At 47.8% G+C, this 71829-nt stretch overlaps 1 protein-coding gene across 1 annotated transcript; it reads right to left on the minus strand.

The window, feature by feature from the left end:
- Positions 1 to 13083: 13083 nt before the first annotated feature.
- On the minus strand, positions 13084 to 40585 carry LOC133231530 (small ribosomal subunit protein uS2-like). The gene is made up of 6 exons (XM_061389920.1): positions 40538 to 40585; positions 33266 to 33414; positions 33039 to 33202; positions 32628 to 32842; positions 16016 to 16089; positions 13084 to 13330 (listed from the first exon to the last, which is right to left on the minus strand). Exons 1-6 carry the CDS (start codon positions 40583 to 40585, stop codon positions 13084 to 13086), a joined length of 897 nt encoding a protein of 298 aa, XP_061245904.1.
- Positions 40586 to 71829: the final 31244 nt, after the last annotated feature.

Here is a 71829-nt window from a genome sequence, read left to right on the forward strand (position 1 = left end):
AGTGACTTGATATATCTGAAGGATTCAAACTCAGAGACTCCTAAGGCCTTACCCAGGATTTATTGGCATAAAGTTCTTCTGGGAGGGGAAAAAAGCCATCTAAGTGTGTCTCCTGATATTTCATTTTAACATGTTCATGAGCAAAACAAAGAATATGAAACAAAAGACACCTTCAGCCTGTGTGGTTAGGCGATTTAAAATTATTGATTCAAAAGTATAATTTTCTCTTAAAATGAAATGTGATTTCTGCTTCTAAATACAAGAAGGAGTGTCTGGACTTCCTCACCAGTGTTAACTGGTAATTAGAAAGTTGAACAAAATACATAAAATGGAACTTAAGTCAGAATGCTTGGCCAGAGGCAACCTGGAAATCAACCCCATCACCATAAATCCTGAGACTGCAGGCCAAGTGGCAGAGAAGTCCCCTGGGCTTCCTCACCCTGCTGCTGTCCTCCTGCCTGCCCTTCCCCATCAAGTCTCTTGCTTTGTCAGCACGTGTGAGCCCACTCTAGGGCCCTGGAAAGGGTTTCCCTTCCTGCAACGATAAGAGGAACTGTGTCTAGACTTGCTCACCTACCACTGGGAATTAGAAAGCTGAACAAAATAGGAAACGGTTCTCAGACCCTGAACAGCAGGCAGTGTTAGGCTCCAGGGCTAGGTTCCTCCAGTGGTGAGCACACACATCAACCTTATGACTCTGCTGCTCTCTGCCTTCAGGCGGTTTTCACGCTGCAGCTGCAGGCAGAGGAACCATAAACATTCTGGCAAAAATCTGAATTGAGAACACTGGTGAGCTGGGAGGCCAAGGAGGCTAAAATCTGTGTGGCAGAGCATCAAAAAGGAGGGAGCTACTTATAGAAAAAGTTCCACAACTGCTTCATGATCCCTTTAAGTCTTTATCAAATATCAATCTGAGGACACACAGGTGAGATTCCATAATGAATAAAAACACAAAAACATAAAACATTGGTCTCACAAGCAAAAAAACAATTCCTTCTACATTAAATTTTTTCCAAAATATGGAAATTAAATGAAGGCTAGTGTGCAGTACACACATACATAAATGGATGTTTCTAGAAAGCAATTTTTTAAAGATGTCAATAAACCTCTTGTCATTCCAATTTTAGAATTCTACTAAAAAAGTGAAAAAATTAATGTGGCAATATGTCTTTGCATACAAAAGGCATTCGAATAGCTTTAATATTCTTTAAAATTTTTTTTAATTGGTGGAAAATTGTTTTACCATTTTGTGTTGGTTTCTGCCATACAACAGTGCAAATTAGCCAATATATATGTATATATTTGTATATCACTTGCTTCTTGAGCTTCTTTCCCCTCCTTCAATAGCTTTAAGATGGAAAAGTTATAAGGAGCCCTACATTTAATGTCTAAATACTAAGGAAATCGTTAACAATGTCACACATGTTCCTAAGTCAATATTATCCTTCCATTATGATGTTTATGAAGATTTAAAAATACAGATCAGTAAGTGCATTTAGCAGCTACTATTTGCATTGCAAGGGGTCAGCCAGCACCACTTGCATTAGGCTGAGACTAGGGGTGCGCTTAAGAGCGGTAGCAAAACAGGAAGGCGCGTCCTGCTCAGAGCTTGTGATGTAGGGAAGTTGGAGGCAGGCTGACAGGAACAGGGGCGCCCCCGGTATTGCTTAGAGGAACATATTCCCGTCGATTTGTTTCTAATGGAAAGGATAAATGAGGAAACAGTCACTGACCAAGACCGGACCTTGAGGCCTAGTGCTGAAGACTTTGGGGGTCTGGGTTTCCACAATGGTTGCTGCGGGGCATGGGGCAGGGCCTCGTGGGTTGTAGAGAATTTCCTCTGCTTTTAAACAAATATTTAGATATACTGAAACTCCTCTTTCGTCATCTTCAACTGAGCAGTTAGCTATTTTGTGGGTGAACTTTATCCTTCAGAGTCATCTGGAAAGCTCGGTAATAATTTCAGTAACGTTGAGTGACAACGATAATAGTTTTTTATGGATTTCAGTGTTTCTCACTCATTAAAACATAGACTATAGCAACTTACAGAGCACCAAAGTTTTCTGGCCATCTGGTCGACCTGTCGGCGGTGCTCGCCTAACTACAAACAGCATGAACGCCACCGAGACAAATCCGGATCGCAGGGCGGAGAAGGCACAGCCCCACCATTCCGCACCCTAAGCGTTCTCCTTGGTACCCTCAGCGGACGGCCCAGGTCGCTTTCTGGGTCTCAAACATTTGGCGCCCCAGACCACCTAACCCACTAAAGCCGCGCATTGGGCCACCTCCTTGCACACCCGCCGCGTTCCCTGTTGTCACCCGTGGCGAGGGACTCATGTGTGGTCCACACAACTTCCGAGCCCGTAAGGGGAACAGAAAAGACTACAGGCGGTCCCCGCGTAAACGTAGCTCGGCCTCGTACGACCGCAGAGCTTGATGACACGACGGCGGCCGTCGGAGAGCAGCTCCCCCGCGGCCCAGCCCTAGTGCAAACATGGGCCCCCAGGCGATCAGGACGTGTGGTTGGGGGACCCGAGCCTGGGGATCGCGGTGCCGCTGGGAGGGCCGGGAGCGCAGCCCAAGGACGCCTTGTTCTGCATGTCCGTCCAGGCTCCGCTCCGGGGGAGGACCCCCGGGACCCAGGGACAGCCGGCGCGAACCCTGCGTCGTCCGCCGACAGAGGCACACGGCTACTCCCAGCCGAGGCGGGAAACAAAAATGTGGACCCGGGACACGGCGCGGGGCACGTTATTCTCCTGGCTGCGAGCCGTACACCAGGCGGCCCCGCGGGCGGAAGAAACGTTGGGATCGCCGTCTAGCTTCTAAATTCACGAGCCGTGCTCGCCACTCAAGCTTGACCGTTCAAGAGAGAGAAGGACGCGTCCAGGGCCGGAGACGGGGGCCCAGGCGCGCCCGCCAACGAGCCCGGACTCGGCCGGGCTGGCCAAGCACCATAGCTTAGAGCGTGGGGACTCCGGAGGGAGAGGAACGCCCTTAACGGTGACTCAGGAGTTTGGACTACGAGCCACAAGCACTCCGGCGCCGAAGACCCTTTCCCTGCTCGCTCTGAAGCCTCGCGGATGGAAGAACGCGAGGAGATGCTGGTTGACCAGAGCGAGGGACAACACACTCCCGAACACCGCGGCGCCAAGCCACTTCACGAAAACCTGCAGATCCAATCTTCAGCAGGAGCAGGCGTGCCCAGATCTCCGCAGCAGCGGTGTTATTGCCGCCAGTGCTGAGGGCCTCTGGAGCTCTGCGCCGGATTCTCCGGCTGAATCTCAGCCCTTGTGAAGGTCGCCGAAGGAAAGGAACGCTTTGAAAGCGGCCGCCAGGGGAGCCCGACAACGGCTTCGAGTGTCCCCGGACGAGTCGCCGGCAGGCCGCAGCGGCACCGACCGCCCTAACGCCTGAGCTCGCCCGGGGTCTCTGCCTCGGAGGGGGCTCCCCGCTCGGGACAGTGCGACGCGGCGTCGCGGAGCGGCCCAGGCGGTAGACGAGGGCGGGCGGAGAGCGGGAGGCCGCGGCGGAGAGGCCCTCCCCGCGAGACTGCAGGGCCGCAGGCCAACCTGAGCAAGGGAGATTCTGCAGGGGGCTGGGCTGTGTGAACTGTGAGCTGAAACAGCGAAAGGAAAACAGAAAGAAAGAAAGCACGGAAGACATTTTATTCTGTCATTTCAGAGTTGAGATGTTACTGAAGTATTAAAAATACAAGGCTCAGAAGCCATAAAGAAAACGACTGAAAACTTGACTATGTAATTGGTCTTTTAGTCTTTACCAAGCAAAGCCAGGTGACAAAAAATGGGTTTGTGAGAACGTTTGTGCGACTACATATATATTAAGAACGTTGGTATCAGGATTACATATTAACAGAATATAGAAAACACGGCAAGAGACCAGTTAAGTAAAATTTCAGTGCATTCACGTAACACAAGACTATCAATTTGCTTTTTGGTTTATTGCTGTTGTTTAAATGAGTTAGACCCATAGGTATTGAGTTGGAAAGATGTCGGTGGCAAACTGTCAAATGAAAACAGAAAGTTTTAGCACTTACTACTGGAAGCGCTTTTTAAAAAATGAAGCGGAAAAATGAAGAGTGAGAATAGCTAAAGCGGTTTTAAAGAGCAAGAATCAAGTCTGCCCTGTAGCCTGGTGTCTGGACAGAAAGATGTGCCAGAAACAAAGATGGGCCACACTACGTGCTTCTCTGCTCCCTCCTGCCATAGTCTTGGGACAGGCAGCTGGCATCTCAGCCCCTGCACCTCTCTGCTCCACTAACACTCAGAGCCCCTGCAGGCAATCAGAACTCTGACTCTGCAGGCCTGGGGTCCCTATGTCCACAGTCTCTTCCTTCATGTCAGGAGCCTCGAGCAATTCACTTGGTTTGCCCAATCATCCATGCCCAGAGCTGCTGGCTCTAACATACACCTGTGCAGTCCTTCTCTCCATAAGCTTTGAGCTGATATCCCAAGGGAAGACCATTCCCCTCACAAAACAGGTATGACCCACGGGAACAACTGGAAGTTTGCACCTGGACCCATTATACAAACTCTGTGTGCACACTCAACTCCCAAAGACACTACCCTTTTCACTGTGCTGTTTGCATGCTATGGCCATTGCTTACTAGAAGCATCCAGACTCACTTATGTGGCAGGAAGAAATACGAAGTACACACACACACGCATGCACACACACCCACGTACAAACATTGAGGCACACACACACACCCCAGGAGCTAATCTGGACTCCTGCTAGGGCTGGCAATGGTGGGAGCAGAAAAGACATCATTGTTGCTGCTTCTCGGGTCCTCTGCGCTGGCAGACCCTGGTTGCTTTGCTGACTTCACCGTGGGGAGTGCGGGCTTGGGGCGCCCTAGTCTGCAGTTTGCTGTCCAGCGCCCTGTGCTTTATTCAGTCCATGCTATCCTTTCTCCCCGATGCACAGTCACCATTAAAAATAAGAATGGACACACAAGAAAATTGATTTCAATTTTCAAACTTGAACAAAGTTTAAGAACAGAGAGAAATTGAGTTATTGTGAAGAAGGTAGTGAGGAAATTTTATCTTTTTTGCAGCTACCAAATTGTTCAAATATAGTCTATAAAAGCTTAATATTTTTTAAAATTAGGAAAAGTAAATAATCCCTCTTACTCCTTCTTGCCCATCACCACCTCTGCCCCAGCTTCTGTCACACTGGGCTCACCTGACGACATGCCTGTTCTCCTGGTTGGAGACTTTTTTCACACTCATCACTATCCTCTATGCTCACTACACACCTTAGGCCATGGTAGCCATTCACATGGTAAGTCAGGGGATTTTTCTCTAGTGAGCCTGAGGGTTGTATTTTTTTTTTCTTTTAATAGAAACCTCTCCCATCTGTCCTCTAAAGCCACAACCTTTGCGGATGCTGTAACACTGGGTGTGAATGACAGAAAGAGGCTGTTTCCATATCAGCCCCTGAGCTGCCATATGCCTAACAGAGTGGTGGATGTTACTGGCATTAGTATTTCCCGGGTGGTGTTAGAAGATCCAGGCCGAAAGGAGAAATCGGACAATTTGGCAAGACACAGATCAAACCAGGAGCCAGAGCAAGTCCCTCTCATTGTTTCAAGGTCAAGAACTCAGCCACCACTGTCCTTCTCTGCATCCTCAAGCAGGATGTTTTAAACTGACCAGATAAAGCTGAGAAGATGGAAAGAAGTCATGAGAGCCAAGCCTCTAAAGCCCTGCTAGATACTCCAGGCACGAGTCCCCAACCACTCACCTGGGGGTGACCCCTCCTACCAAACCATGGGCATGCAGAGATATGGGGAACCCTCCTCTCTGGGGTCAAAGCACTATGGGCTACTCCCCACATAAACAACATAGTAATATTTCCATTTTACACAGAAAAAGAAATGAAAGTCATGAGCTGTTATACTCTGATTAGACCTACTTGTTCAGAGTTATTTAATTAATATTCAACTCCTATGATTTACATCAAATCCCGGGAAACTCTCACAGTGATCACTTGGGGAATCTTGACTCCACAGAACAAACACCACTCTCAAACATTTCCATAACTAATTCTTGATCAAATGCATCAGGCTTTGTTCTCTGATACCCACTGAAGTCGTTTAGAGTCCCCACCCTTCCTGCTGTGCCCTCCCCTGACCCTCTGGATGCAAGCGCCTTCAGTCATCTTGAGTCCTCCCTATGTGGGAGTCAGGCAGCTTTGGAGCCCTAACCTTAGTTCTGTCATGGCCTCAGATATGTGGCCAAGCCACTGTGAACCTTTTCAGTGGTGGGTGAAACAACCTCAGGGGTCATGTCTTGGTGGAAGGTCAGGCACTCTGGTCACACAGATAAGCTCTTAAACACCCTTGTACAGGAAAGAAGCAGGAGCATATACATCATGAGTCCCCTGGTGGGTGTCACAGTCCCACTGGGCAGACATGCTCATCAAATGCAGAGGAAGTTTAATTTGGGGTTAAATCTAGTTGACACCTTCAGAGGCATGGTGAAATACTACATGGATTTCTGTCCTACTAAATATTGTTGGCAGAAACATTCTTCATTTCATAATTTTTGTATAGGAAGGTATTTGTCTCTAAGGAAGGAAAATTAAAATAATTACTTTCTTCATCGAACAAATTTGTGTGCTCACTCAAAACATATTCTGACATTTAGTTGACACTCTCCATCTTCTTCAAAGATAAGAAATATAATCATTTGTTTCATTTCATCCTGCTCATCTCCAGGTTTCCCATTTCCCCAGAAGGGTGTGCTTCCTCTGAGTACAAGTCCCACCTACTCTCTTGTCTTCATAAGAGAGCTTAAGCCTCAGCCATAAATTCAGCCTTTGAAATAAACACCTCAGATGACCTAGTGGCCCCGGGAGAATGAGAAGCTGTCCCCAGTGTGGTAAGAAACCTTGGGTTCCCTCCCCAACTCATCTGCCAAGTCTCCACCGCTCAGGGCTATTGTCCTAAATGACATCTGTGGGCAGCAGCTGATGTGAAAGAGAAGAGTGTGCCCAGAGGCCCAGCACCGCCCCATTCTGTCCCCAGCAGCTCTAATTCTGGGTCTGGTTTCTTGTTTCATTTATTTTACCATGAGGGCTCTTTCCAGCCATCCTAGGACTTCCTTTAGAGTAGTTCTTTAAAGATCCCCCAACCACCATTGACCTTGTGTGCCGTGCTATACTTCCCTTCTGAAACTAAATTCAGTTCTTTCGAAAGATTGAGTCCGGGGACTTCCCTGGACGTGCAGTGGTTAAGAATCCACTTGCCAATGCAGGGGACACAGGTTTGATCTCTGGTCTGGGAAGATCCCACAAGCCACAGAGCAACGAAGCCTGTGCACCCCGACCACTGAAGTGTGCGCACCCTGGAGCGGCTGCTCCACAGCAAGGGAAGCCGCCACAGTGAGAAGCCAGGCGCCGCAGTAGAGGAGCCTCTGCAGGCCACACTGCAGACAGCGGGTGTGCGGCAGTGATGGCCCGGTGCAGCCAAAAGAAATCAATCAATTAGTTAAATTTTTAAAAGACTGAGTCCAGCAAAAAAAAAAAAAAAAAAAGAATGGCATTTCACTTCTCTTTATGTTCATTCTTCTCACATTTTGTACCTGATTCTCTTAGATATTTTGGATGCTTACAAAACTCCAGGTCACAGAAAAGGAGGAATTTCCAGTGTGTTCAGCATCTCAGGGAACAGGCACACATCACTTCTGCTGAATAGTCCAAGGAGATGTGAGGGGAGCAATGAACCAAAACCACCAGAAAACCCCAAGAGGAGAGCAGCCCATGGACCCCGGAGCAGCTGTCTGCGGGCTCACTTGGGGCAGCAGAGGGCCTGCAGGCTGGCCGGGCTTCCTGAGCCCCCAGACTGCTGGGGAAGGCTGCCATCTTTCAATGATGATTCAGACTCCCCATCAGGAAAACCAGGCCTGATCTCAGCATCTCTGACTCAGTAAGTACCTTCAGGACCCACCCCAAGTCCACCCTCTCCTCTCCTCTCCTCTCCTGGGGTGCGAAGGCCAGGGCTGGCCACATAACTCACCACCTGGGGATTCTTGGGGCCATAAGAACTTACCTACTTCCTCATTCAGGGTGAGGAACAGCAGTGGCTGTGACAGACAGGACGTCCCAATAAGGCAAAGGGACAGGCAGAGTCAAGGTGAAATGACAGGAGGCTGTTTGTGCAGGAAGCTGACCAGGACAGCATGGCCAGCCCCTCTGTTTAGAGACAGGCAGGCGCCCTTGTCACCAGAAGCAAATGCAAATCAGCCAGGGTCCCAGGGCTGTGACTCACAGCAGGTAATGACATCAGCTTCTTGGTCCCTGTACCAGATGGGCACTTGTGAATCTGGGATGGCCAAGGAGAGCCAAGCCAGGTGGAAGATCGGCCCATGGAGCCTGCAGATCATGACACCCACTGGGCGGAACACAGAGAGAAGTGCTGACCACTTACCAACTCTCAGTGAGGGGAGGGCAGGAAGCTTTGGCTTGAGTCTCATTCCTAGGGCCTACCTACAAGGTTAAAGATGGACCTGACTGTTACTAGATTCTTTTTAACAGAAGCCCAGGGTTCCTACTATACCCAGTTTCTAATGGGCCAAGGTGAAGATGGAAGAAAATGTTAGCATCATTCCTTCTTGGATTTATTTGTAAATTCATCCTATATTTATTGGACATTTTTATCACTTGTGATAAAGAATAAAATCTCTCTTTGAGAAGCTCATTCTCTGCTGGTAATACAGAAAGCAACCCCCATCACAGGGCAGTGGAGAGTCCTCTCGCTCCGCCCAAAAGTCTGGGGGCCCTGACAGTCCAATAGGGCAGAGGAGGTTCAGGTGAGTCTTTAAAAGTGAGACTTTTTTTACCTGGAGGTGGAGGCAGCTCATGTGAAGAACGGGAACGTTTGTGAAAATGAACCTCAGTCCCCCCTTCTCCTCTCAGGTGCTGGACCACACAGCACCCGGGGCTGTTCTTTGAAATCCCCACGCCCCGCCAGTCACAGAGCATTTCCCTTCTCTCTGATTCCTCTAAAACACGCTTCTCTTCCACCAACAGACAGCTCATTCTTTCACTGGCTTCAGGCCTTTACTTAGACACTCCCTCCTGGGGGAGAGATCCCACACCTTACATGAAAGGCATCAGTGCCATCCTTCTCTTCCACTTGTCCTGCTCTCTCGCTCTCTCTCTTATTTCTTGCATCTCTGACAGCCTCTAGGGATGGGGCTGTGGGTGAAGGGATTTGTGGGGAGAGGGTAGGGTGCTATCTTCTCTCCACAGGCTTTGCTGGAAAAGAAGCTGTTTTTCTTCAGAGACAAGGCATGAATATAAACTTAAAATTGAAACTTAAATTGAAGGTATTAATAAATTAAACATTAAGTCTGAAAGACAAAAAACATGAAACCTTTTGGAGCATACCTAACAGAATGCTATTATGATGTCTGGGGGATAAGGAACTTCTTTAAAAAGCCAAACAAACAGGTAAGCAAAAGATGGATAAATATGATCATGTTACAAGTAACAACTGCTGCTCATCAGAAGACATCACAAAATGAGGAAAGCAAAAGCCAGGGGGTGGGAAGTGAAATGTGTAACAAGTGAAAAGATCTCTCCCCAATAAATATTTTTTTAAAGTAGATGTCAAAAACACGTTAACAGGCATTGCATGGAAGGTGAAACATGGAAGTCCAATGAACATTAAAAATGTGATCAATTTCAGTTGTGATAAATTAAATTAAATTTGTGATAGATTGCTTTGATAATAATGTGGTGGTGGTTTCGTCACCAAGTTGTGTCTGACTCTTTGTGAACCCATGGACTACAGCCCGCTAGGCTCCTCTGTCCATGAATTTCCCAGGCAAGAATACTGAAGTCGGTTGCCATTTCCTTCTCCAGGGGATCTTCCTGACTCAGAGATGGAACCCATATCTCCTGCACTGCAGGCAGATTTATTACAGCTGAGCCTCCAGGGAAGCCCAAGAAATCTATAAAGTCAGAAACATGAAAGCAATTGCTGAGGCGATCTGAGTAGAATGGGAAGCGGACCTCCTGTGGGTCTGAGACCCAGGGACAGGACTCCTCTGTATTTGAATCGTGGTCACTCTCACTTGCTGTAGTCTTGGCTGGGTTTCTAAAAGTACCAAAGTCTGAGTTTTGTCAGCTGCCTCAGAACCTTGTTTCCTGAACTCAAAGGGCTCAGAGTGGGCACAGAGAAAGGCTGCTTCTCACCAACTTCTCCAACCTTGTACAGTGAAAAGTAGATTTTTAAAGTTGAGAATAATAAGGTCTTTTGAACCAAGGGGGATGCAGAAGTAGAAACAGGCCAGATGGATGGAAAGAATCCAAAGCAGGACCAGAATCCAGAGGATGCTAAGCATGATCCCCCTGTGCTCAGTATCACAAGTCATTCGCTGGGATCTGGGGGGATTGCTAGCTACCCTCACAGATGTGACAAACTGACTCACTGGAAAAGACCCTGATGCTGAGAAAGATTGGAAGCAGGAGAACGGGGTGACAGAGGGTGGGATGGCTGGATGGCATCACCGACTAGATGGACATGAGTTTGAGTAAGCTCCGGGAGTTGGTGATGGACAGGGAGGCCTGGTGTCCATGGGGTCACAGAGAGTTGGACATGACTGCGTGACTGAACTGAACTGAGCTACCCTCATCTAAGTGCCAATACAAGTCTTATCTCATGTAATTTTCCACACAGCTCTCTGATGCAATAGGATTGTCATTTCTACTCTAGAAGTAAAGAAACAGGTGATTAAAGACATTAGGTGTCCTGTCCAAAAACACACAAGTAGACAGGGGTAGCGATAGAATGTGGATATTTGTGTGACTCAGAGCCAGCTCACGTTTGCCCCGACTCACACAAGCACAGTTTACTTCAGGCTTGTCCACTGAGAATGCCTGGCTTCTTACCTCAGCATTTGATAACATATTGCTGTCACTTTCAGCTAGGTGTCAGAAGAAAGAGACAGATGCAAAGCTAAATTTACGTGGAGAGCATTGTGATATAAGGTCATTTTTTCCCCTGGTTACTCTTTCCTTCCAGTGGGACCCCCCCGGTTCTGGATGCTCATCTCTGAGGGACGGCGCTCACCTGGTGGTCAAGATGCAGGTGCAAGGCCCCAGGACCCCCTTGTGCATCACCCTCTCTCAGCTCAGCTGTCTCCAGAGCATCTCCAGATCTAAGTAAGATCAGGAGCACACCCCCTCCCAGCTGTTTCCCCGAGGCTCCTCCGCCTGAAGTCCCTTCCTGCCCCCAGGGAAGGCCTTTCATATCTACCCACATCTTCCCTTCCCTCTTTCTCAGGAGAGTGGCTTCTGAATTGCTTTTCAGAGGATACATATTATCAAATTACCTTTCCTCATTCTAACTCCCTGATACAAAGAAATACTTCCTACCAGTAGGGACCCATGTATCTTTAAAAAAGATACATTTCCCTACCTGTATTCATTTCTTACTACTGGTATAGCAAATGAGCACAAGTTCACTTTCTCATCTGTCTGGAGCAGTCCAATGTGGATCTCGCTGAGCAGACATGGAGGTGTCGGCGGGGCTGTGTTCCTTCTGGAGGATCTGGGGTGCTCTTTCTAGGGGTCGCTGCACTGCTCGCTTATTGGCCCAGCAGCCACTTCAGCCCCACTGTGGCTCATGTCCTCACATCTCCTTCACCAGCTGTGACCCTCCTAACTCCCTCTCTGACTTCTGAGGACCCTTGGGACTGCATTGCACCCTCACCAGTAACCCAGAGGGCCTCCGGGTGTATATCCTTTAACCACACCCACACAAGTCCGTTTTGCCATGTGAGTTAACAGTCACAGGTTCTGGGGATTAGGACCCGGACGTCTTTTGGGGGGAGGGAAACTGTTGATCACACTATTCTTTCTGCACAACTTGAAAGAATATTACTTTAAACAATTGCAAAGTACCTTCACAACAGCTCAGAGTATAATCACCTGCTAAAATATGATATACAGATAATAAAACAATTGGGTCATAATGTGGGTCACAATAAACAGGCCTAGAAGAATGCTTTCCTAAATTTTCACCAGTGAGAAACAACAATCAGATTGTATTTGGGTGACACCTGTCAGGGTCGTTTCCTGAAGCCTGAGGTAGGGGAGGGTGGGTGGGGTCTGCACAGACAGGGCTGAGCCGGGAGAGGTCCCCGTGAACACAGGCACAGAATCCAAGGGACAGCTAGGCCTCTGCAGGTTCAGGCAGGAGGAGCCCCAGCATTAGGGTGGGAGCTGGGTGGGCAGGATGTGGCTGCGGGTGTGGGGGTCCCTGAGACGCCGCGTCTTCTCACCACCTATTTGTGCAAGTGCCCACCCTCTCTAACTCCTAGTTCCCCCGTGATGTCCTGATCTACAGCGTCCATTCAACACAAAAGCACAGCGTGGTAACAGCAGCGTGGCAGGACTGCAGAGGGCGGTTCGGACCGCTGAGATCACGAAGCACTTGAGAAACAGCAGCGCTGCTGAGCCCGGAGCCCCGGGAGACTCCTTCCGCCCCGCCCCGTCGGTGATCCCTAGTCCCGGAGCTTCCCGCTCGGGTCCTCAGCTGGAGAGGGGCCCGGGCGCCCGCACGTCTGAGCCCTGGGCCCCGCGACCGAGCTCGGGTGTGCCGCGCGCGCCCCTTCTCTCGGTCCTCCGCTCCCGGTTCCCGCAGCGGCCGGAGGCCCAGGATCGGGCCCGGGGCGGCGAGCGGGCGGGAATGCGGGGCCCCGTCTGTGGCCACGTGCGGGGAGCGGGTGCAGTTTCTCCCAGCGGGACCGAGCCCGGTCGGTCAGAAGCCGTTAGCCCGGCGGAGGGGCCGCTGTGCCGCCGCGGGATCCCCGGGTCCTCCGCATCTCCGGCCCGCGGGGGATCGGAACAGTTTCCGGGGCCCGGAGACCGCCCCGCTCTCTCCTCGCCGACTCCCCTCTTCTTGGGGCGCACCCGGCTCCCGAGTTCCAGCGGCGGCCAGGGGCCTGATCTCCTGCGGGGACGGGCCCCAGATCCCGCCCGGCCCCGGGCCCTCCGTGCGCGTCGCCTGCCCCGCGGGCGCGGATACCCGGTGCGGCCGGCCAAACGGCCTCCCTAGTCGGGGAGATACGGCCGCTGGAGGCGCCGTCGGACGGGGACACGGGGCCGCCTGGGCTTCTGGCTCCGCCGGCCGCCCCATCTGCAGCCCGAGGGCCGGGGGACACCAAGCGAGGCGGCTTCGCCGTTGCCCGCGGGGCGCAGGGAGGGGGCGGGGAGCCCGAAACTACGACTTGGGGTCAACTGCACGCGCGCCGCTTCTTTGATCCATGTCTCTGGTGTGGAAGAACCCAGATCTCCCGCCCTGGGCGGAAGAAAGGTTCTTTATAAATGTTTTGTAGAAGGCGTTCTTTCCCCGGCCAAAATAAGCCAGTGATTTGAAACGCCACCGTCACCCGCACTGTTGGCGGTGAGCCTGAAGGGCAGGTCTGAGCCCGACCCCCTGTGGGTGCGCGGAGCACAGAACACTGCCTGCCTCGGCTGGTCATCAGCCGTCAGAGAGGCAGACTCTCAGGGCTGGACTCCAGCTCCAGGGCTGGGGCTGGAAAGGCGGCTTCTGTCCCTCTGGGAGCCTCAGTAGGTACTGACGACTTGATGGGTGAGGAACTGTGCCCAGCAAGCAACTGCTGCTCAAAACTCGATGGGTGCCAGCACGCAGCAGGAAAGGGGGAACCGGACAGGGCAGCTTCACTCCCTGCTGGAGGCTGGGGACGCACAGATGAGGTTGTTGCAGCAAAAAGAGAAACGAAGTGTTTCCTCTCCTGAGAACAAGCGAAGACTAGAGAAGAAACATGACCGGTCGTCAGAGTTATTCGCTCCTAGTTTTACTTGAAGTGTTACTAACCTGTAGTGTCTGTAACCAGAAGTCCCCTAATTCTAAGTAATCTTCATCCTGTACCGCATTTTTGCTCTCCCTGCACCCTCCTGTAGCAAGTCACCCCTTAGGGCTGTTTGCATTTCGGAAGGAAGGTGGCAGGCTGAGGGACCCAGGAGACCCCGGCTGTGTAGAGTCTCTCAGGTTCCCCAGGTGGGGACAAGGCACTGTTCCTGGGGTGCTAGCCTGCTGTGTGCTCCCCTGGGCCAGCTGAGGAGTAAAGCTGTCTACTTCCTCCAAAATACTATCTCCATATTTTTAAATTTGGCATTGGTGGGCAGAGAAAAGCAACATTTTGGCAGTAACAAGGCGGCCACGCATGAACGGGAGGTTGGGGGGTGGAGAGTATCCTGGTGGTGGTGGGGGGAGGACTTGAACCCCTCACACCTCAGCAGCTTTTGGTAATTTGGATTTTGTTTTTTTGAGTGTAGCTTTCATAGTCACAGCACATAGCACAGTCACTCTGTTTTGGAGTGGTGGTCCCTACGGGTGGGAGAGTCCACTATAAATGGATAGAATAGGCCATTGCATCTTACGTCCCATGGACCAAATTCCACTCCCAGATTGTGCTGGTAGGGCCTGAAAGCTAAAAACGGTTTTTTTTTTTTTTTTTTTTTATCTTTAAATGGTTGAAAATAATTCTTAAAGATAATATTTGCAGCATGAAAATTATATTCATTATACTCATATTCATCCAGATTTCCTGGTCTATAAGCAGTGTTTTCTTGAAAAAGGCTCTTTCATGTACTTTTTATCTGTGGTGCTTCTTGGATACAATGACTGAACTGAGAGGATGCAACAGATGTCATATGGCAAAGCTAAAATACTTACTCTCTGGATCTTTATAGAAGTTTGCCCACCTCTACTGTAGAACTGTGGTAGGGTTTTTTTGTTTTTTGTTTGTTTGTTTTAACACATATGCTGAGAGCTATACTTTAGAAACATTGTGAATTTTGTTCACATTACAAATTAATGTGAATTTAATTCACATTACATTGTGAATGTTGTTCTTTGAAACAAACCTCCTGTAGGCAGATGTACTGGTTACATTGCTTTCAGTAATCTCAGCCAGAGTGAACACTGAGCCTGTGTACCCAGTTGCTACTCAGTTGCTAAGTTGTGTCTCTTTGTGACCCCATGGACTGTAGCCCTGCAGGCTCTTCTGTTCATGGGGATTCTCCTGGCAAGAATACTGGAGTGGGCTGCCATGCCCTCCTCCAGGAGATCTTCCCAACCCAGGGATCAAACCCGGGTCTCCCTCATTGCAGGTGGATTCTGTACCATCTGAGCCACCAGGAAAACCTCTCAGGAGAATGGTCAAGCTGAATCGAGCTCTCAGAGTGATGTTTACTCTACTTTCTGTCTCAAATGTCTCCCCTTAATTGAATCTCCCACCCTTTTCTGCCTTGATTTGTCAAATTTTCCATCTCTGCCTGCCCCCTGCCCCCAAAGGGTCTCTCTGCATTCCTTCCAACCTATCCTTCCTACAGCAGAAAATGCAACTAAAAAAATAAAAACCCAAATCCTCCTTAAAAATTTCAGTAGTTTCTCACTACCACCAGGCCCAAGAGTCCAGGACCTTCCATGAGTGACCTTGGTGTTTCTCCTCACTCTAATCTCCCTGCCATCCTGGACTTCTTTTAGTGCCTGGCACCATGTTTCCCCCTGAGTCATTGCTTTATATACGCTGTTCCTCCTGCCTGGGGAGCTCTTCTCCCTACCCCTTGTTCCACCAGCTCCCCATCAATTCATTTCATGTTCAATACTCCTTTTTCAGGGGAGTCTTCCCTAACCCTTCCATCAGCTCCCAGAGCACCTGTATTGACCCTATGTAACATTCATCAGATTGCCAGTTCTCATGTAATCTCCTGCTGGACTGAAAACTCTGCAAGAGCAGGGCTGTGTCTTGTTCACGGTTCTTTCCTGGCTCCTGACACGAGTTGATTCTCAGTCACTGTTGAATGGATGGTTGAAGGATGAGTGACAGGGGTGTGCTGGAAAGGGCCTGGCTCTGCGATGAGCTGGAGATGCCACACATCTTCCGAGGATTTGGAGACTGGACTAGGTAATTGCTAACATTCATCAGCTCTGACATGTATTAATCTTTAGGCTTACCCCCAGTCTGTTCCATTTGCTCCTAGATATTTGGTTGAACATTCGTTGTACTGAACTTGAGATTCAAGATGAGGCTGTGGATAAAAGAGTTAAAAGTGACAGCTGCTTGGTACACACATAAAATAATCTGCATAATTTCTGTGATTTTTCTCCAGTTACACAGTTCAGAGAACAGCTACCAAAATCACATAGTCATGCACTTGGCCATAGTTTCCTGGGTACTAAAGCACTGTAGCCAAAGAACCAAGTGTTATCTCTGAAGGTCTAGGAACTAGCCATACTTGGACAATGGAGAGATTAACTTATGGCAGTCTTTATCTTCCAGTAAATACTGACACTGGAAAGTGATTGATGATCAACTGGCTTTAATTCCCTCACCCAGGTCCCTCTGAGGGGACTAATCAAACAGGTTGAAACTTGTACTCTAGAAACACACGGGTCCTCCCCATGGGAATTTCACTTTATTCAAAGCTTTCAACAATCTCTGAAATGGGAAATATACAGGGCAAAACTCTGCCAGCCATACCTGCAATTAGAATTTGAGAAAGAGTTAAGATCTTTGCTGGTGGCTTTTTATATGAGTGAATTCTCATTCCTATCTGTCCATAGATTCCAAGAGCACAATTAATGTTCCCTGAATTACAGAAGTCAGTTCTGCATCACCTAGGATTAGGGCAGGTTCAAACACACTCCTGTGGTTTATTTAATGTAAAAGCAACCTTCTGTAAAGGCCTATAGAACATGTGAAGTTTTAATGGTTTGCTGACTCTGTGACTAAAATCTGGGGGAAATCTCCTAGGGAGTTGTTTTCCTGCCAGATGTTTGATATTTCAAAGGGAAAGATTCAAGCCTGGACTTGTGTTTCCAAACAGCAGTTGCTCTAATTAATGAAGCGTTTATCAAAGGTGATGTCCATTATCATGATTGTTGGAAACAGAGTGATTACTGAATGGCCACACACTTTACTGATGTGGAGTGGAAGTGCCCCAGAGCCACACACCAGGGCTGGGAGAATCTGCCCCATGACAGGCGGTGGGAGGAGATCACATTCCCATCTTACCGAGTTTACCATCCACTGAATGATCATTCTCACACAGCAGCCCAAGATTCCACATGGACTGTTGAGAGGGTAACAGATCCAGGACCTTCTAAGACCTGCACTAGTCTTACAGTTGCACAGAAAAAGGGTGAGCTCACTTACATGTGGCATCTTAAAAAAATAAATAAAATAAAATAAAAGCAAAGCACCAAGGTCCTCAATACAGGGCACAGCTTGGTGTTTGCAGAAGGTGGGCTGTGGGGGGTGTGAAGTAGGTGAAGGTCGTCAAAAGGAACAAACTTCCAATTACAGAAAATAACTCATGGGATCATCACGTGCAGCATGGCAGCTACAGCTAATGATACTATTTTTAAAAATTATTTTGCATATTTGAAAGTTGCTAAAAGAGTGGATCTAAAAAGTCCTCATCACACACACGAGATGTAACAATGTGAGATGATGGACATGAGATGGACTCATCATGGTGATGATTTCACAGTACATACAGATATTGAGTCATTATGTTGCTCATCCAAAATGAATATGAAGGGATATGTCAACTATGCATCAGTTAAAAAAAAGAAAATGGTGGAAGGACCATATGTGCTCTCACAATTGCTGAGAAAGATGAAGCACTGAGCTTTGCCTCAGGGTCTGCAGTCTCCCCTTCATCTCAGTGATGTAAAGGATACTTACAGCCTTGGACGCAGTGATGGGATAGGCCTGGGGTTCTGTGTTCTCACAAGCTCCCAGGAAACGCCAATTCCTGCAGATCCCTGGCTGCATGTTGAGTTGCAAAGTGTTAAAGCTCCTGGGGGTGGAGATTAGCTGGGCTGGTTTTTCAGGGATCCAGTTACACTTATGAGTACAGCACAGGGGCTTTTTTGGCCTCGATTCCTGACGGTGCGAAATAGCTGCGGGGTGAGCTGAGGTGGTGTTTCCCTTGCAGAGAAGAGGAAATGGCAACTTTCAAAAGACTGGAAATGATGCTGTTTCATGTTCATATACCCATCTCCTCAGACAAATGGGGCCCACCAGCAAAGACCTTCAGAAATAAAGGCAAAAAGACCATGATGACTTTTAAAGTATTATTTTGAAGTGCTATCCACAATGAATAAACTAGATTAAAGGAAATGATTTTATGTCACAGCTCAAGTGGTTTAATTGCCTAGGAGATTTTTTTTTTAAGTTTTACCTTGAACCCTCCTTGGAAGTGTCTACAATTACATGAGGGCTTGATGGAGTGTGTCACTGCTTGTTCAAAGCTCTGGTGGCAAATAAAATATACAATGACAGGAAGGACCCTTCACTACACTTGTTACAATATGGAAGGGACCTGCTTGGGAAGCTATACATTCTTGGTCACTGTGAGGAGTAGAAAGTGAGCCTGCAGAAGACACAGCTGGGCCACAGGAGAGGAGCCGGCCGAGCTCCTGTGCCTCTCAGCCCCTCTGTTGAAGGCTCTGTCTGACCCCCAGACACTCAGACACGCTTCCCAGGGCTCAGAGACCCTGAGAGGCCTGGCGTGGGTCCCGGTGTTCTCCTCTGACCTGGGGGAGGAAGCGGTGGGCTCAGGAGAGACCCTGGGCGTGGAGTGAGGACCCCGGCCCAAGCTGCATCACACGCCGAGGGACACCATCTACGCGCTCCGCTGGTGTCGGCTTCCACGTGTGTAAGAGGAGCGGCCCGGCTGCTCTTGGGTGTTTCTTGATTCTGCAACGGTCCTTGGGTGCCGGGGTCCAGCCCCGGCTGATCCAGGGTATTCGAAGCAGGGACGGCGTCGGCGAGGATCAGGATACAATAGCTTCAGTTAGATATTAATTAAAGTTATAAAGAGTAATAGAATAAGGATAGCTCAGTAGGAAAATTCAGTGGAGAAAAGAGGCTGAGTAGCTTGGTTTATGTGGGAGACCAATAAAACTTCAGGACAAGAAGTTTGCACCACTTACGTAGGCCGCAGGTGTCCTTCCGTTCTCCCGAAGGAGAGGAGACACTGAGGCCTCCCTGGTCGGATCTTAGAAGCCCAGGCATAATTAGTAAGCATGGCGGGTTCCGCGCTCCAGATGGAGACTCAGCCAGAGTGAGAGAGAGAGTGACATGGGGAGACCAGTATTTCGAGAAACTGATCCCAATTCTTTATTTTCCATGGTCTACTTTTATACACTGAGATGTTATGCAAAAGTCACGCGAGGTCAGCAGTCCTGACTTTTATCAAAGTCAGGTGCTTCATACAAATGTATACAGAGGTCTTAGGGGTGTTACATCATCTTCTGGCCAGGGGGGCCTGCTGACAATTTATGACCCTCTCCTTGTGACAGCGGTCAGTCAACCAGGACACTTATTTCTCCAGGGGTGATTATTCTTAAAACAGACGCCACCCAAATAAAGTTACATTCCTATAGGATGAGGGTATAGTGGGTTTTAGTTAAGGAAAGAATTTACTTAGCCTAAGGTCTAACGTGATTTATATCAAAGGTTAATACTTATTTCTTCTATATATTCATTAATGTGTGTAAGGGCAGGGGATGTGGAGACCTAGCAACAAACATTGGCTCAACAAATGAAAAAACCCTTCACCAATACAATTTCTAACCAGCCCATTATACTTATACTAATAGTTTTCTAACTTTTCTAAGGAACCTGTTTTTAGAAAGTTTAAAGCATCTCGTGCCTCTCATGGTTGGGAGGCTGTGAGCAATCACATGTGGCTGGATGAGCCTGTCAGGCAGGCTAGAGAACCTTCAGAGGAGTTTGTAGGTTAAAACACTCTTGTCATGCCCAGGAGTTTTTATTAACTGGAGCTCTAAGTTAACTCCTTCTCCAAAAGAGGTGGTGGGGGACAGCCCCCCGTAAAGTCAGAGGTGTAGGTGAGAGCACAAAGTAGTAAAACAGGCAGGCTCTGGTTATGGGGATAGATGCTCGAGGATTTCCAGGGGGACTCCTGAGGCTCGATCCCGCCTTTGTGTATATCGAGCCTCCTTCCTCATGACTTTTGCCATGGGCGGAGTACCTCACTCTGGCCCCCAACACTTGGGCCTCAGCAAAATTGGCAGAAATGTGAAATGTGTAATATCAGGCATCCCTGCTGACTCAGTGGTAAAGAATCTTCCTGCCAACGCAAGAGACACAGGTTCGATCGAGAAAAATCCCACACGCCATGGAGCAGCTAAGTCCGCGCACCACGACCATTGCTCCAGTAGAGGCCGGAGCCACAACCCCAGACGCCCGTGCCTCCCAGAGCCTGTCTCTGCAACAAGAGCGTGGGGGGCTTTCTTGGAGTGAAAGCTGCTCCCCCACAGCACGGACAGCGCCTGAGATGAGAGGCAGATGGCTCTGCAAGCCTGACGGGGGAGCCACAGTCTTCAGTCACCATGCAGGTGAGCAGTGAGCACCTCCGGGCCTCAGAGAGTCATGGAGAGTCATGGGGCCTGGATTCCTGTCCTCAGGAAGCCCTGGGCCTAAGAGGGGCGTCAGACAAGACAGAAGTGCCCCACCATATGGCACGTGCTCACCGAGAAAAGGCACACAGGACCAGAAGAAAGACAAGGAGTTACAACACAGCCCGAGGGAGTCAGGAAAATCAGCAGAGCAGATGGTTTTCAAGCCAAGGCCTCAGAGACATGCAGTTCAGCAGCCAGGAATCCAGAGCCGGGGCCAGTGGTAGGTGCAGAGAGCAGGTTCCCCCAGAAAGGCAGATGTGAAGGCAGAGCGTTCATCTCAACTCCTGGATGATGTCAAAGTTGGTGTGGACTGCGGGGTGGATGCAGGGGGTGAGGGCTGGCAGAGGCAGGGGGCAGGGGAAAGGCATTTAGAGCCTGGCCTGGGATGCCACTATCCTTCCTGGGAAGTGGGAGCCACTCAGATGCTGTGAGTAGAGAATGCACAAGTTCAGAACTGCAGTTAAAGCAGATCAGTTATCACAGGGAGAAAGCGAACAGGAGGGCGGAGAGGCTGCAATCAGAGGGGGGTCAGGAGCCCAGCAAAAGCCCTGGTGAGAGGAGCCCAGACTGAACTCAGGAGGCGGAGCTGGAGGGAGGAAGCCCGTGAGAGCAGGGGGAGGAGAAGGAGAGGGGACGGTAGGAACATGGAGAGCAGCTCCTGCAGAGGCTGAGGATCCTCGTTGTTTGGTGATGAAGGGAAGCTCAGAGAAGTCAGTCCCTGAAGGAGGAAACCTGAATCCTCATCCCTGTCCAGATGTTTGTTTGCCTACAGACGTTAGAAGGGTGAGAGCCAAACTCAGGATAAGATGTGTTTCTTGTGTGAATTCTTAAAAAAAAAAAAAATCCTTTATCAATCACAATGTTTAAGTTGGAATCTAATTCACATATCATAAAATTTACTCTCTAAAATGTACAGCTCAGTGATTCATCATCTGTGTGCAAAGCTGTGCATCTATCACCGCTATCTAAGTCAGAGCACTTCATCTCCTCACAGAGAAACCCACTACCCACTAAACAGGCACTTCCCCTTCCACCTTCCCCCAGCTTTTGGCAATTGTGTGCTTTTTGACCGTAATGATTTGCCTATTCTTCATATTTAAAGTACATGGATTTGTACAACTTTGGCCACGTATGCTGGTTTCTTACACTTGGTGCTATGTCTTTGAGACTCATCTATGTTTAGCACATGATTCATTCTTCTGTTTGACTTGAGAATTTTCCTTTCTAGGCTATTATAATACACACCCACCCATCCGAGTTCTTTTCTTTTTAATTGTGAAAAACTCACAGAATATAAAATTACCATTATCACTCCGTCCACATCACTAGGAACCGTCTTTATGCAGGGAACCTCTTTGCCTCAATGACCCTAAGCCACCGGCGAGCACAGAGCAACCAGCCCAGCCACGACACCCCTTCTCGGGACCCTCTGTGCCACCCACCCGACCAGGACTCCACGCAGGCCTCCCCATGGCAGCCTAAGAAGAGAACCACGTGGTGGGGGTGGGGTGGGCAGAGGTGGTGAAGAAGAGAGACCAGGAGAGAGGAGAGCAGAGGCGGGTGGAGGAGCTGCCCACGCTGAGCTCCCATCTCAGCTGTTTGCCTGCCAGACCACCCCTGCTTAACTGCTGGGATCAGAAACGGTCAGATGGCTGAGGGAGGTGTGACCACGGATGCCAGCAGCTTCAGCCAGACACCCGACAGTCTGCAGTGCAAACCTGCCAGGCCCAGCTTCACTCCCCCGGCCAGCTTCTGAGCCCCAGAGCCCCAGCCTCATGTGAGGGGCTATCCCAGCCCCGTCCTCCACAGGGCCACATCCCAGCTCTCAGGAGAGTCCTCTGAGCTCCCAGGAGATCGTGTCCACTCAGGGTGTATGACAAGTGGCATTAGGCTGGGACCAGTTGGAAGTGGCCAGAGTGAAATCAAGTTTCTCTGTATCTCCTCTGCCCTGGAAGCGCCCACTCTCTCCTACTTGCTCATGCCTATTTTGTCCAGGCGTTCCCTGAACACAGCCAGGCTGCAGGGAGGGGTTTCAGGGCACAGTAAGAGCTGCAGCATCTCACGGTGAGCAGGGCTGGCCACCAACTCATGCCCAACCCTGGGAGAGCATCACTGTGGGTCAGAAACTGATCCTCTGAAGGCATAGGTGACTGCTCCTGGATCACACAGGGGCCCCAGAACTTAGGTTTTTCTTGTGACCTCTACAGCTGGCTCTAAGGGACAGAACATCAGCAAGGAGATATCTGGACCCTGGTAATCACAGTCAGATTGGTTAGGTACAAAGGGGGTGGGGCGGGGCAGTGAGGAAGGGGGTGGGTGCCGCCTGCCTCTGCTGTCCTCCCGCCAACTCCCCTGACCTTCTCCTCCTCAGCATCCTACCCCTGGGGTGGGGCAGTGAGGACAGGGTGGGCGCCACCTGCCTCTGCTATTTCACCCCCCACCCCTTCCCCTGGCCTTCTCCTCCTCAGTATCCTACCCCTGTATTGGGCTTTCTTGGCCCAGACACAACAGAAGTGATCATTAAGTTACTCAGTATTCAGTGGAATAGTCACGAAGTGACTTCAAGTGTAAAAAGAAATAAAATTGAAAATAAAATTCACCCAGACTGTTAATGTTTTGGATGAGGTTAGTGTCAGAGAAGATCCTTGGGCTCCTGGTAAAGGTCCCTCTGAAACTCTGTCTCTGGAAGGAGGGAGAAGAAGATGACCTTTGGTGAATGTGACCTAAGCCTGGTTTGTGTTTGACCAGCTCATTGATATGATTATTGGTCATCTTCACATTTTCTGAGCCCCGTTCTGCATCTGTTCGAGGTCCTCACAGGGCTCACAAGCTGGAGAGCTCATCGCAGTGTGCTTAAAGACTTGAGGGGTCCTGGGTGTGTCAGAAAATTGTGCGGGCAGAGCATGGGATGAAGAAAGGCCTCGTGGACCCGGTGAGGTCTGAGCTGGGTCTGCAAGGGTGAGTTCGGCAGGGCCTGGCTCTGAGCAGGACTCAAATACACAATGAATGACTAAATGAATGGAAATGGAAATCTTCCCAAAAAAGAGCAAGACTGTCAGCTCTTCTGTAACCGAGTCCAAGCTTGTCCTGCTCACCTCACGACAGGCCAATAAATTGAGAGATGAGTTCTTGGGGCAAGGAACAGCAACTTTATTCAGAAACTCAGGACTCTTGTCCCAGGACCCATCTTGCCTGAATTAGAATTCAGGCTTCTTTTATCTTAATTCTCAAAGGTGGTAGGGGAGGAAAGTCAAATATTTCCTCATTCTGATCAGGCTCCAGAGGGGATGTGTTAATGTCTGCCTCCCGGCCGTGATTCACAGGTGAGTCTGGGCAGGAAGTTTCCTGTGAGTTAAACAAAGTTATTATTTTAGCTGGGTGCTCATTACCTGGGATGCAGGGCTCCCAGAGATGGGACTTTATATACAAGCTTATAGGCAACATTCCTTTAGTGGTTAACTCATAATAGGTAGGATACAAAGGGTCCTTCTTTATGACACTTTCAGGCCAAAGCTTGGAACTGCAGGGCACCCGGGGACAGCGGGAGAGGCCCCATGGGGTGCCCACTCCACCCCTCACGGCTGTCTTGCTGACAAAGCAGCCTGTGTCTTGACTCCCAGGGGGCACCTCTTTGCCCTCTTCCCTCACACAGTGCTGGTTGCAAGATATAGATTGGGCTGATGCAGAAAAGGAGAGAGGACCTCAATGGAACAGAAGTAGGTTACCTTTATTCAGGCAAGGAGGGGCAGCAGTCAGCCTAAGGACCTTGCTGAGCCTGAGAGGGATCAGGGAGGCTTCATATTTAAAGGGAGGTTTGTGGAAGTGATAAGGGAAATGTTAGTCAGGCGGGATGTTTTGGGTATTCTTTAGTTGAGATGGCATGTGTAGTTGGGCAGGGGGTGATAAATCCTCTGGACAAGGGGTGATAAGTCCCAGGTAGATGCAACCAGCCTGGAGCATCAGGGCGGGACTTAAAGTTTGAAGACTCTGAAGTTAGAAGATTCAGCAAGGGCCTCTGAGACTGCTGTTTTCTTTTCTAGGCCCAAAGACTCTTTTACTTGTCAGAAGCAGCACTCACTGTGACCCTCCCTGATCTGGCCCAAGCAAATCAGCTGCCCTCACCTGAAAGGGTGTCAGTCTCTCAATCACGTCCCTGTGACCCCATGGACTGCAGCCCACCAGGCTCCTTTGTCCATGGGATTTTCCAGGAAAGAATACTGGAGTGGGTTGTCATTTCCTTCTCCAGGGGATCTTCTCGACTCAGAGATCGAACCCAGGTCTCCTACATTACAGGTGTATTCTTTACCATCTGAGCCACCAGGGACATGCATAAGAAACTGCTACCTCCCAAAACTGTGGTCAGAAGGCTGGGCGTGTGGTTCAGGCTCTACAAAGCATTTCACATCCTCCTAGTATCTCCTCTTGTCTCCCTAGGAAGCTCTTACATCTCAGGACACCTCTAACTAATACCCTCTTTTGGTGGGAGCTAGTGTTCAGCGGTTAACATTTTCAGCCCAGAGAGACACAGCCTGTGCTTTAGACCATGGGAAACCCTCCCAGCTAGCCCAGTCCATCCAAATCTCTCCTGTTCCTCACATCCCATGGCCAACAGACAGTCCCTGAGTCTGTTCAGCGGACAAGCTCCCACAGTGTCCAGTGCTGAGGCTCCTCCCACCCCCGTGTCCCCTAGGCCCTGCACAATGAGCCTGCACTCCTGGGAATGGAGGGGCCCCTGTGCACTTCTTCTGGGGCTGCTGCTGGGCCTTCTTCCTCCTTCAACCAGAGCAGGGAGCTGGCTCGGGCAGGCCCTTGGGTAGGGGGAGGATTGGGTAGGGGGAGGAGGGGACGAGCGGTCAGTCCCTCCGGCTCGTGCGGGCCGTGGCCCTGTGGGAGGAGGTGCTGGGGGCTGAGAGTGGGCTTGGCCTGCTCAGCGGTCAGGACTCGGGGCGCATTCGGGGGAGGCTGAACCTACTGGGGAATGGTGACAGTGTTATGGTGACAAGCTGTTTCCATCTCTGTACTAGCTGGTCCAGTTCACCAAATTCTCCCAAAACTAACGCCCATATATAAACACTCTTCCTCTGGCAACAGGGGGTGGGCTGAGTGTTTTCCAGGAAACTCCTCACTAACCTCTGGGAAAGATTCTTGCAGAGTCTCTGATGACGCAACAAATGTCCGCTTTGGTTTGGAATCAACAAGGACTCCCTGTTTGGCACATGGATGTCAATGCTATGTAGCATCCTCGAAGGGAGGGGAGTGTGGGGGAGAAAGGACGCATGTGTGTGTTTGGCTGAACTGTTCCCCTTGGTGTCACTTGAAACTGTCACAACACTGTTTGTTAACGGGCTACACCCCAAATACAAAGTGAAAGTTAAAAAAGAGAACGTGTGACCAAACACAAAGAGAAGACACTGGATGATTTGAACGTTGGCTTCAAAAGTGCAATTTGGCAATACAGAAAACTACAGTATTTTAAAGTCCTAGTTTATGATTTAGAGTCTATGATATTTAGGTGACTGATCAATTGTTTAATACAGGCACTGATAAGAATACAAGCTAAAGGCTAACCAGTTTTAATATAAATTTCACCCTACAGTCTAAAGCCAGGGCACATAAGTCTATTTATCTGTCTCCCTCCCTCCAACTCCCTCTCTCTATAGTTTTAAGATTTGTGTCACCAGTGAGCTCGCTCCAGCTCTCCTGCAACATACACCCTTCATTCTGTGGGAGAAGTGATAACACTCGTTTACACTAGTGTAAGTGAGGAGGTGACGCAAGGTGACAGAAGGAAGGAGACTGGCGGGGGGCTTGGTCCGGCCTCGGCCTGAGGACTTTGCCTGGACCCTCGCTCCCTCTCTCACTGCTGACCATGACAGGGGCCTGGAGAAGCCTGTGAGGGGCCCTGGCCAAGAACCTTCATGCGCGTCTCACCATTTACATCGTGAGCATGGAGTTTGAGCAAAGATCTTCAAATTTCTGTTTTTTTCTGACTTCTTTAGTCTTCATTAATCTTCTCACCAGGGGTGTCATTAACTAAATCAGCCTATATATTATTAATATTAACATATATCATTGATATATAAATATTATATTAAAATAATAGTACATAACATTTAATATTTATTTACATTATATATGCATATGTTTATGTAGCATTATGTTATAATACATTAAATTAATAAATATAAATAAACTAGCATAGTAATATGAGTATATATTACTCCTCAGAGGCAGACCTTTGCCTTTTATGCAGTCAACTCTGCCTGCTGACCATATTTTGTTTGCCAGAAAAAATGAAGACTGAGGCCAGAGTGAAAAGTGAGGGGAAGGCAGGCAGAGAAGACCCAACCTGAAATTACAGGGGAGGCATATTTAATCACTGAAGTGAAACAAGAAGTGTGTTCCCCAGACCAGCCTGAAGTGCACAGTCTTAGTGAGAGGAACCCATGCAACCCCGCACCGGGCCCCAGGGCACCTTCTGGGGTGGGGTAAGCGAATGGAGCCTCCTCCGGGTGTCTCTCTGTTGGCTCCTCCGCAGACCCGCTCATTCTGCCCAGGCTCTGCTGCGACCTGTGTGCTTTGCCGCCAGGAGGCCCGTTTCCTGCCCTCCACTGTCCTCCTCCTACCGTCTCTCTTTCCTCGCTTCTCTGGGCTGCTACCTGCCAGGCTGGAGACACAGGCATCACAAGACCTTCGCTCCAGCCAGTGAGCTGTCCTCGCCCCGCCCTCCTCCTTTAGAGCTGAGTTAAGGGGTGCCTTTTCTTTTCTCTTTTTCTCCTTTTCTCCGTGACTGCAGCCATGAAATTAAAAGACGCTTACTCCTTGGAAGGAAAATTATGACCAACCTAGATAGCATATTCAAAAGCAGAGACATTACTTTGCCAACAAAGGTCCGTCTAGTCAAGGCTATGGTTTTTCCTGTGGTCATGTATGGATGTGAGAGTTGGACTGTGAAAAAAGCTGAGTGCCGAAGAATTGATGCTTTTGAACTGTGATGTTGGAGAAGACTCTTGAGAGTCCCTTGGACTGCAAGGAGATCCAACCAGTCCATTCTGAAGGAGATCAGCCCTGGGGTTTCTTTGGAAGGAATGATGCTAAAGCTGAAACTCCAGTCCTTTGGCCACCTCATGCGAAGAGTTGACTCATTGGAAAAGACTCTGATGCTGGGAGGGATTGGGGGCAGGAGGAAAAGGGCATGACAGAGGAAGAGATGGCTGGATGGCATCACTGACTCGATGGACGTGAGTGTGAGTGAACTCCGGGAGTTGGTGATGGACAGGGAGGCCTGGCGTGCTGCGCTTCCTGGGGTCGCAAAGAGTCAGACACAACTGAGCGACTGATCTGATCTGATCTGATCTGAAGGGGTGCCTGGTGTTCATTACTGAGACTTTCCTTGCTGGCAGTTTCCTCCATTCCTGATGGTGGGATGTGCAGGGCAACTAAAGACATTTCTAAATTTCCCTGAATGTGGATGCTAAATGAACCTAGTTTGCTTATAGCAGAATCGTGTTGTTCTAAAGAAAGATTTTTATATTACTATTGAAAACCACTGGCAAACCCCCAAACAGGAAATGGTGACACCTCAAAGTCATACTGTTACATGACTAAAGCAAGTTGTAAAACAACACACACATTATTTGATTAACTGAACTAAAAATGAACATATATTATCTGTGTAAATAAATATATATTTGAAAATATTTTTTAAAAAGCTGGAGGAATATATACAAATGAACCACAGACACTTTGATAAGGATGAAAGAAAAAATCTACTTTTACTCTAAATTATCCACTTTTTTTGTGTACTTTTAACTCAGAAGGAACTTGAACGAGAGTGTATATTGTTTGTATTTAAATAAACACTTTACGTATGATTGTACAGAACCAGCTTATCATAAAAACCAAACCAATGTATTTCAGAGTCAAGCAAATGATAAGCTGCCTAGAAGAGAGTGAATATCTGCTGAAGGGCTAGAGACAGAAAGAGCACGCGAGCAGCACAAACAGTGAAACGCGGGCTGCACGCTGCTGTCCCCTCCGTCACTGGGCCACTCCCTGAACACTGGCTGGGTTTAAGGCAGCCTGGAAGTCAGCCACCTGTCCAAGGCAAGTCTGAATTTATGCCAGGCCCATAGTAAAGACATGTTTAATTAGTAGCTCTCAGAGGAAGAAAATACACATTTTATTCTCTAAACTTATTTTGGCCCCTTCTATAATGGATTGTTCCATTAAAAACAAAACACTCAAACCAACATTAAACCCACCTTTTTGGTGCACCTGAAAGCTTTTGCCATTTTAGAGCTTTGTTGTTGTTGTTGTTGTCTCTTAAACATGTAAAATAAATACAGTCAAGTCCCCAGCGGGAGGGCCTACCCAGGGAGCTCTGGGCCTCAGTCGTTACTAGGAATAAAAGTGGCAAAGAGCATTTTTGCTCCAGAACTCTCAAGGCATTTTGGTGTGGGATAATCAGGACCGGTGGAAAGCATATGATAGCCTGAAACACTTTCTTACACCTGTCACAGCTCAGTGATTTTCAATATCTTTCTGTAACCAAAGATTGAGAATGCTCAGGAGAGAGCATAAATATAACTACATAACTCGTTATAAATAGCATATAAGTAGAAAGCTTAGTTAGATGTGAGTCTAACGTACCTTAATATCCTAGTTCCTGTGGCTCTCAGTCCATAAGGCTCAGACTACATTCCTCGGGCACCTCTACAGATTGGACAGTAGGTGGCGCTTTCAGCCTGTTTCAAACAGTTCACGGGCTTTGGCTTGTTTACTTGCTTTTTAACTGTTTTACCACCATTGCACAGAAAACAGAGTAATTTGGTACATAAGTGTATGAAGTCCAGATCAATGTTATGGGAGCAATTTCAGAAGAACACAAAGCCATATAACTGATCTGTAGGAAGCATTTACAAATATCCACAGAAAAGACTTTACCTCTACATAGATCCAAACTGAAAAAAGAAAGTGAAAGTCACTCAGTCGTGTCCGAGTCTTTGCGATCCTTTAGACTGTAGCCTGCCAGGCTCCTCTGCCCATGGAAATCTCCAGGCAAGAACACTGGAGTGAGTTGCCATTCTCTTCTCTAGGGAACCGTCCCAACCCAAATTATCCAGTAATAAAACGCTTTAGCGTTTGTGTCACAGATGCTCTTTGCTACTTTGATTCCTGGTAATGACAGAATCTCAGGCCGACCTGGGACCCGCCCTAAAGTAGTTTGTGTCCTGTGACCCTGGGCAGGCACATAGACTTTAGTTCGGTTTTCTTGTTTGGAAACAATTGGACCTAGCTGCTCACAAGTGAAAAGCAAACTACTAGAGCTTAAAATCAGAGAAGGCAATGGCACCCCACTCCAGTACTCTTGCCTGGAGAATCCCATGGATGGAGGAGCCTGGTAGGCTGCAGTCCATGGGGTCGCTAAGAGTCGGACACGGCTGAGGGACTTCATTTTCACTTTTCATCTGCATGCATTGGAGAAGGAAATGGCAACCCACTCCAGTGTTCTTGCCTGGAGAATCCCAAGGACAGGGGAGCCTGGTGGGCTGCTGTCTCTGGGATCGCACAGAGTCGGACACAACTGAAGTGACTTAGCAGCAGCAGCAGCAGCAGCACACCTTAAAACGTTCCAGTAGAGTACAGTCAAATGCTCTTGATTCTAGGTACTTCAAAGGATGTTTTTAAGCCTTGTCAGCCACCAGCTTCTCTTGATTCTGAAAGCTGGGTTTACTAGGGACCGGCAGCAGTGGAATTGTGATGAAATCACTGCAGCGGTGTTGTGCTTCAAAGCACAGGATCTGTACAGATTAGGAACAAAGATAAAATATTCGGAAGGGGTCAATCCAGGGCATTTATTCTTTACTGAACAAAAGATTGTGCACAGACTCATTTTATGCATCACTTCAGGGAGGCCACAGGCTCCCTGGGCTCTCCAAATCCCTCAGGTTAAGAGCTCCTGGCCCAGGAGTGAAAGAAAGCAAAGGCAGCTCTTCCCTCTTCCCCTTTCCGACCTCTGGTCCCATCACATTCCGACCTCTGGTCTCAGGAGAGGGACGGTGAAAGCTCAGCGCGCTGTCCCAGCCGCACGGCTGCCAGAGGAGTCACAGGAGCAGACCTGCCCAATGGCGCCGCTGCTTCCTGCCTGCTGCCGGGCCTTGTGAGAAGGCCCCAAGGGGATCTAGGAAAAGCAAAGGGGAGTCCAACTCAGCAGAGCAGCCCCAAAGCACAGAGAGTTAAAGAAACAGGAAGCACGAGTCAGGTCAAGGAAGGACCCCTTTCTGAGGGCTGCGCTGAGAACGAGTGTGGCTGAAGCATCCTGCTCCCTCCGCATGGGTCTCTGCGTCTGCAGGGACTTCCGGTTTGCCTCACCGTGAGCAGCGGCTGCTGGTCAGAAGGCAGATCTTTTCTACCATCAATAAACTGTCTTTTCCCCGCTGTCAGCCCTGCAATCTGGCACTATATGCTCCTTGTTCCATTGGCTGCTAACACTTCTGTAAAAGGAGATCTAACTGTCAAGAGTTCAAAATTCCAGGGGTCTGTGGAGTCCTGCCACCAATTCACCCCCCAGAGTTGTGTTTGAATCAGGTAAAAACGCTCATTACAGGCTTAGGATTGAACATACTAAAGTGAGAACATGAATGAATTTAGAACTTTTGGAAAGTCTGATTTTAAAAGTATTTGTTTATCTTTAAAGTCCAATAAGAAAATTTTACTCTAGCTTAGCTTGTCTGAAGAATAAACAAGGAAAGATACTTACTGGAAAAAAGCTACAAAATGTGAGGCTTTGAAGAAGGGAATTAAAAGAGAATGGCTCTCATGAAGAGTAACTCCTTTCAGACGGAGAAGCTGAGAGGAGAAAGAAATTGATTTAAGACAAGATCTTACTATTAGAGCTGAGGCCAACTGCCATTTAGTCAAATTTGCTTTTCTGCACGCAGGGTCACCTTATACAGACTCGTACAGACACACAATACAGCTACCATCTCCACTGATACGCAGAGGAGTGCCCTGGCCACCGCTTCAGACCACCTTGTGGGCACACAGGATGCTCAGGACTCTGTCCTGTGTGTCCCTGGGAAGTGACTCCCAGGAGGTCCATCCACTGAGCCGAGTTCCACTCTGTTTTCAAGCAGCCCTTTAAATCCCTGAGGCCAGCGCCCCTCTCTCACCACATAAAATGTCCCCCCGTGTGTCACTGCTCCTCATCAACATGGCTGCTGCATTTATAATCAGTCTTCAGATATGGTCACCTGATTCTATTATTTTTTGTTATACTGAAGTCAGCCAAGTGTTTTATATCTTACTAGAATATTAATATGTCAGATTCAGAGAAATAATTCAAGGATGAAGTCAACTGATTATCTTCCCATCCATATGAAGTATATAAATATAATCTCTGGGAGTTGGTGAAGGACAGGGTAGCCTGGTGTGCTGCAGTCCATGGGGTCGCAAAGAGTTGGACATGACTGAGTGACTGAACAATGATAAAATATTATTTCAATTGATAATGAATGTACAGTGCATAGGGGAAAGTGTGAGAAAAGTATCTTAAAAATTGGATCAAGCTTAACTAATAAAATTAGCAGTTGCAAATGTTGTTTGAGGGAAGAACATAATGATTTATGAATTAGGAAATTTTCCTCTTATGTGAAAGGAAAAAAGCAAAAGTCACAGAACATTCTCATGAGTAGACATATTTATTTATTTAGAAACTGCTTATTCTCTCTCAACCAATTTCTATTTTAAGAGTTTGTGGGGTTTCCATAATGGCTCATGGTAAAGAATCTTGCCAATGCAGGAGACATGAGTTCAATCCCTGGTCCAGGAAGATCCCAGGTGCCTCAGAGGAACTAAGGCTGGGAACCACAACCATCAAGCCTGTGCTCCACAGCCTGGGGGCCACAGCTCCTGAGCCCATGCTCTGCCACCACTGAATCCTGGGGGTCCTGGGGCCCACGCTCCAAAGCAAGAGAAGCTGCTGCAATGAGAAGGCAGGCACCACAACCAGAGTGCTCCCCACTCACCGCAACCAGAGCAAACCTGTGCAGCAGCAAGGACCCAGCACAGCCCCCACCCAAGAAAAGAGCCTGTGAAAGAACAGCTGAAGCCCACGCAGTGCTGTGCCTACCCGTCCAGTGGCCTGAGCAGTGGGCACTGCAGGCCAGCCTTCAGGGGGATCTTCGGAATAGGCAGCGAGCTCGCTGCCTGCCTGTGGACTAGGCCAGCACCTCAGATCCAGTAGCGTTGCACTCAGCTGCTGAAGTGACCCATTCACAGTGAAGTCCTCCTTGGTCAGAACTTGCTCAACTGTCACCTGCTCTTCCCTTTTAATCTCTTCAGAATCTGCAGATGTAGAGATCAGGCACGACCTTCCATGAGTGTTCACAGGAAACGGTGCCGCGCACGGGTGGAACTTCCCGGGTGAGCATTCGCCAAGTCAGACCCACCGACTGAGCTCCCTGGTTGCCGAGAATGGGTCCTCTCCAGAGTGCAGAGGAGAGTCCGTTTCACACAGACCCATGGTAAGAACTTCACATACATGCCTCTGGGAGAGGCTGGCGGTCAGCCCTGGGAGGGGTGGTCAGCTGGGAGTCTTGGCTCCGGGAAGCTGCCTGGGTCTGGTTAGCCGAGGCTCCAGGAGCAAAGCGGCCGACCAGAGGAGCGGCGGCAGCAAACTGCAGCTCAGCTCGCTGGCGAGGGTTCCTGGAGGACGCAGCAGGGACAGCAGCTGGGTTTTCAGTGGCAACGATGGCATGAGCTGCCTACAGAAGCTTCTCCCAGGTTCTCTTCGGATTCCTAGTGTAGACGCCGCCACTTTTCCTTCCGTAGATGTACTGCTCTGTTGGGAAGTAAAGGTCGGTGCTACCTAAGTGGGCCCCTGCTGCAAGGAACGTGATGACGTCGTCCTTCATTTGCTGGACATCAAGGACCCAGGATAGTGTAAAAGATTCACTTCACGTTATGACAAGAATCCAGACAGTGCCATATGGACCACTGTCTGGGTAGTGTGAGAAAAGCCTGAGAAGATGTTTTAGAGAAGCCAGATAATCTTTCTGATGAAACAAACTTGACTTTAATTCAGTTTGTAGAAATAACGCTGTGAGTTTTATTCTTTAGAGGTTTAAAATTTTTTGTAATGTCTTGGCATTTCTGAGAAACTTACAATACATGTACAAGGTTCAAGAACCTAGAAATATAAAATACTTCATGTTACATTATCCTTCCTACCACCTCCCTTCTTGTAAAGGCCCTGCTGCTTCCACAGTCAGCCACGTGTTTTTTTTCCTCAGGAATCATTTCCAGAGGCTTATATTTTTTTCTAAGTATTTATTTGGCTGTGCCTGCAGTATCTTTTCCATGGGAACTCTTAGCTGTGGCATATGGGTTCTACTTTCCTGACAAGGGATTAAACTCAGGCCCTTACAATGAGAGTGCAGAGTCTTAACCCCTGGATCAGGAGAGACGGCCCAGAATGTCATTTTATGGATACACAAGCAACTATGAATATCTATTTCTTCTTCACTCCACATGTGGTGCTAATGGTAAAGAACCCACCTCCCTGTGCAGGAGACACAAGGGACTCAGATTCAATCCCTGGGTCCGGAAGATCCTCTGGAGCAGGAAATGGCAACCCCCTCTAGTATCCGTGCCTGGAGAATCGCCATGGGCAGAGGAGCCCGGTGGGCTACAGTCCATAGTGTCAAAAGTGTGGGACATGACTGAGTGACTGAGCACAACCACATTTAAAACCATACATGGTCGCATACTATGCACAATGTTTTACGTATCTTGCTTATATTCAGCTGACACTATCTTGGGGAATATTCTCTCTTGGGACACTATTTTCCACAAATCAGTCCACTGAATAGATGATGTACTATAATACACTTTACTGGTCCACGTTGGAATAAACACTAATATAAAATGACATCTTGACATCACAAAAAACTATGTAATGCATAACCTTAGCCTAATTTATTCCATTGCAGGAAAATGTATCAATTTCTAATGCATTAGGAATTTCTACAAATGTAACGGATTTGTAGCATGAAGTATTTCCAACTGAAATACAGCATCTGATAGGATGTTGCTCGTAAACTAGCACGTTGCTGGATTCCCCCACCCCCACCCCCCTGAGGAGCTATGCAATGATCATTTCTCTTTCCTAAGATTCGACCTCTCCTCTCCCAGATTTCTCCCTGGTCTGTTTTTAAAAACATTCTCCAACCTCTTCTGCCCTTGTGACTTCTCTATAATCTGCTCCTCTTCTTAGCACTGTCCTTCATTCTCACGCCCTCATTGCCTGGCCTGGTCTCTACCTGCCATCTCAACATTGCCCATCATTGCTCCACCCACTCCCCTGGAGACGGTATCAATACAGCCAGATAGATGGTTGAGTATAGAAAAATGGTTCATGGATGATATTGAATCACTGAGCCTGGATGAGAAGGAGACATCCACAGGGGAGTCTAAGGTAGCTGGGGAAGAAGGAGAATTTAGGTTTTATCTGTGGTCTTCACTCAGGGGAAGATGCTACAGGGCCCACCAGGGAAGAAGAAGTCAGAGTCAGAGGTAAATACTTGGGAGGTGGTGTCCAGAAATTCCAGCAGGAACTCTGGAGAGAAGAGTGAAGGAGAGCGCCTGCTGTGAGGCTGCTGTGAGTGTTGGGCAGGGACACACACGGGGCAGCAGAGAAAGGAGCAGGAAGGTGATAACAGGCTTCCCAAGGGAGGGAGGGTGTCATGGTGATAGTGATGTGCACAGAGTTACACATGTCACGGAGATGAGGGAGGATGGAAAAGAGCCAGTGAGAGGGGAGGGCGGGTGCAACTAATACATCCTGTACGCTGTTTCCTGAGAGGCCAAGAGCAGAGGCCAAGAGAGAGGCTGAGCCAGAGCACAGGACACAATGAAGGAGACATCAGTTCAGTTCAGTTGCTCAGTCATGTCCGACTCTTTGCGACCCCATGAATCGCAGCACGCCAGGCCTCCCTGTCCATCACCAACTCCCGGAGTTCACTGACACTCACATCCATCGAGTCAGTGATGCCATCCAGCCATCTCATCCTCTGTGGTCCCCTTCTCCTGCCCCCAATCCCTCCCAGCATCAGGGTCTTTTCCAATGAGTCAACTCTTCGCATGACATAAACATAAAAGTTGGTAAATAAAAACATAGGTGTTCAAGTCAAGATTTTGATAAAACGCTCTTTTAAGGAATACAATTGGGATTTTAAGGAACTCCTTTTAAGGAATATAGAAATAAAATTGCAGGTGAGATATTAACTGTTAGATGATGATTCACAAGAATGACTCCCCTGCCTAAAGAGTGACACCATCAGAAGCAATTCTGTGCAGAGGTGAGCAGGGAGACGGCACAGCACAGTGGTGGAGACACGTGGTCGATGGAGATGCTGGGCCTTCACGGGAGGAGGGGGTTCCTGTAGACCCCACACGCCAGTGTGCCGAGAACATCGAGCAGGAGTTACTTGAGCCATTGAGGGTCACTGTACTTGAAGGGGTTTTTGTTTACACATAATTTTATTTCTTTTTGGCTGCCCTGGGTCTTCTTTGCTGCCTGCAGGCTCTCTCCACTTGTAGCGAGCAGGGCCTGTGCTCTAGTTGGGTGGTTGGGCTTCCCGCTTTGGTGGCTCCTCTTGCTGTGGAGCGCTGGGCTCTAGGATGCCTGGGCTCAGTCTTTGCAGTGTACAGACTTAATTTCTCTGTGGCATGTGGGATCTTCTGGGGACCAGAGATTGAACCGGTGTTCCCTGCCCTGCAAGTAGATTCTTAACCACTGGACCACCAGGGAAGCCCCTGTACTTGAAGTTTTCATTGGAGCTACCTGAAACATGATAAAAGTGACCTCAGCAAAAGGGGGAAGGAGCAGTGAGCGCACGGCCTGCCTTCCACCAAAGAGAGCCTGCTGGGTTTGCACAGACCCCTTTCCATTTCTGAATCACAGTTGTCATTTACTCACTTCCTCTTTCTCCACCTGAAACCCACACATCTCTTAAATTCTCCAAGCAATCTTCCTGGTGGCTTTCTTCCATGGAAGTAGAATTTCTAGGCAAAAGATTCTATGCAATCTTTCTATGTGAATATCAGAAGAAGGTGAACATTTTGTTTGAGGTTATGGTTCTGGAAATTCAGAATTAAATATGTTTCAGCTCACATTGGCCAAACCTGCTGTACCTGGCCTCAGCCTCCTGTATTTTAGCTGGCTCCCTGGTGTCATTAAGGTCCTGGGATCCCTCTAGCCCCTCAACTACTGCATCCAGCTCCTACGGCATGGCAAAAAAAAAAAAAAAGCTCTCTGGTACCATTAAGATCCCTGTTGATTGCAGATCCTGTGATCTTGCTGGTGCCTTGACTTACTGCAGCTTCCTAAGTCCTTACCTAGGATTTGTAGGCATAATGTTCAACCAGGAAAAACAGAAAACAAAACCTGTTTTAGTGTGTCTCTTGATATTTGGTTTTGTTTTTACATTTGCAAGAGCAAAACAGAGAAAATGAAGCAAAAGGTACTTTCAAACATATGTGGTTACCTGATTTAGAATTACTGATTCAAAGAGTGTCTGTAAAAATAAAATGTGACTTCCACTTCCAGCTTTAAGAGGAACAGTATCTGAACTTCCTCACCTGGCACTGGTAATTAGAAAGCTGAACAAAATATTGGGAACAACTGTTTTCAGATCCTGGACAGCAGGCCATGCAGGACTAAATTCCTAGAGTGAAGATGCATACACAAATCCATCTGATGGCTCCCGGCTGTCTGCCTTCAGGCAATTTCCATGCTGCAGGTACAGGGAGGGGAACCCAGATGCAGCCCAGCAAAGCCCTGATCTGAGAACACAGGTGAGCCAGGGAGGCACAGAAGATGATATGTGTGGGGCAGGGGATTGAAAAGAAACAGCTACTCAGACAGAAAGAATGATTCCAAGTGCCTAATGAGCCCGCTGAGTCTCTGTCATCTGATCACACACAGGTGAAATTCCACAAGGATGAGCAGGAACAACTTTTGAGGAAAGAATGATTACTGGAGATCTATGCATTGAGTGGGACTGGATGCCATGATCTTAGTTTTCTGAATGTTGAGCTTTAAGCCAACTTTTTCACTCTCCTCTTTCAATTTCATCAAGAGGCTCTTAATTCTTCTTCACTTTCTGCCATAAGGGTGGTGTCATCTGAATATCTGAAGTTGTTGATATTTCTCCTGGCAATCTTGATTTCAGCTTGTGCTTCATCCAACCCAGCGTTTCTCATGATGGACTCTGCATATAAGTTAAATAAGCACAGTGACAATATACAGCCTTGATGTACTCCTTTTCCTATTTGGAACCAGTCTGTTGTTCCATGTTCAGTTCTAACTGTGGCTTCCTACAGGTTTCTCAAGAGGCAGGTCAGGTGGTCTGGTATTCCCATTTCTTTCAGAATTTTCCACAGTTTGTTGTGATGCACACAAAGGCTTTGACATCGTCAATGTTTTTCTGGAACTCTCTTGTTTTTTTGATGATCCAGGGGATGTTGGCAATTTGATCTCTGGTTCCTCTGCCTTTTCTAAAATCACCTTGAACTTCTGGAAGTTCATGGATCATGTATTGCTGAAGCCTGGCTTGGGGAATGTTGAACATTACTAGTGTGTGAGATGAGTGCAATTGTGCGGTAGTTTGAGCACTCTTTGGCATTGCCTTTCTTTGGGATTGGAATGAAAACTGACCTTTTCCAGTCCTGTGGCCACTGCCAAGTTTTCCAAATTTGCTGGCATATTGAGTGCAGCACTTTCACAGCATCATCTTTTAGGATTTGAAATAATAGATGAAAAAATAGATGGAGAAACAGCAGAAACAGTGGCTGACTTTATTTTGGGGGCTCCCAAATCACCACAGATGGTGATTGCAGCCAGGAAATTAAAAGATGCTTATTCCTTGGAAGGAAAGTTGTGATCATCTTAGATAGCATATTAAAAAGCAGAGACAGTACTTTGCCAACAAAAGTCCATCAAAGCTATGGTTTTTCCAGTAGTCATGTATGGATGTGATAGTTGGACTATAAAGAAAGCTTAGCACAGAAGTATAGATGCTTTTGAACTGTGGTGTTGGAGAAGATGCTTGAGAGTTCCTTGGACTGCAAGGAGGTCCAACCAGTGAATCCTAAAGGAGATCAGCCTTGGGTGTTTATTGGAAGGACTGATGCTGAAGCTGAAACTCCAAAACTTTGGCCACCTGATGTGAAGAGCTGACACATTAGAAAAGATCCTGATGCTGGGAAAGATTGAAGGCAGGAGAAGAAGGGGACGACAGAGGATGAGATGGTTGGATGTCATCACCAATTCAATGGACATGAGTTTGGGTGAACTCAGCGAGTTGCTGATGGACAGGGAAGGCTGGCACGCTGTGGTTCATGGGGTTGCAAAGAGTCAGACACGATGGAGCAACTGAGGTGAACTGAACTGAATGCATTGAATAATGTCCAACATTCATGTGGGGCTGAGAATCCTCAGCAGCCAGAGTGAAGGAACCTCCTTGAATATGTAGGGCATTCAACTGAGACAGAAAATGCATGTATTAGAGCTGAAACTAAAAAAAAAAAGAGAGAGAGAGAGAGAGATGAAACTAATCACAAGCCTTAAAATAAAGGGCACATAGAATTGTACTAACAAACCTTAGCAATAATCGTCAAAAGTATCTGTTATAAAAGTAATCATTTCCTACTAGGAAAAAGCAAAGTGAACACTTTCAGAAAACATACAAAGAAAACAAACCAAAAGACATTTCTATCACCCAGGAAACTTCAAGACACTTAGGAGTCCTGTGTCAGACAGCAGGTCTGATGTATATTTCATATTATCTCATACCCATCCACAAAATGAATATAAACCCCTTTATATACACTGCAAATATGCTAGAATATTCAAGAAATTGACTACTTTCTGGAAAAATATGAATTCTCAAGACCAATATTTAAAGCAGCTATAAGAAAAGAAAAATAAGCAAGGAAGGCTATAAAATAAATTTTTTCAAGAATTACTTCTGAAAATCATGTGAAGGCTATGCAAGCAAAGAACAACTGACTACAAAAGCACCACATAATTTTAGAGAATCAAGAATAGAGGAACAGAAGAAATCTGTATTTTGTGAACATAATTTAACCCTGATAGGAGTCGGACACAACTGAGTGACTTCACTTTCACTTTTCACTTTCATGCATTGGAGAAGGAAATGGCAACCCCCTCCAGTGTTCCTGCCTGGAGAATCCCAGGGATGGAGAAGCCTGGTGGGCTGCCGTCTATGGGGTTGCACAGAGTCGAAGCAACTTAGCAGCAGCAGCAGCATGAGAACTTGACATAAGTGACATAAAACAAAACGATACACCAATTTTACCTACTATTCTTGGTCTCCTAATCCATTAAATGCTAATTAATGATATATGAATCATTGCAGAGAAATGCTCCACCTCTAAAAAGACTTAGGTTTCCTCAAAATTTTTGTTCCTTTAAAATAAGTCAAGCTGTACAGTCTAAGAAGTGCTTGCTCCAGAAGATGTGGAATATATATACAATGGAAAATTACTCAGTCATAAAATCAAATGAAATAATGCCATTTGCAGCAACATGGATGAACATGGTGATTTCACTTTAAGTGAAGTCAGACAGAAAGAGACAAGCATCGTATGACATCACATATGTGGAATATTGAAGAATGATACAGATGAACTTATTTACAAAGCAGAGGTAGAGTCACAGACATAGAAAACACGCTTATGGTTACCAAAGAGGACACGGGGGTGTGGGGAGAGGTGAGTCAGGAGTTTGGGGTCAGTACGCACACACTGCTGTGTGTACACCAGGTGACATAAGGAGCTGCTGTGTAGTGAGGGAGCTGTACTCAGTATCTTGTGATGACCTGTAACAGGAAAGAATCCGGAAGAATATATAGTCGCTCAGTCGTGTCCAGCTCTTTGGGACTCCAGGGCCTGTACCTGCCAGGCTCCTCTCAAAGGACAGGATCACAAGGAGCTGGGCACAACAGAGGGACTAACCACACAAGTCCTACTCTTCTCGTTCTCAGCCAACTTGGAGAAAGACATGACGCCTTGCAACGCTGCAGTAAAGTTTTCTCTAAGATGCCTGCCCTGTAGGGAACAATTTGAACATATTCTGAACTTCAGTTGTGCTTGCAAGTAATTTTGTCAGAAGAAAGAGTTGGTGAAAGAAAGCACAGCTGACCCAGGGGAAACTAACCAGGCGGGAAAACACAAAACACCGCTTAACACACAATAAACATTAAACTGATTGAGGACATTGCAGGAAGTGTCATAATTCGTGCTCCATTTGTCCACACTTAATTGAGTGTGCTCATTTAAGACACTCTGTGTTTAGAGTGTGCTGTCATTCTTGGCTAATTTAAAATATAGTGTATTAATAGGAAATTGGAGGCATAATAAGGCAAACAGATCAGGAGATGACTGTCATCGAGAAGAGAGTTGATGACTTAAAGTTCCCAAGAGGAGGGACAGGCCACGCCATTGGGCCACACGGGAAAGGACCGGCCTTGTCCGGAGAGGGAGGGAGGGGAACTCAGCACAGGGGCCTTGACTGTGACTCCTCAGGAGGGAACAGTGAGCTGGGTGCGCAGGCTCAGGACTGGATGGTGCGCGTCATGTTAGCGGCCATCCTCGGTGTCTGGCTCTGGGTGACAAGGGAAGGGGACAGTGGCCTGGAGCGCAGCTTAAATGTCACCTCCTCAGAGACAGGTCCCTGTGTGCATCTGCAGTGGCAGCTCCCCCATGTCTCCTGCCCTTACCACCTCGGTCCTTCACGGCCCCAGGGCCGGCCCAGTCAGCAACCGCTGGGGCTCGTCACCCATCAGTCCTCTGTCCCAGGACTCCTCTCCTCCCCGTGCCCCACCCTGCCCCAGCTCCCCCATCCTGCTGTGCCGTTTCCTGCCCTTCACTCCATGGAGCTGACTCTTCTACAAGCTGTTCTGTTTATTCCTTGTCTCCCTCCACAGCGTCAGCTCTGTGGGAGCAGCAGAATCCTTTCTTTTTAAAGTATGGTGGTTTTCTGTTTTACTCTCCTCTTGAATGTCAAGGACTGTGAGGTGTCATGGCTGGGTCCCTGCCCCCAGCACAGGCCTGGCACAGGGCACATGCGCTCTCAGCATTTGGGGAAGAACCAGCAGTGGTAAGCCTTGTTGCTGCCCCCGGGGGACTGTTAAAAACAAGACAACGGCCCCAAAGGAGTTGCTTAGTTATGAACCGTGCTAGCAAAATAGACGTAAATGCAATTTTGGCTCTTCCAGAAATGAAATCTTGAACCAGTCAGCCAGGAATCTTCTGATTATCACTAGTTAAGTGATCTGCCTGAGAAAGCTTTCCAGCCTCTAATGGAAAGTAACCTTACAGTAACCACTTGGATTCTTTGCCCAGTACAACTTCCTTGTTCCTGATCCCTTATGCCTATAAAAGTCTTTTATTTTGTGCAACTCCTCAGAGGTTCTAACTGCTAAATTGGATGCTGCCTGATTCATAAATCTTTAAATAAAGGCACTAAGATTTTAAAATTTTACTCAGTTGAATTTTATTTTAATAGGGCTTATGGTTTATTTTGGAGAAGGCAATGGCACCCCACTCCAGTACTCTTGCCTGGAAAATCCCATGGATGGAGGAGCCTGGTAGGTTGAGGTCCATGGGGTCGCTAAGAGTCGGACACGACTGAGCGACTTCACTTTGATTTTTCAAATGGCAACCCACCCCAGTGTTCTCTCCTGGAGAGTCCCAGGGATGGGGGAGCCTGGTGGGCTGCCGTCTATGGGGTCGCACAGAGTCGGACATGACTGAAGGGACTTAGCAGCAGCATAGCTTATTTTAAGATTATATTTGGCTTTTAAGAGATTGTTATAGATTCAATCGAGCTTACTGTGAACGATGTCGGATTCAGGATCTCCAAAGAAGATTTAGCTTCAGGACCAGGGACCAGGATTGATCACTCAAGAGCGTTTGTGTAGCAGAGTTTTATGACAGTGGGAAAAGGTCAGAGAAAGCTTCTGTCATGGACAGCAGAAGGGGGTGGAGAGTGCCCCCCCCTTGATGGTGTTAGCAAGGGATGTATATACTTTTTAAATTAGTTACTACATTAAATCAAAAGAATGTCTCAAGTTTGTGAAAGTTTTACCAGACCCACTCCCACAATTAACATTTTAGGATAACAGGATTAGAATTTAACAGAAAGATCCTACCAGACCCATTCCCATAATATACATTCTAAGATATCAGGATTAATCAGAAGGTTTTCAGGAAGGAGAAACTGTCCTCAAGCAGGATACATTGTTGTTATATGATCCCTAGTACAGAGTTTAAGTGGCTCAGATGGGAAAGCATCTGCCTACAATGTTGGAGACCCGGGCTGGATCCCTGGCTTGGGAAGATCCCCTGGAGAAGGAAACAGCAACCCACTCCAGTACTCTTGCCTGGAAAATCCCATGGACAAAGGAGCCTGGTAGGCTACAGTCCATGGGGTTGCAGAGTCAGGCATGACCGAGCAACTTTACTTTCTTTCACAGAGTTTAAACTGAGTTGTGTAGTCATCAGTTCTGGGCCTAAAGAAAGAAAGAAACAAAAACAAAAACAAAAACAAAAACAAATGCTTTAAGTGACTAAGACTAAGGAATGTAGAGAAAAAAAAAAAAAGATGTTTGTCCTTTCCTCCTCCTTGAGAACTCCAGACCCTCTCTCCTCAGCTTCCCCTGGGCTTCTTATCAACCTGCCTAGGAATTGACTCTCTCACTTCGAGCACCTCTTCAGCCTGTGAGCTCCATGAGAACATCAGGCCAGAAAGATAAAAGACCTTGAGTAAATGTTATGATGACTGAAGAGCTGTACAGATAAAATGACTAAACAGAGTCCATGTGAAGGTTACATTCACTGAAGATTAGCTTTTTCTTCCTCCTCCCTCCCTCTTTCCAGAACAGAAGTTCAAGGGACCTTATATCACCCTCACCTCATATGGAACTCCAGTGGTCTGGGTGAGTTTTATCTTTTCTCTATTTGTACACTGGAAGACATTTCATGACTGTACCCCTCAAAACAGAAAATTACTACTTGAGGGGCAGGGACCCTCCATGTTGTCTAAGTCAAAAGAGAACAATATGTGAACACAGAATATTGGGATGACTTGGCCCCTGAGAAGCTGGAAGGAGGGAGACAAAGGCAGAGGGGTGTTGTTTCCACCTCCCTCCTCCCAACATGACACATTTGTCCCTCTTTTTACTTAATCAATCTGATTCTGATTATCTGGAGATTGACATGTCTGCTGGTAGATGGTATGGTCTTAGGTCACAGCATTAAAGGCCACCAGACATCAATTCTGAGCTGTTTGCAAGACCTAGAACAAGTCTTCAGCGTCTTAGATCTGCTGTTTTATCCCTAAGCATTGACAGCGGTACTACCTATGTGAGGGCCCAGAGGCAGAGGCGTCGGCACTTGGGATTGGTCACTGAAAGGCTGCAGCCCCGTGAAGGCTGCCCCTAGAAGCCCAGCTGGAACACGAGTGGTACGTGCAATATCTGGATGAAGCAGTGAAGATGTCAGTGAGAGACACGCAGTTGGTGCCAGGACAGCATTGAATTAGAGCACTGGGCTTTTCTCCACTCACTTCCAGAGGGTCAGGCCCTATTGCCACTGGCCACATACCCTGAGTGATAACCATCTCCTGGGAACTCCAAGTCACAGCCTGATGGCTGGGCCTCCAGAGGGCTGAAGGATGTGTCAGGAGCGGTTTGCCCACAGATGCTGGGCACTCCAGGGCTCTGACAGGGGCTGGTGAGGCTGGCATGGCAGGGCCCCACAGCACAGAGTATTGGGGTGCGTGGTCGGGGCTGCCATCATCTAGGGCCATAGCACCATGAAGGCCCCTGGTAATTTCTGAGCTCAGAAGCTAAAGCAAGGTTGAGCCTGATTAGTACTTGGTTGCAAGACCAGCTGGAAAGACCAGGTGCTGTGGACTTTCCCGCTTGTCTCTTCTTTCATCTCTCTCACCCTTGTCCACCGCCCCCTCTGCTGGCACAGATGGGCTCTCCTTTGGCCATTGGGAGGTGCACCTATTGTTGAGTCTTGGCCTGGGTGGGTGCTGTGCGGGGTTCTGACAATGGGCAGCACAGTTGTGCTGGCGTCCTCTGTGCTTGCTGGCCGCTCTGGGTTGGTGGGCAGGTTGAGTGCCTACAGGAAGGCAGTACTTTATGCCATGGAACTGTCTGCATAAAATGGTTCTAATGGTGACATTGGACCTCTGTGTATTTTCCACATTAAAAAAACTGTAGCATGTCTCTCTGTGTGTGTGTGCATGTGTTAAAGACTTAGGAAAATTCTGAAGTCAAACAAAAAATTGGATCACATGATAAAATATGAATAAGCTTCAAAAACATGACACTGTGTAAGAAACCGGACCTAAATGGCCACAGTTGTACAAACCCATGTGCTTGAAATACACAGAATAGGCAATTCCATAAGGATGAAAGAGTGAGGAGTGTGGAATTTAAAGTGACTGATTAAGGAACACTAGGTGTCTTTGTAGGGAGATAAAATATAAAATATTCTGGATCAGATAGTGATGATGGCTACACAACTATATAAATAGGCAATCACTAAAATATAGTGCTCAAAGGAGAATTTTTTGGTATATGATATATATCTCAACTTAAAATGATTAATTTGATTTTTTTTCAAAAATAACAAAACCCACATATTATCCTCAGTGCTTTATGTGGTTCTCACTCTAAGCTCTGTAGACATAAACAAAGGTGCCTGTGTCTGTGTGTGCGTGCTCAGTCATGTTTGACTCGTTGTGACCCCATGGCCTGCAGAAGGCCATGCTCCTCTGTTCATGGAATTTTCCAGGCAAGAATACTGGAGTGGGTGGCCGTTTCCTACTCCAGGACATTTTCCTGATCCTTCCCTGTTTCTTCAGAATTTGTCTCCAGAGCAAGGAGTCAGCCAGCACCACTCGCCTAGGCTGAGACTCAGGGCACACACAGGAGTGGGGACGCACTCTGGTGGGAAAGAGGGAAAGTGTGTCCTGCTCAGAGCGTGTAATGTGGGGAAGCCGGAGGCAGGCTGGCAGGAAGAGGGCCGTCCCAGGTGACTGCTTAGATGAGATTTGGCTTCCCCCATTTGGTACTAAATTGAAAGGAAGAAAAATAAGGAAGGTGACAGTCACTGACCACGCACTGAATCCTGGAGCCCATTGCTGCAGGGGCTGGGGTCTGGTTTTCCAGGTCGGTTGCTGCAAGGCAGGGCCTCGTGGCTAGAAGGAGAGGTTCCCCAACTTCCCAGTGTGTTAAGGAAGTTCTTCACTTCAACATCCTTCTCTGGTCGTCTTCAATTGGATACTCTGTGGATAAACCTGAAACAGTGTTTCTTAAATTAACTGCAAACAAAGGTAATAATTACGTTATTGTTGAGTAACAATGATAATGGTGATTTTCATTATAATTAATTTCAAGATTTCTCATTGAATACCTACATTACAATACAAATAGTAACAAAAATCCCCAACAACCTGTCGGGCCATCTGGTCGACCTCGCCACAGTGGCCACCAATCTGTCGGCTTTGTGATCCTCACACAGACGTATCCGCGTCTCACACCCACGAAACACAGCGCCTCCACACGGACACCATCCTTTCTACTTCCGAGCCCGAGGAGAACAGAAGGGACTCCTGGCGCCCCTCGAATAGATGCAGCCGGACCCGCAGGAAATCCGTCTGCTGAGTCCTGAGCACGTCAGCGGGAACCGAGGCCGCCTGGGAGCAGCCTCAGCGCCGCGAAGGCAGCGGGACGACCGTTCCCCCAAGGTGGCAAGGAAGCGCTTCCGGGCGCCCTTTGGGGAGGAGGACGGGCGGCCCGTGGTCCCTTCCGGTGCCTCCTGTTCTGGACACCAGGGCCGGCCGTCTCCGGGGAGAGGACACACGTTTGTGAATCGGGACTATCGGGGTCCATGGGGGAGGCTGGGAAGACTGGACATGTCTGCGTGCGTCCGTGTGGTCCGCACCTCCGGGCGAGTGGGAAACATGGAGAAGGTGTAACCCCGCGGACGCCGGCGCCGTGACCTTTCCTGCTCGTGCTCAGCTGGCCCAGCGGTGCCCGGGGGCAGAAGGGGCCTCGCGGCGCGCTGGTCCACCCGGCCGGGCAGCGACACCGACCGCCGCCGCCCGCCCAGGCCGCGGACCTGCAGCTCGAATCTCCGGCGACAGCAGGCTCTTCCCGGGTCTCATGGCACCGGGAGCGTTGCCGCTGTCACCCCCGGCCTCTGGAGCTCTGCCCCGGGCTCGGCGGCCGAACCTTCGCGGGAGTCGCCAACGTTCCCCGGGAAGGGACCGGCTCACGGCGTCCTTTGGGTGGCTCCCGACGGGCGGCGCACACGGCCCCGGGCGGACCCCGACCGCCGGGCCGCCCTGACGCCCCGCTTGTCCCGGGCGTCCGCCTGGGAGCCGGCTCCCGGCCCGGCAGGGCGCGGAGACCCAGACACCAGACGGGAGGGCGGGAGCTGGGAAGACCTCCCCGGGCAGCTGCGGGAGAAGGCGCGCTCCTCAGCGATTCCCGAGGCTCGAGGCTCGGACCCAGGCGGCCCAGAGGGCAGGTCCCTGCTCCCAGGCGGACTTAGGAATTTAGTGAAACTTAGATTGTGTGGACTGTAAAACTGAAACCATGAAAGGACTGGGTAAAAACATATATGAATGATTTTTATTCTGTGGAGTAGAAAGATTGGAATCATGATACAACATTAAAAAAAAAAAACAAAAACAGTCTCTTCAGAAGCCATCAAATAAATGAATGATAAACAGTCATAAATCCACATTTCATATTGTACACGGAAGGTCCAATGATAACAACTCAGCGTGGGAGGAATATTTGTGCAAATACTTGTGTACTAAGATTATTGATATTAGTATCACTCAGTATAAAAACAGAACATTCAGGAAACAGCCATTAAGAGGGATCTGGGAAGGAAATTTGTATCGGTACTGACCTGGAAAGATCTGTATAATGAATTGTTGGATAAAAGTAGCCAAGTTATAGGATTTCCACTGGTGCTAAAAGAAAAATATATACATTTGTACATTTATCTTTTATCCATGAACTAAGATGGAAAGGCATATGAATTAGAACAGCTAAAGCAGTTTTATAAAAAGAATACAAGCTTTCCCATAGCTTGGCACCTGGTGCCAGAAAGAAGTGTCTTCAGAAATCAAAAGGAACCACACCGCCTGCTTTTCTGCCGCCTCCTCCTCCTGTAACATCCAGGCAGGCAGCTGGCATCCTAGCCCCTTAAAGTCACTGCTCCACTCAGACAGACGCAGATCCAAGGAGGGGTTGGTATGACCTTGGCTGTGCAGACTTGGGCTCCTCAGCCTCTTGCCTCATCCTGGGAGCCCCCAGCCAGTCAGTCATCACCCCAGACTTCCCCACCAGAGGCTACTGGCCCCACTCTGCAGGGGGCAGCCCTTGTCTCTATGAGCTCTGAGCTCTTTTCCCAAAGGAAGGATTTTCCCTTTGCACCGCAGGTATGAAGCAAGGGGATAACTGACTTTTTGCACCTGGACCCATCGTACACTTTGTCCTCACATCTGGCCCCTATTATCCCCATGAGGGTAAAAGAAGACCATTGCCTTTATATAGGAAGTGTGAGTCCATGGGACTCCTGAGCTTTTATATCTGGACCTTTCATGCACATTTGGTATGCACTCAGCTCCTGAAGACACAAGACAGAGACAGGGTTAGGCCTCTTAGTGTGGTGTGGCCATTGATTTCATGAAATATCCAGGGTCTCTAAGCAACACCAGGGTGGTAAGAATAAAGAAGCAGCATGCAATCATTCAAGCCACACACACAGACACACACACAGGAGAGGCTATAGAATCCACCTGATCCTAAGGGAAAATGCAACTCTGGAATCAACCATGTCAATGTGTCTTGCAGAAGTAAGATCATCTAAATGACTTGATTCTTTAATAAATTTTCAATTATCAATAAATATTTGTTGTCCTTGTGTTTATTCTGAGATTACTGAGAGTAACGTGACCAGTTTTACATTTACTTTAAAAATATTTATTTCATGGGGCAAAATTTAATAAAACTTTACCTTTCTTCAAGCAAAACTCCATCATACAGTATTTTTAAAAAATACTACTTTCCAGAGCGAGAGCTGGCAAGTTTTTCTAAAGAGCAGATAGTAAATATTTTAGACTGTCATATGACCTCTGCTGCATCTACTCAATTCTGTTAGTGCAGCAGGAAAGCAGTCTTAGATATCTTTATAGACACTGAAATTTGGCAGTCATATAATTCATAGGTCTCAAAAAACTTTATAACATTTTAAATAATAAAAACCATTCTCAGCTTGTAGGTCCAACCAGCACAGGTTGTGGTAGAATTTGACCCAGGGGATGCAGGATGCTATGGCCTGATCTATAAAACCACAGTGGAACTGTGAGAGGAAGCATGCTGACTGAAACTGCCCACCCTGGCCAGGAACCACAGTAACCATTTGCATGAGTTGTTTTATGACAGGAGGTCCTGGTAAGGAACACGGAACTAATAAGCCACCACCAACCAAAAGAGTTCAGGAAAGGTCAAAAGGACACACCACATGTCCGACCACCTCCCAGAATCCTTCTCTCTGACATCCATCTTGGCTGAACAAGGTGTGCACCAGCAGGAAAGACTTTGAGTCAGAATGACTAGCTAAAGACAACGTGAAAACTAATCCCATCACCATAAAACCACTGTGAGCAGTGTGGCAGAGCTGTTCTGGGTTCCCTTACCCTACTGCTCTCCATGCAGGTGCCCTTTCCCAATAAAATCTCTGGCTTTGTCAGACATGTGTCTCCTCAGACAATTCACTTCTGAGTGTTCAACAGGAGCCCAGTTTCGGGCCCTGGAAGGGGTCTCCCTTCCTGCAACAGTACCACCTGATGTGGAACACCCACTTTGTTTTCAGGAATCAGTGACCTGTAAGGATGTGGTTGTGAGCTTCATCCAAAAAGACCAGCCCTGTCTTGTGATGCTGGAGACATCAGTCATCTGTGGGTGAGACTGTCACTATTTAATAGAGAATCACCCAGAACAGCTTGGCCAGAGTCAACTCTCATCCCCCCTGCCTCTTCTAAGGCTCACATTTACCTGAAGGACATTTTCTATTAATAAATTCTATTTTAAACTAGCCCTGAAAGAGAAGACACTTTTAAGACAAGCACAAATGAATAAATAAATTATAAAACTTATTACCATGTTCTCAAGCAGTTTACTATTTCACTATATGGGTTTTTTTTCTCTATAAACTAGTAGGTTCCATAAGGGTGAAGGACATCTAAGAAATTACATAGACAAGATCAGACCCCTGGGAAGTCCTAGATATCTGTCTCCTTGAACTGAGAGGTTAGGGCAAAACTTAGCAACTTCCCAAATTTTAGCTTAATACTGAAAATGGATTTTAGTGATATTTCCAATTAAAGTTTTCAATGCATCAGTTTAGCAGGGGACCTACCAGAGTGAAATTCATCTTTCTTGTGATAATCCAGTTACTCCACACACAAGATGCCTGTGCCTTGAGGCTGTGCAGTTAGAAACTGCCCATATTATCAGGGAAAGAGCACACATTTCAAAGCAAACTATGTGTTTAGGGGAGAGTGGGGGCAGGGGATGATGCGGGGGAAGGAACAAGTCCATCTCCCTGGAAGGTAGAGGGATCAGCTCCTGATTCACTGAGTCGGGAGCATCTGTTTTCCACATAGGTTTTCAGAGACGCAGCTGGTGAGGACAGCGGATTGGAGCTGAGCTTGGCTGTCCTTCCACAGAAAGGAGAGCTGAAAATACCAGACTACTGCATGTTGGAGCAGCCTGACAAGGCCACTGCACAGAAACCCCCCTCAAAGCCCAACGTGCCAGTCAAGGTTGTGGGGAAAAAAAAAGTCCCCACAAAATTACAGCCAGGAGAAGTGTGCATCTATCTCCCATTTAGATGCAGAGGGAGGCAGCCCAGGGTTGGTCTGGCAGGGCTGTTCCAGAAAGCTCCACTCCTGTCCTAGGAATACTGTCCTGTCATCCCAGGGGCATTTGCCCCCTCCAGGGTGGACATGGAGCAGAATGGAGCTTCCCCTTCTAGGCTGACGTTCCCAGCAGCAAGACAGCAGGAGAAGGAAGAGCCAGGTTCTCTCACCTAGAAAATAGTCAACAAGTTGCACAAATTGTTTTTCCTAAATCCAGGAAGGACAGCTTGTCTCACAAGCATCCCAGCTTCAGAGGATGTTGGGAATGTCTGTAGTCTCGGGCATCCATGTGCTCAGTTCAAAACTGAGTGTGCAATCACCCCAGGAGAGAAGTGACCAGACTTCTAGGAGCCAAATGGGCGTCTCTGCCATGTTCCCTCTACCCACGCCCTTCCCAGAGCTCTTGCTGTATGAGAGTTTGTCCTTCAAATTGCATCCATTCACATTTAAGGAATGGGCTGAAAATCATAAGTTCATGGGTCGTTTTCATTAGATTTGCTGGTAGGTCATTGATTGAACTCCATTGCTGAATCACAGAGTGTCTCTGGCCCGGGGCAGCACTGGGGCAGGCAGTGTGGGCGAACAATAATAAGGTACCCAGTGGGAGCACCAAGGTGTCAGCAGAGGCTTAACATCACAGGGGAAAGGAAAACACGGGGATACACTTAGGGTCAACCCCCACATAGTGTTGTAGGAAAATAACTACAATTAAGTAATTACTTCCCTGATGGTTCAGATGGTAAAGAGTCTGAGTCTGCCTGCAGTGCAGGAGACCCAGGCTCGATCCCCAGGTGGAGATGTCCTGGAGAGGGGAGTGGCTCCCACTGCAGTATTCTTGCCCGGAGAACCCTGTGGACAGAGGAGCATGGCAGACTATAGTACATAGCATCGCAGTCAGACCTGACTGAAGCGACAGCATGTATGCACACACTGACACATTGGCAAGAAGACTAGTGAAGACCAGAGACATCAGAAGAACCTAGACCTTTGAAGAGCTTCAAGAGTGCTCCATGCCCAAGATGTAAATGGAGAGTACATGGAAGGCCCGGACTACAGCTCCCCCTATGGCTCCTCTTGTCTGTCTCCCCCATTAGTAGGTCAAAAGTGAACCAGGGGACCCTGGGTGGGCAAAGCAGAAGCCCGAGGGCAGGACCCACCCTCCCTGGACAACCCTCTTCCTTCTGTCTCCACAGCCCAGGGGCCCCAGACACCTGTGCCCCACGCCACACACAGGTGTAAACAGATGTTATCACTTCTCCTAAAGACTGAAGCACACGGCGCAGAACTAGCACCTCCCAAACAGTGACACCCAACTTTAGACTAACGTGGAATTTAGGAAAATACAAATTGATGTTAAAACAGCTTATAACATAGCTTTTATTTTCACCAATGCCTGCATTATACAATTAGTCATCTAAGTAATCTTGTTCTAAACATAGGCTTTTAATTTAGAAATAATGCTGTTTTCTACTTCTTCAAAAATGTAATTTTGCAGCCAATGTTCAATTCCTCCCATGTCTTCTTAACCAAAGCAGACTTTTTTTTTTTTTTTTGCATCTTCAGACACCCTGTCAGAGTGTTTCCTGAAGGTTAGGGGAGAGTTTCCCAGGTCACAGTCATCCCTTCTCCAGTTGCCAATCAGCACAGGTGTTTTACCATAAACGCTGGTTCTGAGAGCACTCGCTGAGTGACTGGCTCGCATAGACACGGAGCACTTTGTCCCCATCAGCGTCTGTGGCTGGTGCGGCCAACACTTGGAAGCAGCCTGGCGTCCCGGCCCCCACACCGGGTGAGCCACCCTGCTGGCCCCTTCCCTTGCCGCTTCCACCCCCAGCATCCCAGGGCATTGGGCCCTCAGGGCCGCTCTGCACTCCTACCTGACCCTTTATGGATATGGACAAGTCATCCTTGTGCCGGTCCAGGAGGAAGGAGGTTCTGTCACAGCCCCAGGGAGACCCACGGAGGGGGCCCCATCCCCTCAGAGGCTCGGGACTCCTCACGGAGGTGTAGGGGGATCTTGGCAGCTTGAAGAGCCTCAGTGCCTGCCCTCTGGGTTCTCACCCGCTGAACAAAGACTGCAAATGCCTCTGGAAGTGGGGTGGCTGCAGGGCAGGTGAGACTCAAGTGGGTCCAGTGTGGAGGGCAGGGGTTTCTAAGTTGCAAAGCACAGGCCAAGTCTTTTCTGAGCTGGAATTACGGACCGCTCAGAACCTGCCCCACCAAATGGAGGGATTGGTTGGCATCCTTGTTGAGGCAGTCTGAGTGTGGGCTGGAAAGGAATCTCCAGGCACAGCATTTCAGAAGGCAGTGGGTTGATTACAAACAAAGAGATAAATGTGGGCATTGCCAGCACAGTGGGCTGACCTCCTGTAGACCAGGGAGATTTGGCAGTTTTTGTGGGTTTAATAACCAATTTTTATAGCTCAAGAAAAAAAATTCCTGCTGTAGGGCTGGCATCAGGTGATTGATTAGGGTGCTATGGGGTGTTTACTGGAGTGGGCATCTTTGCCTAATTGGGAGTCAGGAAGCTTATTAGTGATGATTGGGGGTTTTGGCAATGGTTACAAAGGGCTGAGTTACCTTCAGAAGTGTCGTTGGTCCTGGGCTCGGCTTCTGTGGCCTTGGGCAGGACTCACCAGTCCTGAGTGTAGGTTTCTCAGAGAGAAATGAGGCGATGGTGGAGGAGGAGAGCTCCCGGTGAGAGCCTGGACCTGGCATCCATCCTTCTTGATCTCAGCACCGGAGCTGCGGGTTACTGTGTGTACAGCTGTCCCCAGGTCAGAGCAGCCGCCTTCTCTGGGCCTGATGTTCAATCCTGATTACATAAGACAGATGCAAAACAAAAGAGTTAAGACCTTCATCAGGTTGCCCTCCAACCTCTTCACTCACAGCCTGGAACAGTGCTTCATGACACCTGCTGTCCACTACACACTCAGGGTTCCCTCCCCAGAGCATGGGCCCCACTTTGTTTCTGGCCCATTCCAGACATGGGCTCAGCTGTATGTCAAGCAGGATGCTGCAGACCCCAATTCTTACATCAAACTGACAGGCTCAGAGACAGAAAAAATAAAATGTACACAAAGTCCAATGGTAATATGTATCTTGGAGAAAAATAAAATCAGGAAGTTTAGGTAAATTTCAGAGTGTGTTTAGAGAGTAATCAATGGGGATGGCAGAGTGTTCTGAGCTGGGACTGCAGCAAGTGCCAAGACCCTGAGGCCACAGTGGAAAGCATGTTCAGAGTTTTAATAGTGTGGATTCTTTGATTTTTCTTGAGTCTATTTTCCTTTCTCTTTTCTAGCTCATTAATATAAACCTGGGCACCAATCTCTTGAATTCAGCATATTATATTGTGATGAATCAAAGCGAAAGCTTCAGTGATTTTGGATCAAGTGAGCACCTGTTTATTGAGTGGTCTCTCTGGGCCTGGCACTGTGGGAGTAACCAGGAGGCTGTGGAATGGACATGAAAATCTCCCCCTTGATGACCTTGGTCATGAATTTCCACCATGTCCTGAGGCCACTTTCTCCTGCCCTCACCTGGGTCATGAATTCTGGTCCAAATACTCTCATATCTTCATCCTCTGTAATTCCTTCCAAATGTTTCTAACCAAAGATCCACCAAACTGCTCAAAGGCAATGTGGCCCCAAATGAGTCCATCCTTTAAGGGTAGCCACTAATTGCCCTGCCCTCAAGTCCCAGGGGTGGCGTCTGCCTCGTCGCACCCAAGCACCTCCCACCGTGATCCCACCACTGCAGAACTCCCCACCGTTGTCTCCAGCCTCAGACTGCACACTGTCCTTCACCTCTGCACCAAGCCACTCCCCTCAAGTGGAGGGCAATCGCACACAGAACACCATGTGTGGTCATTGCCCGTGAAGAGGAGCTATGCCAGAGCAGAGAGCAGAAAGGTCTCCCTGAGCAGGTAGAGACAGGTCAGTGTGGCAGCAAAGTTCACACGGGGGTTGAGGCAGGCAGCACACTGCAGCCCCTTCCCCCAGTTCCCCAGGGGGGCCTGTGATCTCAGGCTACCGTCTTGGTGGGCTGCCTCCTGTGTTGAGGGATGCCCCGTTCATTCACTCATCTTGTGTTTGTCTTTGCACCCAGTGCCAGTCTTCGGCTAGATAACTAACTCACCCTTAGAGGCCCAGTTCAGAAGGTGCCCACTCCATGAAGACTTGGTAATGGCCACCCCTTCTTCTTGGTGCATCTGGGCTCATCCGAAACTCCCCAGGGCTCTGATCATGCTTGATTACCTCTCCAGCCTGTGAGATCTGTGAGGAAGGAACTCAAACTGTGATGATGCCTCAATGAGCAGTAAAAGAAACACACCACATGTGAGTTCATCAAAGGTCTCTTTCTTGTCTTCCCTCTTTCTGGGACCAGGAGCTGAGGGGCCGTGTCTCACCCTCACCTCATCTGACACTTTAGTAGTTAGCAGAATTTTTATTTTCAATTGAATAAAGAAATTTCATGACTGTATCTCCTTGAGAAACAAATGGCAGGACTCCTTCCAGATACCCGGGCCAAAATAAGACATTCTGGGACATAAGATGTCTGGGCCCCTGGGCAGCAGGAAGTAGGAAAACAAACAGATGGGCGCAGTCTTCACCCTCTGCCACCAGGACACACTTGCTCCCTCTTTGGACTTAACCAACATGCCTCATAATTAGCTGACTACAGCTGTAATTCAAGGTCTCTCCTTGGATGGTATGTCTTTTGGAGACAGATTTAGAGGCCACCAGACCTCAATTCTTGGAGAAGTCAATGGCATCCCATTCCAGTACTCTTGCCTGGAAAATCCCATGGATGGAGGAGCCTGGTAGGCTGCAGTCCATGGGGTCGCTAGGAGTCGGACACGACTGAGCAACTTTTCACTTTTCACTTTCATGCATTGAAGGAAATGGCAACCCACTCCAGTGTTCTTGCCTGGAGAATCCCAGGGATGTGGGAGCCTGGTGGGCTGATGTCTATGGGGTCGGACATGACTGAAGCGACCTAGCAGCAGCAGACCTCAATTCTAAGCTCTCTGTGTGACCTAGGACAAGTCACTTTTCCCCTTGGATTTTCTGTTCCTAATGCCAAGTAAATCTGCTTTTCTCTGCCAGACAACCTTCCATAGGTCAGGCTTGGCTGAGTTCCTGATGACTGTGAGAGGCTAGAGCTCTTGCTGTCCCTAAACCTCCAGCCTGCAACATAGAGGTGAATGTCTTATGGAGGAACATGGGAGCGAGTAGGGAAGGTGGACACTGTCAGGGTGGCACCAAAATACAGAGAACTGGACCTCGGGCACCTCCAGTGGGCCCCGGTGTAACGCCACGGGCCACATTCCCTGAGCGTGCCACTACATGAGCAGTTGCCCTCTACCTCTGCAGGATTAAAGAGCTGCTGCAGTTGCTGCCTTTCAGCACCCCTAGAGGAGCTCAGGGTGGAGAGCGTAAAGGAGTCACGTGTGCTGTGGGAAAAACTGGCACGACAAGGCTTCAGATAGACATTTTCAGAAGATGATTTTATGAGCCCAGCCTTGTATCTCCTCATATTTAGAAAAGCACTAAAATCCTTCATGGTAACTTCTGCTCTTTGACGAAACAGTCATCTGCATGAGACAAACTTTCTGGGAAAATCTATAGGCTTGATTACATCTCCACCAAAGTCACATTTACAGAACTTCCCCTACCTCTGCAGCAGTTTCTCAATGCGATCTGAGACTCTGTCCCCCAGGCCATCATTCTGCCCCAAATAAGACAACTCACCACTCTCAACATTATGAATTTTAAGTCAGCAACACAAGCTCCCATGTGCTAAAGTCCCAGCTTGAGGGGCACGGCCCGAAGAGGGCTGAAGGGCATGTCAGGAGCAGCCCACACACAGGAACCTGTGAAGCCCAGGGCTCAGAGCACACTGGGGACTGGAGCCTGGCTGGTGGGGTGCCCAGCCTGGGGGCATCAGTGGCCACACCTCCCTGAGGAGCCTGGTCAGTACTTGGTTGGGAGACTTCAAATTCTGGAGGGTCAGGATTTTGCCACCTTTCTCTTCTGCCCTCTCGTTTGTCACACTAACCTCAACTCCTCCTGCACAGGACCCCTTTTCTTTAGCCGCCATCAGGAGACATCCATCGGTGGAGTCCTGCTCAGGGTGGCAGGCATGTGGGGTTTTGAGAGGCAGCAGGGCTGAGCTTCTGTCCATTGAGCTTGATGGTAGCTCCGGGGTGGTGGGGCGAGTTGAGGATCTGCAGGATAGCAAGATGCAATGCCCTGGACTGGAATGTATAAAATGATGGCAATTGTTATAATCTGTGTATTGTTCACAGTAAAAAAGATTGTGTCTCTAAGCTTCTTAATGCACTTAGAATGGGCAATTCTTAAGCAAAAGAGAGGAACCAACCCTTGGCTAAAACATGGGTGAGCCTCAAAAGCCTGACACTAAGTGTGAGAAGCCAGCCAGAAATGTCCACTTGTGCAACTCCAATTATCTGAAATACACAGAACAGGCAAGCCCACCGGTAAACAGCACCCAGGTGATTGTTGAGGGCTAGGGAAAGGGGAAGTGGCTGTTTAGTGAGTTTTTGATTTCTTTCTGAGGTAATGAAATGTTCTGAATTTATTGTGATGACAGTTGAGCAAATTTCTGTGTAAACTGAATCATTCCATTGTAAGCTTCTGAAAGGGTGAATTTTTTGATGTACATTTTCTCTTTAAACATTAGCATGCAATTTTTTAGAAAGAACATGAAAGCATGACATCCTAAATTTGGTTCTCACGCTAATAATTTCTGCAGACACGAGCAAAGACCTCCTCCTCAAAGGAGAATGTGCGTGCATGTTCAGTCATGTTAGACTCTGCAATCTATGAACTGTAAACCTCCAGGCTCCTCTGTCCACAGAATTCTCCAGGCAAGCATACTGGATTCCGTTGCCCTTTTCTTCCCCCGGCACTCTTCCCAACCCAGGGATTGACCTCACATCCACATTGAGAGGTGAATTCTTTGCCACTGAGGCACCCACAAAGCTTCCGAATAGGAACAAGCAAGTTTATCCAGAACTTGTCCGTATAGCAGAGGAGTCAGCCACCACTACTCACCTGAGGCTGAAACACTGGGCACGCGTGGGAGTGGGGACGATTTCTGGTGAAACAACAGGCAGGCTTTCCAGGCTTGAAATTGTGATGAGCTGGAGGCAGGTTGACAGAGATGTGTTCCCACGTGATTTCTTGGGGGAACAGATTTGGCATTACATTTCCACTGTAAAGGGAAAGGCTGGAAAGGAGGAAGGTGTGAGGCACTGATCTTGGGGCGTATTGCTGTAGAGGGTGGGATTTGGCTTCCTGGGTTGGTTGCTACAAGGTGTGGGCCTGTTTGGAGGGAGAGGATCAGCGGCTCCCAGGAAGGATTTAGAAAATTCTGAATCGTGGAACACGTCTTTCATGATCTTCAAATAGTGTGGACAAAGAAACTGTATTCAACGTTTTAAAAATTGACTGCAAAGTGATCACAGTGGGAACAAAGGCGATTTTCATTATTGTGAATTTTAGAATTTGGTTCTATTGTTCTAGTGACTTAATGAAAACTATTCACTCATTTTTATTATGTGAAACACCACCGTGCGGCCTTCTGATCGACCTCGCGCAACAGCCACCACACGACGCACCACTGTTTGCGCACCTCACCTGGGGGACCTGGGTCGCACACGGGCAAAGGTCCGCGGGAGCACCCAGCTTCAAGCACGGCCATTAGGCATCGCGTTGCCCGTCCCAGAACACTCAGTGTCCCCGCGCACAGAGGCCAGATTCTGGAGAAGCCTCTGACGATCGGCCCCGCCAGGAGTTCAGTTGGGGTTCTCTTGACCGTCACTGTGTGGCGGAGGCAGGTCCCTGTCTCCCAACATCCGTTAGGCGCTTCCGACCCCCCAGCGGAATTGGCGGACGGGACGTGCGTGCCCCCCGCCAACCTGCGGGGTCCCCGTGGCCACCACAGGGAGGAGACCTGCGGTGTTTCCCAACTCAGGGTCAACACGACCTGCGGAGGGGTCCGCGGCGGCACCGTCCGGAGCCCTGTTCCCGCCGGACCTGAGAAGCGAACGTGGCCGCCTTTGAACAGCCGCGCCGGGGCGGCCCTAGGCCCCAAGGACGAAGAACGCACCCTGAGCCGCCCGTGGGCAGGGTCATCGCGGTCCCACAGGATGGAGAAAGCGGAGGTTCGGGCCCGATTTCCGAGTCCTAGTTGCGCATTCGGGCCCATCCCTCCCCCGGGAAAGATGTCAGAGATTGGGGATTAGGGTTAACTGGATCCACGGGTCAGAGACGCGGACACCCAGCGCGGTTGTTCCATCTCCAGGCCACTTGTAAACGGAACACACTGGACAGTCTCAGGCACCAACATCACATCGTACAACCACAGGCAGGTCTGTGAGCAGAAGAGCACCCAGGAGTGCTGATCGACCCAGTCAAGCAACCACGAACTTCAGGGCGCCTCAACGGTCACCATCCTAAATAGCCCTGCAAGCACAATCTTCAGCGATAGCAGGAAACACCTAGGCCTCAGCAATGCCGGGACTTTCGCCGCCAGTGTTGCCGGCTCCTGGAACGCTTCCTCGCGCCTGGCTGCCAAGTCACAGCCCTTACAGAGGTCGCAGACGCTCCAAAGGGAAGTGTGATGCTTGAGTGCTCAGACGTGTCAGACTCTGCGACCACACGGACTATGTAGCTCACCAGGCTCCTCTGTCCGTGGGATTTCCCAGTCAAGAATCCTGGAGCGGGTTGCTATGCCCTCCTCCCGGGGATCTGCCCAACTCAGGGATCGAACTCACGTCTCTTCCATCTCCTGCACTGGCAGGCAGGGTCTTTACCACGAGCGCCACCAGAGGGAACGAACAATCTCAAAGCGGTAGTCTAGCGGCTCCGGACAGCCGGCTGGAACAGCCCCAGGGCGGATCCCTGTCACCGGCCTGCCGCGGAGGACACAGCCGCGCCGGCAAACGCCCTAGCTCTTCCTGGGCCGTCTGCCCTGGAGCGGCTCCCGGCTCGCACAGCTCGCCGCGGGGACGCGCGGGACCCTGGAGCGGGAGGGGAGGACGAAGAGTGGAAAAGAGCTCCCTGGGGCGCTTCCGCGGAGACGGGCTCCCTCGCGCGACTCCCGACGCGGAGGGGGCAACAAGGCGGACTTGAACTGCATGGACTGTAAAACTGCAACCATGAAAGTAATCAGAGAAATCTTTATGTATCATTCATACTGTGATTTCAGAATGGAGGCCTTGTAAAGTACTTTTTAAGTCTAGAACTCATCAAAGAAATGAACTATAAAATTGACTACAAACTGATCTTTACATATTTCGCAAAGACCCATGATAACAAACGGGTATCTGGGGAACACGTGTGCAAATTCATGTATAGTAAAAAAAGTTGAGATCAGCGTTACTTAATATAGAAGGAGAGCATTTGAAATTATAGCCATTAAGAGGAAGTAGGTAGTAAATTCTAGTACAAGCACGCAAGACAATCGGCAATTTGCGTTTTGGTTATTAATGTTTTTTAAATGAGATAAATCTGCAGGTACTTGGAAGGGAGTTGGGAATGAACTATTCAACGAAAATAACAAGTTATAGAACTCCCAATGGTGTTATTTTTCAAAAAATAGAACATTTATCATTTAAATAAATTTGGATGGAAAGACAAAGGAATTAAAATTGCTTAACCAATTTAAAAAAAAAAAACACAAAAATCAAGTCTTCCTTGTAACCTAGTCTCTGGAGTCAGAAAAGTGAACGTCTCTAGAAATAAAGATGGGCCACACCTCCCACTTTTCTGCCCTCTCCAACTACAGCCTCCAGATTGGCAACTGGCATCCCAGCCCCTCAATGTCTGCGCTCCTCCTGCACCCAGAGCCAAGTGGGGTGGGAGGCAACCTGGACCCTACAGACCTGGGCTCAGGCCTCCTTCCTCGTCCTGGGTGCCCGCCACAACCCCCCCCCCCCCACCCCAAGCCATTCACTCAGTCCCCCCGATCATTCCCCCCAGGGCCTCCTTCCTCGTCCTGGGTGTCCCCACCCCAACCAGTCACTCAGTACCCTCCCCCCCCCACTCCCCGCCACAGATCGTTCCCCACAGGGGCTGCCGGCCCCACCCCAATGGGTGCAGCCTTCTCTCCGTGAGCCTTGAGCAGTTTTCCCAATGGAAGGACGTTCTCTCCCACAGCAGGTGCCAACTAAGGGGACAACAGAACTCTGGCTCCTGGACACATGGTACGCACTTTCTCCTCACATCTGATGAGGATGCCTGGTCACAGTGGAGATGATACAGGCACCACCTCCTGACCCCAAGTTTAGTACAAACCTTCAGTGGTGCAGAGTTGTGGATATTGCATCAAGACCTCACTTTTTAATGACAACATTCCTGGATAACTAGTAAGTAACATATAATATGTAGCTTTTATTTGAGTTTTTTTTTTCTGTTCTAAGCACTTACCTATTAGATCTTTCAATCACTCTTCTCTCTCAGGAAGTAATGAACCTTACTCACACATGAAAACTGTGAGGTTCAAAAGGGGACATAATTTGTCCATCGTCAAAGCTGGTAAAGGGCAGAACATGGCTCTTGCTTACCTTGTATTTAGTCTGTAGATTTAATTAATGTTGATGTGGAGCAGAATACATTTATAAACTCACAAGTAAAAAATTTTATAATCATCAGTCAGTAAGTGGGAATTTATGATCTGTTGTTGGAGAATGTCCATGTTATTTCACCCCACCCCTCATGTGATGTTCCTTCATTCATGAAAGTCATTGTGTATTCAGAGTGTGCACATCTCTGATAAATCTGAAAGGCAAATGCCAAGTCAGCCCAAAGGAATATCAGACTTCAATTCAGCAGGCTTGCGATTTTGACACACACGGCTGCCCTTTCCTAGCACTGTCATCCTCAACCATCAGCTCTGGACATTTGGGGCATGGAGTGACCTGGACCAGAATGCCCAGCATGCTTTTAGGAATCAGTGACCTTTAAAGTGTGACTGTGAACTTTATCTGACAAGGATGGCCCTGCCAGGCCCCTCCCAGAGGAAGCTGCCTAAGGATGCGATGCTAGAGAACAGTGGTCATCTGCTCACCTGTTCATTGTGGGTGAGACTGTCAGCATTTATTTACTTACTAGAGAATCACCTAGAAGAGCTTCCCCAGAGCTCACTCCCCTCTACCCAGACACACACACTCTCCTACAGCACTTAGGACATGGAGGAAGAGATTCTGTTCATTTGGTTATTTCATCTTGAGCATGTCAAGCGATTGTAGGCTTTCTGAAAACAATCGTATGTCTTTCTTATTGCTCCATATAGAATACTCAGAGCAGTGCTGGGCACTCATTTCATGGGGGCATTAAATGGATAGAAACTTTCTGCTGTGCAAACCATGGTGGAATTCAACCTTACAAAGTTAAATAGAGCAGACATTATCCCTTTAAAATACAATTCTTGGAGTTGGGACTGAGTTATGTTACTGGATATTTTTTTAAAATAAAGTTCAGTCCACTATAGAACAGGTGATTCACAGTGGTCACAGGAAAGGGGAAAAGGAGATTCTGTCAGCCACCTTGGGCCTGGGTTTGAGCATGAGTAGACAGTTCCTGGACTTCTGAGCCCAGCGTCAGTGTCCTCCCTGCTCTGGGAAGGGGCTGGCAGTGTGTCCAGGGCTCAAGACGTCTTTTCCTGAGCTGCTCTTTACTGTTCACCTTGCCTCTCCTCCTGATGGGAACTTGAAGACCACACACAGATAACACAGAACTGCACATCCATGTACATTTTTCCACAGAGGGTTTTTGACTCTACATAGATGTGATTTCCTGGCTGGACCAGGAGAAGAGAGGTGGAGGGCAGAAAGGACTCTCAGAGTCCCAGGTCCAGGTGGATCCAGGCTCCTGGGTTCTGTGTGGAGAGGAGACTGCTCAGGGAGCAAACAGGACCAGTCACATCAGCTACAGAGTCTCTTCAGGAAAAGGTCTGAAAGCTCTGACATCTTGGCAGGCCAGTGCAGAAATAGCCCTTGGATAGTGTCCTAATTCTCTGAACACACTGATTTTGATTCTTCTTAGTGTATATTCTTTGGCTTCAGAGAGAGTTGTTTCTATTATTATTGGAGCTAAGCATTCAAGTAGCCATGTTTATTTCAGGCTCTCACCTTTATTGACTTTCCTTGACATTAAACCCTCATTTTATTTTTTGTTCATTTTACCCTTAAAAATATTCTACATCAATATTTCCATATTGTATGTTCCATCAATGTTCCATATTGTATATCTAATAACTATTACATTCTCCCATTTCTGTGTTAAAAGCCAATACTTGACACATATGTACCTTAGCTTTGCAAACATTTCCAAAATTTTCCTTCCCCTAAGTCACTCTACTTATTTCTTTTCCCTCTTTTTTTCAGGCATGGAAGGTAGACCTAGAAAGCATGGAAGGATACCCACACAGGATACCTTCAGGAAGGGCCCATTTATCTACAGGTCAATGGTAAGTTTCTTGAGGATGAAATCTGCTCATCACATTAGTGACCTGGTAATGGGATGAGTTAGGAATTCAGCACAATCTTCAGAAGAAAAAATAGGCCTGAGCATAAATGCCATCCAGTAGAAAGTTTTGAATAGTGTAAGGTTGGGGATAATATTGTCCTGAAGTCAAACTGTAACTTCAGCTTTAAGAGAAGGGTAATTGCCTCAACATAGCTTGTATACATAATACTTGAAAACTAAAGAAGACTTAAAACTCATTTAGAACATTAAGCATGTGAGAGACCACAAAAGAGAAAATGCTTATGCATTCAGCAAAGTAACACCGCATGAAAACAAAACAAACGTGGAGAGTTTCCAAAGGAGACCATCACAGAGAGAGCGGACCGCTGTCAGTGCACAGAGAAACAGTACCTGGATGTGCGCGGGCAGTCTCTCATGGCCTCTCCTCTCCGTGCAGGTTAGCAGAGGCTTCATATTGGAAAAGAGGCATGAATGGAACGCATATGAGGACGCTTTCACATATAACAACGTCGACTCCACATGTATTAACTCATGCAGAAGAGAACCCCAATAAATGTTATGAATGTGGGAAAGAATTCAAGGAGAGCACTTGCTTTTATGTGCACCAAAAATTCAGATAAGAGAAAAACCCTGTACTTGTTGCCAAGTTGGAAGAGCCTTTGGCCATTCTTTATTCATATTTTAACTAACAGAAGGTGAATTCTACTACAGAGAGTTCAACTGTTAACATGGGAAAGCTTCAGTCGATGCTCTAAACTTAGACAATATGAGAGAACTTGCCCTAGAGAGACCCCTACAAATGTTGTGAAGGAGGGAAATAACTCAGCTGGAGACTTGGCTGTGTATACACCAAAAATCACACTGTAGAGAAATCCTGAAAATGTAATGAATGTGTGAGATCCTTCATCAGAGGCCAACTTTTATTCCCACCTATAAGCCCCCACACAGGAGAGAAGACCTTTATCTGGAATGACCATGGAAGAGCTTTCAGTGAATCTTCATTCCTTCAAAGTCATGGACTCATTCACACTGGAGAGAAACCACATGAGTGTCATCTATGTGCAAAAGCATTAGATGAAGACATGACCTTAGTCATCATGTGAAAAGTCATGAATGGAGAAGAGCCTTTAGATGCCCCTCTCACATTTATATGCACAGAGAATGCAGGAAGAGACACCCTATGTCTGCAATCAATGAGGTAGATCCTCCAGCCAGAAGTTTTTTTTCTTAAACCACCAGGAAAGTCATGTGAAAATACACCCTGGCCCTGTTATCATGGTGGTGGGATAACCTTCAGTGGGAGCTTCAGCCTTAGCACACACAGAGAACTCAGAGTGGACATTAATTCAGTTACTTTTGTTAGTTTAAATTTTTCATTTATTATCTCCTTCATAAATTTTAAAAAGTATAAATTAATTTCATCTTTAAACAAGGAGAATTGTGTGTACCTGGACAGGAAAATTCCAAGACCTGAGTCAGGCAGTACTTCATCTCCTATGTTAGAATTTTGTAGCCAAAGGATTTTCCCCAGAAGAACAGATAGATATCTTGGAACCAAAAAGTTAGAAGATCATTGCAGACTTGGAAAATCCCATTTCTAGGTTCTGTTAGAACAGCAGGGGTAAATGTATTGATTCATGGAAAAGCACTGCCCTTAGAGATCCATTTGTAAGTCTACCCTCCAAAGATCCACTCTTTACCCAGATACTTTTCTTAGATGCTGAGAGAAAGATGAGCAGAGAGAGCGCATCCATTTTATAAGTTAAACCTGCAAAACACTTACTTAGGGAAAGAGTTGGGCTCCCTGTTTAGATCAATTGCATGTTCTTTGTTGAGCAAAACATCCATTTTAGCACTGAGGTAAAATTAAGACTGCTGGGTGAAAGCATGGTTTGCTCATAGGCCTATAAGGCACACATAGTAGTTGCATTAAAGTTCACTCCATGTATAAGTCAAAATGACTTTTCCATATCTTAACATGTCAACATTTCCTTTATCATTATCTTTCAGAAAAAAATGAAGAGGGTGTCTTAACAACTAAATATGAGAGAAGGCCTTTGGACAAGCACAGAAGTTTACTGAGGAGATGATGTCATGGGAACAATTTTTATTTTTAGAATTTATTTTAGATGGAAGAGTCTGAGTTGATGGGCCTGAGATGGAGATCCAGATATGAGTCATGCAGGGTCCATATTTCTGCTAGAGATGCTGCTGAGCCATAGGTAGACAGCCCTCTGTGAACAATTCCTTATTAACCTGGCAGAGCACTTGTAACGTTCGTGCAAACAGGTGAGGGGACCTTTGATACTCAGGAGGAATTGGGTTATTGAAAGAAGAGCCCCCAGTGCCTGTCTGACTGAGAGAGGACAGTGGTGATGGTCATCCAAGGGGAGATGCCAAAATCCTGCGACACTGGGGGGTTACATTGTCCTTTGGTGTTGCTTCACTGTTCTGCACTGTAGCTGCTCCTTCTTAGATTTATTTTCTGTTAAAAAAATATGAAGAATCAAGGAAAGTCAGGGAAAGTGGAGTAGGTACTCTTGGCCCCAGAGCCACTTTCTGAAGAAAAAAAAAATCAATTATTTCAGTGCCCGAGATGACATTTGGAACCTCTGGTATAATTACCATTAAATATCTAGTTTCTGTGAACTGAGAGTGACCTCCTTCCCATGTGTGCACATTAAAGCAGGTGAACTGGCTCATGTGCGGCCCACGTCACAGCAGCAGGAAGTGCAGGAGTGGAATCACAGGGTGAATGACCAGATACGAGGCTCATGTGCGGCCCACATAACGGCAGCAGGAAGTGCAGGAGTGGAATCACAGGGTGAATGACCAGATATGGGGCTCATGTGTGGCCCATGTAACAGCAGCAGGAAGTGCAGGAGTGGAATCACAGGGTGAATGACCAGATATGGGGCTCATGTGTGGCCCATGTAAGCAGCAGGAAGTGCAGGAGTGGAATCACAGGGTGAATGACCAGATATGGGGCTCATGTGCGGCCCACATAACAGCAGCAGGAAGTGCAGGAGTGGAATCACAGGGTGAATGACCAGATATGGGGCTCATGTGTGGCCCATGTAACAGCAACAGGAAGTGGAGAGGAATCACAGGGTGAATGACCAGATATGAGGCTCATGTGCGGCCCACATCACAGCAGCAGGAAGTGCAGGAGAGGAATCACAGGGTGAATGACCAGATACGGGGCTCATGTGTGGCCCATGTAACAGCAGCAGGAAGTGCAGGAGTGGAATCACAGGGTGAATGACCAGATACGGGGCTCATGTGCAGCCCACATCACAGCAGCAGGAAGTGCAGGAGTGGAATCACAAGTTGAATGACAGGGTGAATGACCAGATATGGGGCTCATGTGTGGCCCATGTAACAGCAGCAGGAAGTGCAGGAGCGGAATCACCTGGCCTGTTTATTGGCTTTTGACGGGCGAGCAACCAGACCCCACACTCGGTCTTTTGTAACAGATTTTGGCCCCCAGGACCGGGCTGCCTGCTGCTGGCTCCTGTGCTTTCACGGCACCTGGCTTACCTGGGTTTTCTAGGGGAGATCTATGGCCATGACAGTGTATGAGCCTGCTTGTGGTTAGCTAGCCCCTAGTAGGGGATATGGGACGTGTTCCTAGCAGCTATCAAAACCATTTGTTTTGAGAATCCTCTCTGTTTCTCCCCTTCTTGGCACTGGCTGCCAACTTGTGCTTTTCATTGGCGGAATGGAAACTTGCATCTAGGAGGAGCTGACAAGCTCCACGAGTGGGTAAGTCCACTGCGCACTGGTGTGCACACAGCGACCTTCCCATGTGTGAGTGTTAGTGCTATGTGGGCATTCCTGCCAGTTGGTTCTGATGTGTGTCTGATGTTGAGGATCATTTGTGAGCACGGACTGCTATTTAGGCATTTTTACCAGTTGGTTCTGACTCCTGGCTAACAGAGCAGGATGGCTGCAGCCCTCAGCAGGTGGCCATTGCGCTGTCTCATTATGCTGCTCCCTGTTACTAGGCAACAGGTCTTGCGCAGCCATTGGTCGGCGCCTCAGTCGGCCCCACCCAGAAGCAACCAACTGTTGACGAGTGTTAGTTGTCCTGCTCAACTATTGGTCAGCACCACAGCGGGCCCTGCCCACTGGTAACTGTCAGTGAGGGACCACTGGGGAAGCGATTCAGCCAGGGGTCAGTGGGGTCCTGGTCACCCAGTGGAGAGTGAGGTAAGAGGCAGACTCAGGCCTTCTCCGGGAGGCCCTCCAGATTCCCCAGCCTTCTGGCCGTGGGTGAGTGGAGGGCCCAGGGAACAGACTGGGGCTCCATCCCGCAGGGCTCCAGAGGCCTCACAAGGCCTCCACTGGCCTTGGTCCAGCCCTTGAGGCAGCGGTGAACCTCTCCCTCACCCCTGTCTCTGTGACCTAATAGCAGTGGCCGTCCGTATGAGTCACAGTTTGTGGGACCGGGTCTCCCCATTTGGGCAGCTGAGGAGACTGAGGGTCAGTTGAGTTGGGTGCCTGGCTCCCTCAGGGATGATAGCAGAGCAGGCCTTGGAAACCTGGACCTGAAGGAGCTGCCAACTGAGATCTGCTTCCTCTCAACCAGGACTGGGACCTTGGATGGTGAAAGGTGTGCCTTGGGACCTTGCCCTTTCTTGTCAGGACAGAGAGTAACATTCATCTGTAGAGACTTACAGGAACATCATTACCAGACCTCAGAAACAAACGTTCTGACCCTGAGAAGTCTGCAACAACTAACCACACCCATCCCTCAATTTTTGCTTTTAAGGGGGCTTGCTGAAAGGTTTCATTAATGTTGGAGTTCTTAGGGCATGAGCGACCCATCTTAGGGCATGAGCGACCCATCTCCTTGTATGGATGTGTAGTAAGCCTTTCTCTGTTCCAAGCTCATTATAATGTTTAGAATTGATAGGCCTCACTGTGTGCCTGGCACATGGGCTTGTGAATTCCGTAACATAACTACCCGTGAGGACTGTTTGTGTCAGGGAAATGTTCCTTTGGGACTCTGTACTGGTCACCCTCGGAGAGGGTGTGTGACTCATCTGTCACTCAGTGTGTGAGACTGTATTCCATTTGCGTGATTGGTATTCTTGATGCCTTATGCAAAATGACAACTCATTAGGGCACAATTAAGCAAAATTTTAGCTACAAAATTATAACTAAGACAAAGAAAGATGACTATTATTATTATTTTGAATAACGTATGGCAGCAGCAGATAGTGAAGGACAGGGAATCCGGGCGTGCTGCAGTCTGTGGGGTCACAAAGAGTCGGACACAACTGAATGACTGAGCAACAAAAAAATGGCAACATTATTTTTTAAGCTTCAGGGAAAATTGGCTAAGATGAAACTCTTGAAAGTCACAAAAACTGATTCTTTTTTGTATATGCAGTTAGGGAAAGCTAGCTTGATAAAACAGTTTTCCTGGCTCCTGAGAAAACAAAAATATGCCTAGGATAAAGCTTGAAGTTAACTCTGATCAAGTCCTTGAAATACAAACACAGTCCACTTTGCCTGTGACTTTGGTCTTTGGTTAATTGGGTAAAACTTCAAGCTAAAAAAAAAAAAAAAAGAAAAAGAAAAAGGAAAGAAGCCTTTCAAGAATAAGTATGTAAATTCGGCTATTCTATTATCCATAAACTGATTAGTTTAATTGCAATGGCTGATTCATAAAATGTAAAAAGATGAAAGAATGAGATCTCTGTCTGAATGTTTGTGTGTCTCAGCACGTGTGTTTGTCTTTGTATTATATTGCTGAGGTTAATTTGTAAAGAAGCTCTATTTAATTGTCCTTAAAAATATGGTCACTTAAAAGTCAAAGAAATCTAAATTTACTTCCTTTTGTCTTGTAAGACTAGAGGGAAATTAAAGATGTTTTGGTTTATTAAACCTGTATGTTGTACTACTGAAGAAAAATTATGCTATGAAAAGCATGTATGTTTTTAGGGGTTATAGAGTATGTTCTTGAGTTTGCCAATCAAAAAATGCTGGTATAATATTTGACTCACTTAGTTTCATTAAGGCTTCAAGGAGTAAAAATTGTGATATGTAAAAATAATAAGGGAAAGATTTCTGTGTGTAAAACAAGTAGGATATGTGTTGTTGTGGAAGAGAAGATATTTTTGTTGAAGAAAAATGATAGTTTTTTCCTACAGTTCTTTGTTTTTTGACGAAGAAATACAGGACAAATCTGTTTGGATCTAAAAAATAAAAGGTTTGTGAAAAAGAAACTTAGAGAAAAGATTTTTGTATGTTGTCAGGATTAATGTTAGACTGAATTTAATTAGATATATAAATTTTGTTATTAACAGTAAACTGATGCAAGACTGAATTTGTTCTTTTTCTCTGTTAAGAAAACAAAGTTCTCCTGGAATATTGATCTGACTTTGGTAACAGAGACTTCTAATGGAAAGTACTTGTTTGGTTTCTAGTTTTAACCCTAATGTACAGGATGGAAAAGTTGTCCAGTGAAGTTGTCGCAAAGTATAGCTACTCATGGTGTGCAGCACTGCTGGCTCTAAGTTTGCTGCTTAAAGCACGTGTGTATGGTTTGTGTGACGACTGGGGATAGACGATAAAACATATGGCCTATAAAACATTCCCCCATTAACATAACTCTGAGCCTGTTCGTGATGTCTGATTAGTTTCTTCCCCCTGGACAACTGGGCAAATATATAAACAAAAAAGAGGCCTAGCGCCGAGGGACATGGATCGACTAGAGCAGGCCAGAGAGCCGCTCTGGCAACGTTGGGGAAATGTATTGATTATCAGTGCTCCCTATGGAAGGAATTACAACTAAAAGGGGAAAACGATGGAAGAGATTTTCATATATTGAGGCATGGGGAAGTCATTTTGGCCTATACATCATTTAATACAAACTTCAGGTTAACCAAAACAGCCTGTTTGTGGCCTATTTAACATTCACTGTACATCTGCTTTAATCACTAAGACAATAATACAAAGAGGCATTTTGATTATTATCCTCATTGTAATAAATCTAGTAATTTTTAAATATTTGGGTACTATGAAAGTGTATTATCTTTCTTGCTCTGTACTGGTCCCTCCTCAAGATTGAGGAGTATCAAAGCAAAGTGAAAGCGAAGTCGCTCAGTCGTGTCCAACTCTTTTCGACCCCATGGACAGTAGCCTACCAGGCTCCGCGGTCCATGGGATTTTCCAGGCAAGAATACTGGAGTGGGCTGCCATTTCCTTCTCCAGGGGATCTTCCCAACCCAGGGATCGAACCCGGGTCTCCTGCATTGCAAACAGACGCTTTACTGTCTGAGCCATCAAAGCAAAGGGAAGATTCAAACGGAGCAGGCCCTATGGTCCTTGCCCCTCAGCTCGCCTCTCCCCCCACCCCCGCCCCACCCTGCTGCCACCCACCATGCCCTTTGCCTGCCTTTTGTCTATGGAAAAAGTTTAATCAAAAAATAAGTTTAACCAGAGAAGTGAGAAACGCTGAAGCAAAGGAAAACAGCCAAAGAAGACTAAATAGTAATAATGTAGTCATTAAGCACAGTCAAGGATCTTTAATTCTTTCTCAAGGGCTATAGATAAATATTCTGAGCCACGTCCTGTGAGCTGTCTTACAGATACTAGACCATCAGGTGGAGAAATTAACTGCATGATGACCAGACTATATCCAAGATATGAGATTCCACAATTCCGAGAATCAGCTGCAAAGAAATGGGAACAGATGGACCCTGGAACTGAAGGTTCAGTTCTGTCGCTCTGTCGTGTCCAACTCTTTGTGACCCCTTGCACCACATCACGCCAGGCCTCACTATCCATCACCAACTGCCAGAGTCTACCCAAACCCATGTCCATTGACTCAGTGATGCCAGCCAACCATCTCATCCTCTGTCGTCCCCTTCTCCTCCTGCCCTCAATCTTTCCTAGCACCAGGGTCTTTTCAAATGAGTCAGCTCTTCGCATCAGGTGGCCAAAGTATCGGAGTTTCAGCTTCAACATCAGTCCTTCCAATGAAAACCCAGGACTGATCTCCTTTAGGATGGACTGGTTGGATCTCCTTGCAGTCCAAGGGACTCTCAAGAGTCTTCTCCAACACCACACTTCAAAAGCACCAATTCTTCAGCGCTCAGCTTTCTTTATGTTCTAACTCTCACATCCATACATGACTACTGGAAAAATCATAGCCTTGACTAGATGGATCTTTGTTGACAGAGTACTGTCTCTGCTTTTTAATATGCTGTCTACGTTGGTAATAATTTTCCTTCCAAGGTGTGTCTTTTAATTTCATGGCTGCAATCATCATCTGCAATGATTTTGGAGCCCCCCAAAAATAAAGTCAGCCACTGTTTCCACTGTGTTTCCCCATCTATTTGCCATGAAGTGATTGGAAAAGATGCCATGATTTCAGATTTGTGAATGTTGAGCTTTAAGCCAGCTTTTCCACTCTCCTCCTTCACTGTCATCTGATGCTGCTACTGCTAAGTCACTTCAGTCGTGTCTGACTCTGTGCGACCCCATAGATGGCAGCCCACCAGGCTCCCCCATCCCTGGGATTCTCCAGGCAAGAACACTGGAGTGGGTTGCCATTTCCTTCTCCAATGCACGAAAGTGAAAAGTGAAAGTGAAGTTTCTCAGTCGTGTCCGGCTCTTAGCGACCCCATGGACTGCAGCCCACCAGGCTCCTCCGTCCATGGGATTTTCTAGGCAACAGTACTGGAGTGGGGTGCCATTGCCTTCTCCATTCACTGTCATCAAGAGGCTCTTTAGTTCCTCTTCACTTTTTGCCATAA

This window comes from Bos javanicus, chromosome 19 (assembly GCF_032452875.1).
Source record: "Bos javanicus breed banteng chromosome 19, ARS-OSU_banteng_1.0, whole genome shotgun sequence".
In the NCBI taxonomy this organism is placed as follows: Eukaryota; Metazoa; Chordata; class Mammalia; order Artiodactyla; family Bovidae; genus Bos; species Bos javanicus.

Coding starts and splice junctions, on each gene's coding strand:
- LOC133231530 (XM_061389920.1), bottom strand. CDS start 40,585: ATGTCTTTCTCCAAGTTGGCTGAGAACGAGAAGAGTAGGACTTGTGTG. Junction 33,415..40,537: donor AGAAGAGTAGGACTTGTGTG/GTTAGTCCCTCT, acceptor CTTGATGTCCAG/CAAATGAAGGACGACGTCAT. Junction 33,203..33,265: donor AGAACCTGGGAGAAGCTTCT/GTAGGCAGCTCA, acceptor TGCGTCCTCCAG/GAACCCTCGCCAGCGAGCTG.